The sequence below is a fragment of the Anopheles arabiensis genome, chromosome X (genome assembly GCF_016920715.1).
Source record: "Anopheles arabiensis isolate DONGOLA chromosome X, AaraD3, whole genome shotgun sequence".
In the NCBI taxonomy this organism is placed as follows: Eukaryota; Metazoa; Arthropoda; class Insecta; order Diptera; family Culicidae; genus Anopheles; species Anopheles arabiensis.
In genome coordinates this window covers 20683291-20740371 of record NC_053519.1, presented here as the reverse complement: position 1 = coordinate 20740371, position 57081 = coordinate 20683291, and the positions used below count along the sequence as shown (strand labels likewise).

Genomic DNA, 57081 nt, shown 5'->3' with positions numbered 1-57081 from the left:
CTTTGGCTCCAGCACTGAGTGATGTTATGCCTCTATAGTTGGCTGCATCTTCCTTTTCACCTTTTTTAAATATGGGGACAATCCATGAACTCTTCCAAATAGAGGGGAATTCTCCTTGTTGCAGCGAAAAATTAAAAATTTTGGTGAAGATCCCCGTCCGGCTAAATGAGTGTATTTTTTGAGTGATTTGAGTGACGCTGTCGAAATACAGTGTCCCTTCGACCAATGAGTTACCCACTCACGCGAGCCCTCCCCCACCCCACCCGTAACGCACGGTGCGCACTGTAGTTCTCAATGTGTTTGTGTTCTTTCGAGCCATGCTACGAACACATGTAAAGATAGTTGTTTCTTTCGTTTTTCGTTTTCTTTCATGCACTTATTCTAAAACTAAACACAAACACTGTCATTTTTTATTACATTAAACACTTTATTGAAACATAAAGTACACACTAAAGTACACATTTAGAATCCTTCATACTCACGAATGACGTCATACCGGGTCGAGCCAGGCTGCGGGAAACTTGTCGACAATCTGCGTTGACTCTGTTCAGCAAATTCTTACCTGTGGATCCACGCACTGCATGTGCGTCTGTGCACACTGTTTATTCACTGCACACTTCACCAAAACACACCGGCGCACGAGACTTATAACGAAATGCGCATCAACGCACAAACACTGCGCGCGGGACTTAGAACAAAACGCGCACAACCATCTCCGTCAAAGCGTCGCGCTGTACTGGTGGTTTTGTACGCGTAGGAGGGGGTACATACGGAGCGATGGTTCGATGCTGTAGTGTAAGCGAGACAACACGATGTGACGAGCAGATCCAAGTTGGTGAGCTCGCTGAAAGAAGACACACACATATTCACAGACGGCTCGTCAAAGCACGGTATTTGTATTGGTGTTAGTGAAGCGCGCGTGTAAAACAGAATTTTTTTCGAGCCATGCTACGAACACATCAAAAGCTTGTTGTTTTTCGCTTTCTTTCATGCACTTATTCTAAAACTAAACACAAACACGGTCATTTTTTATTACATTAAACACTTTATTGAAACATAAAGTACACACTAAAGTACACATTTAGAATCCTTCATACTCACGAATGACGTCATACCGGGTCGAGCCAGGCTGCGGGAAACTTGTCGACAATCTGCGTTGACTCTGTTCAGCAAATTCTTACCTGTGGATCCACGCACTGCATGTGCGTTTGTGCACACTGTTTTTTTACTTCACACTTCATCAAAACACACCAGCGCACGAGACTTTGACGAAATGCGCACCAACGCACAAACACTGCGCGCGGGACTTAGAACAAAACGCGCACAACCATCTCCGTCAAAGCGTCGCGCTGTACTGGTGGTTTTGTACGCGTAGGAGGGGGGGACATACGGAGCGATGGTTCGATGCTGTAGTGTAAGCGAGACAACACGATGTGACGAGCAGCTCCAAGTTGAGCTCGCTGAAAGAAGACACACACACATTCACAGACGGCTCGTCAAAGCACGGTATTTGTATTGGTGTTAGTGAAGCGCGCGTGTAAAACAGAATGCGAACTCTCATCGCAACGCGCTTCTCCGTGCTTCCTCAAGCTTCCTCATACCCCTCGGCCTGAATCACTCAAAATTTGGGGTCTCATTGTTTGCGTGGTCGGCGCAATGGACTCACAGCATCGGCTGAAAATGATGGCAGGAATACCATCTGGGCCACGACTAGCTTTGGGCTTGACTGCTTTGAGCACATTTAGAACAGATTCTTGCGATATATTAGTTAAATTAAGGTCGATGACATCATTAGGAGTATTAATTAAAGCGTTGGTGATAATATTATCGTCAGTAGCTGAGATTGTGTATTCCTCCTCGAATCTACACGCAAATATATCACAAATATCTGAAACAGTTGAACCAGCTCGGTCATTGTGGTAAATCGATTTAGGTGTCACATTTGTACTATTGTGTTTCTTACGAAAACTCCAGAGAGCTTTGGGCCTTTTGATGAAATTCTTCTCCAACCGAGACAAGTAGCCACCGTAGCGTATTTTATTGTAACTACGCTACAAGCGAGTTGTTTCATTTAATATGCTTTTGTTAACAGGTGATCGGTACTTCGTATATTTTTTTAATGCAGCTTCCTTAGCTCTTTTAAGTTTTTTTAGGTGGCGGTCAGACCAAGCAGGGCCGCTCTTTGGTGTGATAATTGGTACACACGAATCAAACGAGCATAAAAGAAAGCGTATAAATATCGATAAAGCTTCATCAACAGAATTAAACTGGCTAATTCTCAACTGGCTATTAAAATTAGTTATGAGCTCATCAAGCCGAGTAAAATTGGTTTAATAAAAATTCATCCTAAGTCTACTTGCTTGAGTCAGTGTAGGATTAGGCATTGTGCTTGGAATTCGAACTGTTAAATCGATGGCTGGATGGTACAGGTCAGGAGAGACTAGTGGTGTTGGGCAGGGGTGCAAATCGATGCAGTAAGTTGCGGCAATAAAATTTGCGAATACTAAGTCGAGCTGCCGGTTAAGCAAGTTTTTGATACAGCTTATTTGATAAAGATCGCTAGCGTTAATTTCATCCAAAAACCGAGATCTGACCGAAGATGATGAATTTGCCACATAGTGCGCGAACGATGATGAGTGACCAAATGTTTGTTGTGATAGTGACCACGATACTGCCGAAAAATTAAAATCTCCAAACAAAAATATTATATCATTACCCAAATAACCAAATCGTCCTTAACCCACTGTAAAACCACTTCAAACCCACGTGGGTTTGTGGTGGTCGATTCAGTCGTTAACCCACCAAATTTTAGAACAATCGGAGTTGCCAGCTCCGATCCGATGTATTTATCTTGCCCACCCTTAACCCACCTTTTCCAAAAATGCTTTGAGAAAAAGTTTGGTCAAGGGTTGGCTAAGGTCAATATGCTGGACAGGATTTTAATTCCTCGATTGATTAAATTCATTCACTTACATTATTGCACTTCAACTTCAACAATATTATTAGTCTATAAACTATGCACTGACCATGAATGGAAGAGATCATTCGCAAGTAAACAAACACACATATACACATATTACACATGAATATTTTACAACAAACCAACTTAAACACACACGTTTAATTGTTTCCTTAGCACAATTAAATAACATTCTAACACAGGTGAAACATGCTGAGCAAATAAATTGCCCGTGCATAAAAAACTGACTTCAACAACATTAAAGTGGCTGCTTCTGTGGCCGTGTGGCTTACCCACCAAACTGATTTTTAGTACAAGAAATTGGTGGCGTTTTCGGCATCTTGGTTATATGGGTAGTTTTTGCATGGTTTACTATTGCACTTACACTTTCAATCACAGATGTAAGAGTATCTGTATCGTTAGCTCGATTAGGAGGAATGTAACCGTCCCGATGAATATCGTGCAAGTGCACCTGTCGAAATTTTTGCCCATCAAGCTAAATGCAATGACGTCGGTTGTGGCCAGCCGTCGTTTCACAGATTCCACGACTTATTCACAGGAAGTGCCAGGAGCAATGTTAGCTAAATGAAGCCACATTTTGGGTACAAAGCGGTTTTGAACGGTTGGAAGGTTTGGAGAATCGTTATCCGTGCCATAAATAGCAATTGGCTGGCGAGAAGTGATGTTATTTGTGATGTTAATATTGTTGTGCTCAGCAAGTGACGGTGCGGCTATGTTGTCCTGGTCACGGCACCACAATAAATGTGATAAATTATCACTAAAAAAGCTGGTTGTGATATACGGATTACCGAAAACCGAGGAGAATTGATAAACCGTTGTGTCCTTTGCGCCAATCAATTTGCTACTGTTTATTCACTTGTCATTTTTATTTACATAGTTCATTCATAGTTCATTTCATCCTAATCCGTAACTGGTCTTATTTAATTGAAACATTTCACCATTTGACACAATTCATGAAAACTTGCAAGTTCAATTATTCCAATTTTCTAACTAGCTAAAATTCAATTTAATTCAATTTCCAACATTCCGGCCACCAAAGAAAGTATTTCTTTAAAATATTTAGCAATACAATTGAAAAAAAATAAGAAAAAGAAGAAGTATCTCGATCTAACTTCGCCTCAGAGATAGCAAATGTTGTGCAAGTGTGGTGTTGTGTTGTACAAGTTGCAAGTGTCGATCTGTCACTTCGTGTATCGTGTCGTGTGTATGTGCGGTGTGGTTGTTTACATTACAGTTGGCCTCCTAGCCTTGGTGTTCGAGGTTAATTGTCTTCACATACGTTTGGATTTGGAAGGATTGCCAATCTAGCTGCTGCGCACCAATCTCCTTTCCTGCAGCTGTACGAAGTGTTACGACTCTAACAACGCCGTCCTTTCCTGGGTGCAATCGTGTTATTCTACCCTTCCTTGTCTGGTGGTATATTGTCTTCCTTTATGATTACCAATTGCCCTTCTTCTAGCGATACTGGTGGAACTATTAAACGTTTGGCCCGGGCCTGAAGCTGCTGCAAGTATTCCGGATACCAACGCGACCATATATGCTGCATATGCTTTTGCACCAAATCAAACTCCTTCAATCTGTTTATACACAAGAGTTAGGAGCTGAGGCAGCTGCAATGCTATAATTAGCGAATATTATAACTAGCGAATTGAACCATAAGAGATGATAATGCTATAATTAGAGTGCCATAATTTGGCGGCCATCAACGCGTTGGTTGGTGTGCGTGAGAGGGCAACAGCAGAAAGGTGATCGCCCGAACAGCGGGAACCTTCTTCCACGAACGGCAACGGCAGCGATCGGACGCGCGCGCAATCCGCTTAGTTTTTAAGTTGTTTGTTAAAATAAAATTAAACATAAAAAATACCACAACGTCCAACCCTAGACTGATCATATGGTGCCGTGACCAGGATTGAAAACCTTTTTCGATAAGCGCTAAGTGAAAAGATTTATTCGCTGATTTGTTATGTGATTTAGTGCGTACCGTGCAAAGGAACGATCGTTAATACGTGTTTGAGTGTACGAACTTTGGCGGCCAGTAAATGTGAAATTTCAACCTGCAAAAGGACAATCGTGCCGTTTATTAATCTTCATTGATTGCGTGTCCGTGTCTCCGTCTTATTCAGTCCGTTGCCAAAAGGACAGGCTCACTGCCGCCTTCCTCGGCGTCTTGCCGAGTAAAAGCTATAAGAAGCGTCCTACCGCAGCCATCGCGTTTTTTTTATACAAATCGGCGATTCACCGCGGTCGCGTTAAAACAAAACTGTGAGGCGTCTTGTGTCTATTATAATTTCGTTCGTCTTTGAATCGTGTAACGTCGTGTTACAAAGAACACTAAGTTTAAGTTACTGTTCAACCCGTTGAGCATTAGTGTGAGAAAACGTCAGCTTATCGTCCGTGTCGCAACCGGTTACTTTCGCGCGTGTGATATCCGTCTTCGTAATCGTGTGTTTCGCGCCAGTCGCAGTTTGGCGCAGCCATCCGTCGTCACCTGTGTGTGTTTCCCGCCAGTCGCAGTTTGGAGCAGCCATCCGTCGTCACCTGTGTGTGTTTCCCGCCAGTCGCAGTTTGGAGCAGCCATCCGTTGTCATCTGTGTGTGTTTCCCCGCCATCGTCGTTGCAACGGTTTTCCGAGTCCCGCCATCTCAACAGGTCAAGTATAAAGATGACCGAAATTGCGAGCCTAAGGCAAAAGTTGAATTCCTTATTCACGAAGCTGAAAAGAAATGAAGTTTTCTTAGCAAACTTCCAGCCTGAACAACATAAGCATCTCGTGTCTGTCCGGCTCCAAACGATTGAAGGCATGGAAAAGGAATTTGAAACGGCTCATACGCAATTGTGTTTGTTAGCGCCCAGTGAATCTGAGAAGCTAGAGGAAGAGGAGTTAATGGATAATTTTGAGGAGAGGTTCATAGCTATGAAAAGCGCAATGCTATCACACATGCCTAATCAAACAGCTCAAACCGTTAGCTCTGAGCTTGGCTCGAGCCACGTTCAAAACCCAAGGCCACTCTCCCATCCAAAACCACGTTAAATTACCAGCCATCTCTTTGCCCGAATTTAACGGTGATATAATGCACTGGATGGCATTTCATGATACCTTTGAAGCATTAGTTCACAACAATGCAAGTGTTTTGGATATTCAAAAATTCCATTATTTGAGAGCTTCATTAACTGGTGAGGCCGCTAGATTGATAGAGTCGATCCCATTGTGCGCATCGAATTACTCCATCGCATGGCAGGAGCTCAAGGAGCGATTCTCAAATGAATACCTTCTGCAAAAGATGCACTTTAAGCAAATGTTCGGCATCCCACAATTACGAAAAGAATCGTCAGCTGACTTGCATAGATTGGTAGATGAATTTAATCGGCATGTAAAAATGATTCAAAAGCTAGGAGAGCCAACCGACCAATGGAGCTCAATGTTAGAATATGTTTTGTGCTCCAAACTACCAGCGGAAACTCTTACACATTGGGAAGACAAGGCAGCTAGCATGAAAAAGCCAACATATGAGGCGTTAATAGAATTTCTACAAAGAAGAATGAAGACATTAGACTCCGTTTATATGAGTAAATCTGCGGATGTAAGCTCTACATCTGTGCCTACCGTAAAACCCTCTTCACATCTTTCGTACTATTCGTACACCGCAAATAATACAAAACGATGTCCTTGCTGTCGACTAGATCATTTATTATGATACTGTAACCAATTTATGCGACTTCCGTAATCTGAACGCCTTCAGATAGTGCGAGCGAAGAATCTCTGCATTAATTGTTTAAGAGTCGACCACAGCATGAAAGATTGTCCTTCGACCAATCGGTGCAAACATTGCAACCAGCAGCATCATTCTTTATTGCATTCTTTTGATTTTTTACGCCGGCAGCAATCCCACGACCGAACACTACATACCAGCCCTCCGGTAGCACCCAGCGCTTCATTTAACAGCAGAGCAGCATTGGAAAACGAAAACCGGGCAGCCCCAATGGACCAACGAGAGGTATTCTTACTCACTACAATTGTTATTGTTGTGGATGCGTTTGGAAATCAGCATCCAGCAAGAGCATTATTAGATAGCGCATCACAACCTAACCTAATAAGCAAAAGATTGGCGAAATTAATAGGTCTACCTACTTCCAGATTGGACATTGACGTTAAAGGTGCTGGTTGTTCTACGACGAGGGTGCGGGAGTCCGTGTATGCTGAAATTCGATCTCGAACCAGCCAATTCTCTTGTGGAGTAAATTTCCTGCTAATGGATGAAGTAGCTGCAAAACTTCCTTCCCACCACATTAATATAAGTCGCTGGAACATTCCGCCTGGACTATCCCTTGCGGACCCTCATTTTAATCAGGCCGAATCAATAGATATGATAATCGGAGCAGAGCATTTCTACACCTTTTTTCCAACTGCAGAGCGTATTTATCTGGCAGATAAATAACCAATACTGATCAACAGCGTGTTTGGGTGGCTCGTAGTCGGTCCTGCAAGCGAGGAGGTCGTTAAACCTCACTCAAACCCAACACGAGTAGCAATGGTTTCGTTGGAAGAAAAAATAGAGCAATTTTGGAAGGCAGAAGTGCTACATGCATGCGAACCATATTCAATAGAAGAGAAGCATTGCGAAGAGCTATATAGATCGAAGACTGGAAGAAATAGTGACGGACGATACGTGGTGCAGATGCCTAAACATCCAGAGTTCTCGATACGCTTGGGCGAGTCAAAAGGCCAGGCGTTGCGCCTAATTTACGCATTAGAAAAGCGCCTATTCCGAAATTCGCAATTGAAAAAGGAGTATCATGCTTTCATGCAGGAATATATAGATCTCGGAAACATGCAACCTGTTTATGGAAATGTGTCAGGCTCCATGAAAACTTATTATCTGCCTCATCACCCAGTCATAAAGGAGAGCAGTTCCACTACCAAAGTGAGAGTAGTTTTTGACGGCTCCGCGAAAACATCTACAGGCTACTCACTCAACGAAGCACTATGTGTGGGACCTATTGTGCAAGATGAACTGTTGGACATTATTTTGCGTTTTCGCACCTATTTTGTGGCCTTAGTCGGAGATATAGAAAAAATGTACCGTCAAATCCTTTTGCATGAAGATGACCGCTCATTAGTAAGAATATTGTTTCGATTCGCCTCAACATCACCAATACAAGAGTATGAACTGAATACTGTCACATACGGTTTGGCTCCTTCCTCTTTCCTAGCTACGCGCACTTTGCTTCAATTAGTGCAGGACGAAGGAAGCAATTACCCTCTTGCCAGTCGTGCTATTCGCAATTTCTACGTAGATGACTTTATTGGCGGGGCATCATCTGTTGAGGAAGCTATACAGCTCCGGTCTGAGCTAACTGGAATGATGTTAAAGGGCGGCTTTCCATTACGAAAGTGGACCTCAAATCGTTTGGAGGTTTTGCAAGGGCTCGATGCTTCTCAAGTCGGAACTAAGTCATCACTGCAGTTTGATACCGACGAAACTATAAAAGCCCTAGGTGTCTGCTGGGAACCTAAGTGCGACAATTTATGCTTTGCATCAAACATCTAGCCAATACATTTACCCACTACTAAACGCAGCATTTGTTCGGAGATAGCTCGATTATTTGACCCGTTGGGTCTTATCGCTTCTGTCGTAGTGCGAGCAAAAATAATGATGCAGCAGCTTTGGGCGTTATCGGTTGGCTGGGATGAGACTGTACCAGAGTCATTTGGGCTGAAATGGAAAGAGTTTTATGAGAAGTTGGAGGTTTTGGCTTGCTATAGAATCGAACGATACTATTTCGCCCTACGATCGAATGTGCAGCTGCACATATTTACTGATGCTTCAGAGGCGGCATATGCGTTTATGCAAGGTGCGAGGATGCCGAGGGGAATATTAAAATATCTTTGCTTGCGTCGAAATCTAGAGTAGCTCCATTGAAGCGTATAAGCCTGCCTCGATTAGAACTCTGCGATGCCGTATTAGGGGCTCATCTATACGAACACATTGCCAAAGCCATTCAGCTTACTGTGCAGTCGGTACATTTCTGGTCCGATTCCAGTATTACACTACATTGGATCGGAGCAGCTCCAAATACCTGGAAAACATATGTGGCAAATAGAGTAGCAGACATTCAACAATGTACGAAGGGCCACACGTGGAGGCATGTACCTGGACAGCAGAACCCGGCTGATCTCGTTTCACGAGGCATGACGGCACCCGATTTTATAAAAAGCAGCATTTGGCTCTCTGGGCCAGCTTGGCTGGCGCTACCTTCCACTGAATGGCCTACGTCTGAACCTCTAGTACCGACCGACATCGAAAAGGAAACACGCTTGTTAGTTGCTGTGGCCAGCGCATCACCCGCAGTTAACCCTTGGTTCAAAAGGTGGTCATCATACTCCCAATTACTGCACATTATTGCATACTGCAAGCGATTTATAAAGAATCTAAGGCTGAAGGCGAGAACGAAGCCTTCTTGTAATCCTGTATCCATCGTACTGACACCCGAGCAGAATGAGGAGGCAAAGGTATTTCTAGTCAAGACTGCTCAAGACGATGCGTTCCGAAACGAAATTTCATCCCTTCGGAACGGACAACCTATAAAGAAAACCCGGTTTTGGACAACCAAGGTGTGCTTAGAGTCGGAGGAAGGTGAAACTTAGCTGATTTGCTGTTCCGGTCAAAGCATCCTGCTCTCCTTCGAAAGGGACATTCGTTTACACGCAACGTAGTGGTTCACTATCACTGGAAACTTCTTCACGCTGGAGGGCGAAATCTCATAAGCAACATAAGAGAGGAGTTTTGGCCGTTGGATGCTCGACGGTTAGTCAGAAGCATATCGCGGGAGTGTTTCCAGTGTTTTCGGTCGGACCCTTTAATCGCATGCCAGCGAATTGGACAACTACCCGCATCCAGAGTGACCCCTAGCCGGCCTTTCAGCAACGTGGGCATCGACTACGCCGGCCCAATTTTTACTTAAAACCGGTACACAGAAGAGCCGCCGCCTGCAAGGCTTATCTCTGCCTTTTTGTATGTTTCGCTACAAAGGCGGTACCTCTCGAGTTGGTATGTGACTTGTCTACATCAGCTTTTTTAGCAGCTCTACGAAGATTCATTGCTCGCCGTGGTAAGCCGTGTCACATACACTCGGATAATGGAAAAAACTTCGAAGGAGCTAGTAACGAGATAACAGAATTGGCATCGCTCATCGCTAGAAAGGAAGAAGAACAGCAAGTGAATCAGTTCTGCACGTCCCAAGGGATATCATGGCACTTTAATCCCCCAAGGGCTCCTCATTTCGGCGGGCTGTGGGAATCTGCAGTGAAGGTTGCTAAAAGGCATCTGTATCGTATCCTCGGTGCATCTCGTTTGTCATTTGAAGATTTTTATACGGTACTAACGCAAATCGAAGCGGTCATGAACTCGCGACCGTTGCTTCCTCTTTCAGAAAATCCCGATGAACTGGCGGCGCTAACTCCGGGCCATTTTCTGATCGGCACCTCCATGCAAGCACTTCCCGAATCTAACTTGTGTGACGTTCCCTTAAACCGGTTGGAGCACTATTGGAAGCTACAAGCCTACGTGCAGCGTTTCTGGGTCCACTGGAAAGGCGAATATTTACAAGAGCTGCAAAAGGATACGGTGGGACATGAACCGAATCCTCAGTTCACGATCGGCAGGATGGTCATTCTCATCGATGAACTGTTACCCGCAACCCGATGGCCTTTGGCACGTATTGTGAAAACGCATGCTGGAAAGGACGGAATAACGAGAGTAGTATCTGTGCGCACCAGTAAGGGTATATACAAACGTCCCATCACAAAAATATGTCTGTTACCGATACCATCTTCAATAGACGACGCAGCTTCAGAGCAGGTTGATTGAACATAGTGAAATTGATAGGAGAATAGTTATCAACACTGAATACACGTGCAGCAGTCTGTATTTTTGTTTGCACCGTTCTGACGGGAGTTTGTTGTGTTGTGCTTGTTCCGGTAGCAATCGATTTGTTGATAAGCCATATCAAGGGGGTGGGATGTTTATACACAAGAGTTAGGAGCTGAGGCAGCTGCAATGCTATAATTAGCGAATATTATAACTAGCGAATTGAACCATAAGAGATGATAATGCTATAATTAGAGTGCCATAATTTGGCGGCCATCAACGCGTTGGTTGGTGTGCGTGAGAGGGCAACAGCAGAAAGGTGATCGCCCGAACAGCGGGAACCTTCTTCCACGAACGGCAACGGCAGCGATCGGACGCGCGCGCAATCCGCTTAGTTTTTAAGTTGTTTGTTAAAATAAAATTAAACATAAAAAATACCACAACGTCCAACTCTAGACTGATCACAATCTATTGCCTGACACCTGACTCCTATCAACTTGTGGCAACGCCAGCATGTTCGACCCTACCAAAAAATGACCCGGAGTGAGCGGTTGCGTGTCCGATGGCTCACTAGAAAGCGGAATCAGGGGTCTTGAATTTAAGCATTGTTCGACCTGCGCTAGCAATGTTACCATTCCCTCCTGAGTGAGGCTCGTACTTCCAATCGTGCGAATTAGGTGCTGTTTAGCGGATCGTACAGCAGCCTCCCACAGTCCTCCGAAGTGTGGCGCTCGAGGTGGAATAAACTTCCACTGAATTTCTTCATTGGCACACCAGTTGAAGATTTCGATGCGTTCGCTATTGCTGCACTTAAACATCTCGTAGAGGCGATGAAGTTCGTGTGAAGCCGCCTTAAACGTAGTAGCATTATCCGAATGCATTTCCGCGATTTTGCCTCTGCGAGCCACGAAGCGCCTTAGTGCTGCCAAAAATGCCGCCGTGGTGAGATCATCCACCAACTCAATGTGGACCGCTCGTGTTGCAAAGCACACGAAGATGGCGATGTATGCCTTGGTGGGACTTCTATTGCGAACAGGCGACTTCAGCAATACTGGACCGCAATAGTCCACACCACTGACAGCAAACGGTCTCGTGGGTGTAACCCTTGATGTCGGAAGATCTGCAACAGATTGCTGCACCAGTGTAGGTTTGGCCTTGAAACACTTGTGACACCGATGGAAAACCAACTTCGTCAAATTACGGCCACCGATTATCCAGAAGCGTTCACGAAGTATGGATAACAAGTGTTCCGGACCGGTGTGCATATACTTCTGGTGATACGCGACTGCTAACAATGCAGCGAGTGGGTGTTTCGCAGAAAGAAGTATAGGATGCTTCGCGTATTCTGCTATTTGTGCGTTGTGAAGCCGGCCACCAACACGCAGGATTCCCGCCTCATCAATAAAGGGGGACAACCATTTCAGCTTCGAATTGCGTGGTACATCCTTGCCGTGTTTAACCGTTTTTAACTCGTCCGCAAATGAATCTTGCTGAGCTATCCGACACAACTGCAGCTCAGCTTGGATGAGTTCATCTCGAGATGGAGGTGCAATCAATATAATCATGTCCTGAATCGAAGCATGACCCTTGGCTGTCGGTGACGTAATTGCGGGTTTCGGTGTCCTCATGCATTGCACGAAACGTAAACAATACGCCATGGTTCGACGAAGTTTGAGGTAGGTTGAAAACCGTGCAAGCTTATTGTTGAAATCGTCCTCCATCGACATTGCAGCTATTCGTGATTGTGTAACACGTTCTTCTTCTACTGATGCCGTTTCTTCAATTGCAGGTTCTCTTATAGGCCATTCTTCCTGTTTGCTGCTCAACCAATGTGGCCCATGCCACCATCGTTCACAGGATTGCAATTTGTCTGGTAGTAGACCTCGCGATGCATCGTCTGCTGGGTTGTCTACACCAGGAACATGCCTCCAGCACTTGATCCGGGTTTCTCCTTGAATTTGTGCCACTGAGGCTTCCACTGAGAAGCATCCGCGAAAATGTGTAGCTGCACGTTTGTTGCTTGCCGAATTGAAGTGTAACGCGGAATGCGCACTTCCCGAAGTGAATGCAGCTTGGAATGAAATGCCGTCCATTCCTTTTGGAGATGTGATGGTAGCTCACGATCCCAATCCCACGGCTTCCCGTTTTCCTGCAATTTCCACAGCTGTTGCATAAAGAGCTTAGCGATGATAATGGTTGGACTAAGCAAGCCCAGCGAGTCAAAGATTTTGGCGATGTAGGACAAAGCTAGCCTCTTTGTCAACATCGTCGCAGCAGTTGGTAGATCGATCCGATATCGCAGCATATCAACTGCTGGCTCCCAAACCAGACCAAGCGTCGATACAAATTGGGGATCTTGCCATTCATGAGTAGGAAGGATGGCAAGGTCTTCTGAAGGAATGCCGATTAGTGCTTCGGGTACGTTCGAGACCCACTTCTTCAACACGAATCCAGCCTGCTTGAGCATCTCGGAAATCTGCCTTTGCATTTGAATTGCATCTGCCAACTCGTCTGTTCCCGTTAGCAGGTCATCCACAAAAAAATCTTGCAATACAGGATCCACTGCTCGGGGGTTTTGCATCTTGTGATCGAGAGCGATCTGCTTTAGCGTCCTTGTTGCTAGGAAGGGTGCGCAAGACGTGCCATATGTTACCGTTTGTAGTTGGAACGTCTGAATCGGCTCTGCGGTGTTTCCTCTATACCGAATGCGCAGGTAATCAGTGTCGCGAGAATCGTGGAGAATTTGGCGATACATTTTCTCAACGTCTGCTGAGAGTGCGACTGCGTGAGACCGGAAACGAACGATGATGGTGAACAGATCGTCTTGGATCACCGGCCCAACCAGGAGTTTGTCGTTCAAGGAGTAGCCAGAAGCTGTCTTGCACGACGCGTCAAAGACTACCCTGACCTTGGTGGTTGTGCTCGATTCCTTAAGCACCGCGTGATGAGGGAGATAGTAGTGTTCACACGAATCGTCCACCGGCTCGGTGAGTTGTTTCATTTCATTTCATTTCATTTCATTTCATTTATTTAATACAATATCCGCCATCAAGGCTAAATATAATAGACTTAAAACTAATTTAATACTAACAAATAAACAAAATAATTCATGAAAAACTAAGCCTAACTAACCTAGTCTTGACCTAGCAAAAAAGAAAAGAAAAAAAACAAGAGTAGTGCGTAGAGACTATCATAAACTTAACAAAAAAAAAATAAGAGAGTAATAGAAAACTAAGGAGAATAATTAAAGGGAATTTGAAGAAAAAATACGGTTACGGAAAGAGTTAAGAGAGGAGTCGAAATCAAAGAGATAGTAAAAGTGGTTAAACAACCTGCAACAGGACAGAAGATGGTCGTTGAAAGTATAAAGAGTATGACGTGTTTCAATTGACAGAGGATCACGTGGACGAAGAGAACGAGAGGGAACATACAGCGAGATGGACGAGAGTAAATCAGGAGCATCAGTAGCAGAAAGTAATAAGCCACCAATAAAACAAGCCTGAAACACTTGGCGGCGGAAGCTTAAGGAGTGAAGATTGAATAACTGCAATCGCGTTTCATAGGGAGGTAGTGAGGTAGCACCGAACAAACGACGAAAAGCAATCCTGGTAAAGAGGCGCTGAATGCTTTCAATTCTCGAACAGCCATCAATAGTGGGAGGATTCCAGATGATACTAGCATATTCAAGAAGAGGCCTTACCAGAGCACAATAAAGGTTGCTTAGGCAGCTTTGATCTCTAAAAATAGAGGTAAAACGTAAGATAAACCCAAGGGTTCGATTTGCTTTTAGTAGCACCTCATCAAGCTGCAGTTTAAAGTTAAGACGACTGTCGAGTATAATACCAAGGTCACGGATGGACAAAACACGAGAGAGAGACGAGTTAGAGAGAGTATAATTAAATGAAATAGGAGAAAGAGAGTGAGAGAAAGAAATAACAGAACATTTTTCGGGACACAGGCGAAGTAAATTGGATGAACACCAATGAGCAAATGCATTGAGGTAATGCTGAAGTCTCAGACAATCAGAAGAAGAAGACACAGGTAAAAAGATTTTGATATCATCCGCATAAAGGAGATGACCATCAGGAGGTAAAACATTACAAACATCATTGATGAACAAAGAAAACAGAAGTGGACTTAGCACACAACCCTGAGGGACACCTGACGTACAAAAAAACTCCTCAGATAAGTACGACCCGGTTTTAACCCTGCATGATCGATTACTTAAATATGAGGACAGCCAGCTAATAATGCCATCACCAAAACCAAGTTTAGACAATTTAGCTAATAATAAATAGTGAGGTAAACTATCAAAAGCAGCATGAAAGTCGGTGTATATTGCATCAAGTTGGGTACCGGCCTCAAAAGATCTAAAAATATTGGAAATAAAAGACATGAGATTAGTTGAAGTAGACCTACCAGGCATAAACCCATGCTGTTTAGGGCTAATAGCTGAACTACAACTATGAAGTATGGTTGGAAGGATACATAGCTCAAAAGTTTTGGCTGTGGCGCAAGTTTGGGTTATCCCACGATAATTAGAAACAATGCTATGGCATCCCTTTTTGTGTACCGGTAAAAGCCAACAGGATTTGCAAAGAGCAGGAAAAGCCCCAAGAGAAAGTGAATGGTTGAAAATTTTAGCAAGATGTGGAGCAAGCACGTCCTTACAGTTTATTAAAACAGTGGCAGGAATGCCATCTGGACCAGGAGTAAAAGAACGTTTCAACCCAAATAACACCTGTACAACTGTTTCAGAGCTAACCAAAATATCGGAGAGATTAATTAAGGTCTCAGGCGTGTAGAGTAGCCCACCCTCAATAAGGTTAGGGTCACTAACCGGTGGCTCAAACATTTGGGAAAAATGGGCAGAGAATAGCTCACAGATCTCAACAGGCGTAGAGGCAGTTCGAGAATCAAGTACCATTTCATTAGGTAACGTATTGCACCCTCTTCGAATCCTAACAAATTGCCAGAAGTATGCTGGATCAGAACGGAAACGCGATTGCAGTCTACTCGAATAGGCCTCAAAACGAGCCCTGTTGTATAGTCGATGCGCAGAGGCAGCGTACTTAAATAAACGAAAGTTGAATGCAGATCGGTTCAGACGATACCTCCTAAGATATTTCATTCTATCCTTTTTCAGGTTGCGAAGAGTACGATTGGACCAGGGAGGATTAGGAGGGGAACGAAAAATAGGTGTACATGAAAGGAGTGCAGAGGTTAACAAAGCATTAAACGATTGGACAGCCTCGTCGACCGATGTACATTGATAAAAAAAAGACCAGTCGGAACGAGATAGAATTGAATTAAGTTTACGATAGTCTGTGAGCCGAAAATTATAACGAACACTCAATGAATTAGGAGCAGAAGGTAATACATTCATAACCCTACTAGCCCTAAATAAAGAAGACGGTAACGCAATTTATAGAGCAGGATGATGGGCATCCTGGGGCAGGAGCAGTGACGAAGCAGGATACACAGAACAACAAGCAGCTGCAGCAGAGTTGGAGAGCACCAGGTCCAAATAATGATTTAAATGGTTATGCACCCCGTTCAGCTGATAGAGTTCATGCAGGTTTAACATATCCAAAAAGCAGGAACTGGATGTATTCGAAGAAATATGTGGCACATAATGTCTTATAGCTGAAGATGAATCTGGCCTTACTGCGGTAGAAAGCGACCACTCTAACGCAGGTTGATCGAAGTCACCCAGAAGGATAAGATGATCATTCAGTTTCATTTGCATGTATGCATCACTGATGAAAGCAGAAAGGGATTCCAAATAGTTGCGGTCGCTGCTCAAATACGGTGGCACATAAACAATCCCCACATAAAGACGAAACTTAGAAAAAGAAACACGTATACATAAAGCTTCAAGCGTGGGCTGATTAATGTTAAGTGCCACAGAAGGATATCGAACGGAACATGCAAGTAGCACACCACCCCCACGCGAACGTTCGTTGTTTAACCTGCTTCGATCACAGCGGTATATGTTGTAGGCATCACTATCAAGGACCATGTTGGATGGAATCGATTCATTTAACCAGGTTTCAGTAAGGGCAAGCATTTCAAACCCTGATTCATTCGCAGAAAGGCGCAATTCATTGTATTTGGTGCGAAGGCCTCGAACATTTTGGTAATATATCACGAATGGGTCTATTAATTGTGACCTATCCGTTTGGCAGACGGGCTGATCTGTGGTGAGCGGTTCTTGTTGCTGAGATTGGATTGTGATTGAAGCCCCACCCCCGGTGATAACTGAGGCGGTGTGGGAGGAAACTCCAGTTGAATAGCCTCTAGGATCTCGGTCATCTGGGATGGTGATAGAATCACGCGCTGTGGGGGTGGCGATCGATGTTCCAAAAAATGATCCGGATGAGCGGTAGTTTTTGGCACAGCTGAAGAGCAATTGTCACTATTTGTACGATGCGAAATAAGCTCAGAAGGGTCAAATCGAGCTCTTTCATGTACACGTTGCTTTGGTAGGCCACGAGCAACAAACTCCCGAACAGTAAGTGAAACTGGCCAAATAGTAGACTGCAGCGCAAGCTCCTTAAGAGATTTAGGAACACTCACTTTGAACGATATGAAGGACATCGAGTCCAAGTTCACACCCTTTTTCGTGAGACGGTAAACATTAATATCGTCCGTTGGTAGCACAGCTTTAAGCCACACACGCATATCATCAGCGGAGACATGCGATTTGATGTTCGTGAAGTATAACCATACTTTCTCGACTATGCCCGTGTTGGTGGTGTTTTGGTTCAAAACAGGATCAGAAGATGCTTGTGTATTTGTTCGATAGTTTCCAGCACTAACATCACTAGTCGGCTTAGTACGATGATTGTAGTGGTTACAGTTGTCAGAATCTTCCACAGTGTTGGTATCGTTCGCAGCTTGGATATCATCAGTGAGCTCCGTTGAGTTAGTAAATGTACGGCGAGCGGAAGCTGTTTTAGTCGTTCTGGATGTATTTGTGGCATTGAGCGACGATACATTAGTGGATGTGTGCGTTCGCGATGCGTTGCTAACAGACGGCTTAGCTAATATGGGTGCTAGCGCTCGCTTATCAACGAGAGCGGAAGCAAATCGCAAAAAAAGGAAGCAAATCGCTCTTGATAGCCGATCTAAGAGAAGAGAGAGATGAGTCAATTGTGGTGAGAATATCTGCTTTCACCAATTCGAGTAGGGCTGCTATCTCACTTGTGAGAAGTGAATTTGTGCCAATGCGAAACTCGTGACATGTTTTGCACAACCACAATAACTGATTATTACGCCCAAGCTCACGAGTAGAATCACGGGACAGCCCCGTGCAATGGGTGTGATGCTTGGAACCACAAACACCGGCACAGGACACCGAATTATCACTATCGGTGGGTGCATTGCAGGTTGAGCACTGCATAACGATGACTCAGCACAATCTGATGAGTGACAGGAGCAGAAACGAAGCCAAACACTTTCTCGGCAAAAATGTTGAATAAACAGAAGAACTCCAGTGCAGCTTTATATTAATCGAAGGCACGCACTAGCCAGTACGAACAACTCAGCAGCACCACTGTTGCAAATGTTGAAATTCCAGAAATAACACGGCAAAACAGCTTATAGTGCCCTAAGCGCTCATACTCCGACATGAATTTACTATACTCCTCCTTCATTGCAGGGTTAGACTTAAGCCGCCGTTCCACCGCTAGGAGACGACGATCAGCGATTGCTTTCGATTCTCCTAAAACGATATTCGTATTAGGAATTTGTGGTAAACGTACGACATACCTGCCAGATGGGTCTCTGGTTGTAGTAGAGATGAAATGACGTTCACACATGTCTTCCTCCAGAGATAGAGCGGGCTCGTCGAAGATGGTCTCGCTCTCCCAGAACCGCGTCAATATGGCTTCCAACGGACTGTCGCTCGTTGCCATATTACATACCCGATGTTGTTGAGACGAATGCGTAGTGTTTCCTGCTACCGCCCATCCAAACTGCGTTTCTACCAGCCATGGCAGACCCGAACCGAGAGATTGCTTACGTCCGGTATGCAACTCCCAGAACGTATCGCCACCGATGACCACATCGACCATGCCTGGGATGTGATACGTGGGGTCTGCTAGCGTTACATCCGGGATGTTCCACGTAGACACGTTGATTGGTGAGGTGGGAATGTCCGCCGAGGGTGTATCCAGGATCAGAAACTCCAATGGGGTGGTGAATTGAAGGTTCCTTGAACGAACGATCGCCGTGGTCGAACCCTTTATCTGCTGCCTTGAAGTTCCGATGCCAGACACTGATACATTAACTCTCGTTCGAGGTGTCATGAGCTTCCGAGCTAACGTATCCGAAATGAAGTTGGACATAGAGCCCGAATCCAGAAGCGCCCGTGCCTCATGCTTCTCTCCATAATCGTCTACGATGAACACAATAGCCGTCTCGAGAAACACCATATCATCATCTGATTGGGCTGACAAAGCGACTGTAGGTTGTTGTGGTGGTTGATGAAGCAGCGTATGATGCCGTTCCTTGCACGAACGGCAAGAATACTCGGATTTGCACGATCTCACTTGATGGGAACAACTGAGACAATTCCAGCACAAACCTTTTGACCGTGCGATTTCCCGCCGCTCCTGAGTATTTTTGGCTTAAAATACCGGGCAATTTCGAACCAGGTGATGATCTGCACACTGCAATGGACAGGTCACTTGTTGACTGGTCGATGAAACGGGAGTATTCCTTTGCACAGAAGCAGCGTTGGTTACCGACCGCCGTGGTGCGGTGGGCCGATGTGCCCCGGCCCCCTTGATCGGAGCCACAATCCGATCGCACGAGATACTCTGGCTCGATTTTAGGATTCGAATTCGGTCTTGCAGGAATTCGATCAACTCGCTGTACTTGTCCTTCTTCTTATGCACAGAATGCCTTTCCCACGCCAGAATGGTCTCATTGTCCAGCTTCATCAGCAACATGTTGGACAAAGGCGTGTCCCATGAGTCGACAGGTTCATGCAGCTTCTGCAACCCATTCACATATCGCACGAATTCATCTACCAACGACGTCAAGCCATCGACACTTTCTGTTGCAATCGCAGGTAGGAAATGTAGCCGTCGCCAGTACTCGCGAATGAGCATCCGTGAGTTGTCGTATCGCTTAAGCAGCGCAGCCCAGGTAACAGAATAGTTTTCCGTGGTCAGAGTAACATGTTCGAAGGGAACCGCAGCGTCACCTTTCAGGGACGAAAGTAAGTACTGCAGTTTTGCAATTGGCGGCAGCTCGACACTTGCGTCAATCATCGCGACAAAGCGATCGCGGAATGACAACCACTTTGTCGAATCACCGTCGAACGTTGGTAATTCGATTTTGGGAAAACGAATGTTTGATGTATTTGGCCGTCCAAACGCTAGGGTTGAGTTTGCCAATAGGGAGTCGTTGAGCGAATTGGCTTCCTTCCGCTGGTTTTCTCTAAGGAACGATTTTAGCCGCCGACAGCGCTCTTCCATATCAATCCTGTCAGTAATACAGGCTTGAATCGCCTCACTGGTGTCGTCATACTCTTCCAGCTTTGCCACCGCGGCAAAAAAGTCCTGTCTGTGTTGCTCCAAACTTTCCATAACCTCCGGGATTTCACCTACATTTTCGGGTTTGAAGTTCTGCTTAAAGCGCTCCAGCGCCTTAATGTTTTCCACTGCGACGAGTTTTTTGTGCTGAGCAGATTTTATCTTCTTGTCCATTTCCACTCACACTCACTTTACGAGAAACCGAACCGAAACAAATTTACGTGGCGCGAAATTTAAAAATGCGATGGCGATCGATCGTTGGCCGTTGCCCCTGATGCAGGGCGATTTGCGATGGCGGTAAACGACGACGATGAAGCAGCACACTTGCTGCTCTTGATGCAGAGGGAATTCCCGAGCTCTTGATGCAGAGCGATGAATAGAACTCCGTAATCACAATCCGGTTCGAAGGACCAATAAATGTGATAAATTATCACTAAAAAAGCTGGTTGTGATATACGGATTACCGAAAACCGAGGAGAATTGATAAACCGTTGTGTCCTTTGCGCCAATCAATTTGCTACTGTTTATTCACTTGTCATTTTTATTTACATAGTTCATTCATAGTTCATTTCATCCTAATCCGTAACTGATCTAATTTAATTGAAACATTTCACCATTTGACACAATTCATGAAAACTTGCAAGTTCAATTATTCCAATTTTCTAACTAGCTAAAATTCAATTTAATTCAATTTCCAACAGTTGATATTGTTATTATTGATGTTTGTTGTTCTTTTGGCGACAAGCGAGATAGCAGGTGAAGTGTTTGTAGCACTGACCAACTCGGAGAATAATCTCTTCGCTGGTAAAACTCTGCGCAATTTGGCAGGAGGGTGACTGCCCTGTGGTGTTCTCTTCTGCGATTCATTAAGCTGCGATAGACCAGTACGAATTTCTTTTGCTAGAGGTTCAAGTGCAGATTTGAGACTATTGGCGACGGCATCCATTGTTGTTTGTATGCTCAACTGGGCCAAAGCTTGTTTGATGTATTTAGTGCGAGGATTAATAATCACATTGTTGCACGCTAGGCAACACCAGTGGAGTTGTTGGTATTCGTTGGTTAGCTTCAGTGCATTCTCAGGAATGCGCGAATAGCGGATGTGGAACGGTGAGTTGCAAATATAACAGCTAATCAGGTCTTCGGTGATCTCGGTTGCGCAAGAGTTGCAAGTATGCTCCATTTTGAAAAGGAATTCACAGGTCGATGCCTTGACCGGTTAATAGACGCACTACGCGGGTGATGCGACCGACGAGCAATTGAAGAAGAACTAGCACAATTGCTAAAAGTATGTATAATACGTTGTGGGCAAGCTCACTACACAACTTTTTTACTTAGAGAAAACTGATTGTTTGTTAAAATAACCGAAAGACGGAAAATAAATCACGGAGCTATACGTAAACACGTCTGACTATGCCGATTTGACAGCTTGTTTTTGCAACTAACTGCAAATAATTGCACTACCGTGCATCAGAAATAGAATAAAAATGCTCTCTTTCATTTTGACCGCTAAGCGAACCAGACGTGAGTAAAAATCATTCCGCACATCCGTACATCCGAAGTAGCTAGTATTTGACACGCATAACCATATAACTGGTTACCCCGAACGCGAAAACCGAAAAAGTTTAGTTTCGATCGCAAAAATTACAATCGTGTAATGTATCGCCGCGAGTGTTCGACCGCGTACTCTTCTTCCGCGAAGCGCTATTGATTTTATACGGATCGAAAATATCCCGCACGTCGCGTTAACAAGTTTAGTGTTTCGCTATATAAGAATCGCGAGTGAAGGACAATGACCGACCCCGCACCAGCACCGGTGATGGTTGCCCCAGCGATGGCAGCCCAGCATTCGCCTGCAAAGCTACAGCCAACGCCTATTATCAGACAGCCAAAACTAGAAGAGGCAGAGATCGCGAGCTCATACGCCAAAATACGCATTCCCGAATTCGACTCCGAAGATGTGGAAACATGGTTCGTTTGCTTAGAAGCGGCATTTTACGTTAACAACGTTGCTTCCGATAAGCACACTGTTACGAACAGAGTTGAGCGGCACTGACAGTGTAGGATGGCTAGAGCTATGCCATAGGTTTGAGAGATCGGAAGCGTGAAATATTAGCGAAGGATAATCGGCCAAAACGATAGAAAAAGGTTTGATGGAAACGGAATGGCGGTAAACTGAAAGATTATAAATAGGAGCGAATGCTATACGAACGTTCTTTTCGGATCGAATCGTTTTGGTAAATAGATTTTAATTTTGGCGCTCGCCTCAAGCTGCCTAAAATAAGTCTACGACTTGCAGAAGTTTGAACGACATCCGAAAGCAGTTATAACATTCCAAAATTAAATCTGTAGTTGTGAAGAAACCCGTTGAGTATTTGTTTGTGAGTGCAGTTCAACGGAAAATGTTCGGTGTTACGTCCATCCAGCAGAAGGAAACCCGAGAGGTTGCTAGTTCGGTGGTGAGGCAGGAGAGTGGCCAAGTTGAAGCGGTCGTGCCGCGGAGCGACAAAGTCGTTGGTGGAATTGCGAGCGGAGGTTTTCCGACTGCGGAAGGGTTATCGAACACGGAAGCGAGCACGGCACAGCCGAACAGCCCACGGAACGAGGCGGATTTGCGATCACCGTTGCGCAACTCAATGGCGGAGTGCATTGCGACGCCAGAGGAGTCAGTTTGGTTGATTGAAGAGGAGTCAGGAGCAGAAGGTCATGTGACGGAAAAACGCACCGCCGTTCCTACGGCACACCATTCTCGGCGTGCCGAGATTTTAAGAAAGAGAGTTGAAGTGGAGAAGCAGCAGTTGAAGTTGAGACAGATGGAACTGGAGTTGATAGAGCTTGAAGATGCAGGCTACACAGAAGCCAGTGAGCGCGATGGCGCAGCGCAACGGGTTAAAGCAGAAGAATGGCTGTCCGCTACCGATCACTGCGGCGCAAACTCGGCTCCGAGTATGGTACCCCCTACTCCATGTTTCGCTAGCACCGCCAACACACCACGAATGTTATATCAGGATCATCCCCAGGTTCCTGACTATATTACCTGGAGAAAGTACCATGATGAGGCTCATAGAAGAACTTCCTTCCAAATGCCGCCGAGTTATCGCTCTAAAACTTACGCTGGCACCACCATATATTCAAGCGTTAACCTCACACAATCGCAAATTTCGGCCCGACAAGGTGCGGTTGGAAAAGAACTACCGGTATTCAGTGGTGCGGTGGAAGAGTGGCCGATGTTCATTCGGATGTTTGAGCGATCGACGGAGTTATGTGGTTTTTCGGAGGCAGAAAACTTACTACGGCTTCAGCGAGCATTGATCGGAGAGGCTAAAGAAAGTGTTGGACATTTGCTGCTATTGCCCGATGGGCTGAATGAAGTGATGGAAACGCTAGAGGTGCAGTTCGGTCGTCCCGACCAGATCATCGAAGCGACGGTTGAGAAAGTGAGAAGAATGCCGGCTCCAAATCCTGGTTGTTCAAGGTCCCTTGCGAAATTTGGGTTTTCTGTGCGAAATATGTGCGCGACAATAGAGGCTCTCAAATTACCCGAATATGCATGCGATGTTGCACTACTACGTGAGCTCGTTTCGAAACTACCATCGGAAGCCGCACTTGATTGGGCACGGTATAAACGGCAGCTGCGGTTTGTAAGTTTGTCAGAATTTGGGCACTGGATTAGTCAATTGGCACGCGACGCTAGCGACGCTATCGTAGACCCTCCTAGTCGTAACGCAAACGAGCAGCGGATTAGTACGGGAAGGCGGCAGCCATCTCAAGACTTTCGTGTACAAAATCATCAACCGTCTCGTCAGCCTCCTCGAATTCACAGACCAGCGATTTGCGCGCCTCAAACCACCTACTGGAACACACACATGGCACATACCCAATTCAACGATTCGATACGCCCAACACCAGGTTCACCGGGTGTAATAGTTCAGTGCTTGTTGTGCAAAGGAACGTGTGATAACTTATCCAACTGCAGCGCGTTTTTACAGTTTTCGGTGGGAGCACGGAGAGCGTTCGTTCACGCAAAGCAGCTATGCATTAAGTGCCTAAGTGCCCACCAGACGCCTTGTTTTGTAACTGCCGTTTGTGGAGTGGATGGGTGCGAAGCCAGTCATCATGCTCTTCTACACGACGGTGTACCGGCGCACGCACCCGCGCCATCAGTGGAACTTTGTAGCACGCATTCAGGCACCGAAGATCGAGTTTTACTGAAATATGTACCAATCAAAGTATACGGCCCTCGTGGTTCTGTCGACACTCATGCGCTTATAGACGACGGGTCGTCGTCAACGTTTATGGACAGTTCGCTTTTAAATGAGGTTGGATTGAGTGGTACTCCTGCCCCCATTTGTCTGCAATGGACTGGCGGAGTGACTCTACAGGAGAATGATTCGGTAAGGCTGAAGATCGTCATATCTGCAAGGAATGGAAACCGTAAATACGAGCTACAGAACACCAGAACGGTAAACAATCTAGCCTTACCTGAGCAGTCGTTGTTAGTACCTCAGTTGTCATCCAATTACGAGCATTTAAAGGGCCTGCCGATTGACTCGTACACTGCCGTTCAGCCACGAATTCTGATAGGAATCGACAATTGTCACGTAACCAGAACACTCAAAAGCGCTGAAAGAAGATGTAACGAACCCATCGCTTCAAAAACTCGGTTAGGTTGGGTTATTTATGGTCCTTGTCCAATCGCCAAAAATGTTCCAGGAACTACATATTTGAACTTCCATGTGTGCTTATGCGATGGAGTAAGTGAAGAGTTACTAAATACGGCGTTGAAGGAGTACTTCGCACTGGAAACTATCGGGGCTGAGAAGCCGGTCAAAGAGTGGCGTTGTAAGGAAGATGAAAGGGCGATTATGATATTAGAAAAGGAAACATCGCTTTGCAACAATCGATATGAAAGTGGATTGCTGTGGCGGTACGATAATATCAGTCTTCCATGCAACCGGGCTATGGCTTTGAGGCGCTACAACTGCTTAAAGAGGCGAATGCAACGAGATCCACTCTTGGCGAAGGCGGTTAGAGACACGATGAGAAGCTACGAAGAAAAGGGTTACATTCGGCGTATGACGAAAGACGAGGTATCTGTTCGAAAACCCAGAGACTGGTTCCTGCCCGTTTTCCCAGTAACTAACGCCAACAAACCGGGCAAGATTCGTCTAGTATTCAACGCCGCCGCCGCCGTCAGTGGAACAAGCCTAAATAGTGTACTTCTCACCGGGCCAGATCTTGCGACCAGTCTGTTAACCGTACTGTTCAAATTTCGAGAAAACAGCGTAGCCGTGGTTGGAGACATAAAAGAAATGTTCCATCAGGTGATGATAAAGGAAGATGATCAGCGGTCTCAGATGATTTTATGGGAAGGAGACACGCCCGATGAAGAGCCGATTCAATACGTGGTCAAGGTTATGACCTTTGGGGCTGCCTGCTCTCCTAGCACGGCGCAATACGTCAAGAATCGCAATGCCGACCGCTTTCAGTCGAAGTGGCCACGGGCGGTGGAGTGTATAAAGAGCGAGCACTATGTGGATGATATGCTCTTTAGTGTAGAAACGGAGGAAGAAGCGGTTTCGCTCGCTGAAGAAGTGCGGAAAATACATTCGATGGGAGGATTCGAGATTCGCAATTGGATCTCCAACTCAACGCGAGTAGCCAAGCACATGCAGGTAAAAGCTGAAACGGAGAAAAGTTTTATTATGGGAAGCGAAGCCGTAGCGGAAAAGGTGTTAGGAATGTGGTGGGACACTTCGAGTGATACCTTCAGCTTTCTCACGTACTCACGTGAGATTCGTAGTCTAAAACATCTAGCTGAGAAAGCTCATCCCTGGCGCAGCGGCGTGGAGAAGGATAGTCCGCTCTATAAACTGACACCCGTCATCGACGATCGTGGGCTGCTGTTAATGAACGGGCGTTTGGCCAACGCCAGTGACGTGAGCCCGCAAACGAGACGCCCAATCATATTGCCTCCAAACCATCGTGGTACGTTTCTATTAATCCATGAGCTTCATGATCGTTTCAGGCACTGCAATCACACGTCGGTTATTAACGAAGTCCGTTCTCGCTTCTGGATACCACGATTACTGAAAACGTACAAGAGTGTACGACAAGCCTGTCAGGTCTGCCGCATACGGGAGGCCAAGCCCGACCCCCCGATGATGGGAAATTTACCGGATCCCCGACTGGCCATGGGACAACGCGCATTTACGTACACTGGGATCGATTACTTCGGACCCATAAGCGTTTCAGTAGGACGACGTGTGGAGAAGCGGTGGGGCGTACTATTTACGTGTCTTACGGTCAGGGCGGTACACCTGGAAGTAGCGCACTCACTCACCACTGGATCGTGTATCGCCGCAATCCGACGGTTTATCGCCAGGCGCGGCATGCCGCGTGAAATAGTCAGCGACCGCGGGACAAACTTCGTGGGAGCAGCTCGCGAGTTGATGGAAGCGGTTGCCGAGGTTGACCACGAAGCGGTGATGGTGGAGTTCTGCAGCCCGGAGGTGAAGTGGACGTTTAACCCACCGGGATCGCCCCACTTCGGAGGATGCTGGGAGCGCTTGGTGCGTTCGGTGAAGAAGGTGCTTGGACAACTTAACCTTCCAATTCGGCCGACGGATGAGATACTCGAAACCGCGCTGGCCGAGATCGAACTAATCATCAATTCAAGGCCGCTGACGTACGTTCCAGTAGACGATGCGTCAGCCGCCCCCCTGACTCCAAACGACATTCTTCTGGGAAGCTCTGATGGAAGTAAACCGCCGATCTGGTACAGCGACACGTCGGATGCTGTGAGGTCGATGTGGAGATCGTCGCAACTCATAGCGGATGTTTTCTGGAAAAAATGGGTCTCTGAATACCTTCCGACTTTAGCGCGACGCACGAAATGGTTTAAGCCGGCGCGACCGATCCAGGAAGGCGATGTTGTAATCGTTGTTGATGAATGCTTACCGCGTAACTGTTGGCCTAAGGGACGAGTAGTATCCGTAGTTCGTGCAAAAGACGGGCAAGTTAGACAAGCCGTGGTGAGAACACAAAAGGGTTTTTATAAACGGCCAGCAACAAAATTAGCCGTATTAGACGTGAGAGGTGGGAAAACAGAAGTAGATTTTAGCCCCGGCGAGACAGAATAGTGGCGTGGTCGAGCACATGGTAGCAGCTGTCAGTGCGCATGAGAGGGAGTGAGACGCAAGAATTTGTTTACCTTGACGTCACACTGCGGAAGGGAATGTTACGAACAGAGTTGAGCGGCACTGACAGTGTAGGATGGCTAGAGCTATGCCATAGGTTTGAGAGATCGGAAGCGTGAAATATTAGCGAAGGATAATCGGCCAAAACGATAGAAAAAGGTTTGATGGAAACGGAATGGCGGTAAACTGAAAGATTATAAATAGGAGCGAATGCTATACGAACGTTCTTTTCGGATCGAATCTTTTGGTAAATAGATTTTAATTTTGGCGCTCGCCTCAAGCTGCCTAAAATAAGTCTACGGCTTGCAGAAGTTTGAACGACATCCGAAAGCAGTTATAACACACACGTTTAACGCAGTGATCGTTGCACTCGGTACCCCGTGCAAAATTTCAAATTTCCACGCCGCCATTGCAAAATGTAACAAGTCGACCTTGGCTGATAGATACTCTACCATAAAAAAATCGGTCATCGATTTTTTTCTGCCGTCGGAAAACCAACGGCTTACAAGCTTACTCTCGGGCGTTTCGCTAGGCGACCGGAAACCGAGTATGCTGCTTTCCGAGATGCGCAGAATGGGAGGAGAAGGATGTTCCGATAGCATCCTATCTAACATTTGGTTACGCACCTTGCCAACCGCCGTTCGTTCCATTATCGCTGCAATGCCATCCGCATCGCTTGACGATGAAGCCAGCGTAGCAGATAAAATCCTCGAAGCTCCTAGCAATGCCATTTGCTCCGTGAATGAGATCGATACTCCTGCCACAGCCTGCAGTTTAGAAGCCCGCATCGATGCAATCTCTCGCCGCCTAGATGAAGTCTTAACAGCTGATCGATATTCGTATGCAGATAGCAACACACATAGAAATTTTCAATCCAGACAGCGTCATCCGTCTAGCCAGCCATGGGGGCAACGAACTTCTTGCGCCATGCGATCACGCACACCATCATGCGCACCGCGCCGCTGGATCTTTTGGTTCCGCTATCGCCATGGAAACAAGACAGAGAAGTGTGAGAAGGAGCACTCTAACGACACAAACACTAAGTGTATTTTTTTCGACGAGCATCTGCCAGTTTACTCCCGAAAAAAGTAGTGCGTTTCTCTCTACACTCTCACACTCATCCTGGCCGAGACACTCTCATCAACCCAGCCGAGCAAGCCCCACGCTAAACACCACCAGCACCAGCATCAAGCTGAATCCCAGTAAGGCCGAAGTAATCGAGCGCATCTATGTGAACGACAGCAGAACCAACAATAGATTCCTGATCGACACCGGCGCCGAGATTTCCGTCATACCACCATCCGCCAAGGACATGAACCCGATGCCAGCCAGAAAACTCTTCGCTGCAAACGGCAGCTCAATCGGTACGTACGGCACAAAAAACCTAACCCTAGACATCGGTCTTAACCAATCATTTACATGGCCATTTTCAAAAGCTGATGTAGATTCGCATATTATCGGAGCCTTTCTAAAACACTTCGATCTACTCGTAGATATCAAACGCAACAAGCTAATTTAAAACAAAACACACATCACTAATACACTACCAGCACACGTATTCGCATGTAGTTCAAACGATAGCTTCTCGCACCTCTTAAACGAAAACAAAGATACAGGGTTTCGAATCATATAAGGGAATAGTTCAACCACTTAGGGGAATGTTGCAAATCGGTAGGGGAATGTTGCAAGCAAGCTGTGGATGTTTGCAATCACTTAGGGGAGTTTTGCAATCGATTAGGGCAGGGGTCTCCAAACTACGGCCCGCGGGCCGCATGCGGCCCTCAAGAGCTTATAATGCGGCCCACGATGACTTTTCCAGAGTTAATATAAATATTACGATATTATGACTTTTTCAAAAAGAATTGTATTTTTTACTTTTCTTAGACAAAAATCAAGCTTTGGTTACTCGAAGCTGTACAAGTAACGTTAGTATTTTGTTATCAAAACGAGATTTAAACGTTCAATCATTATTTAAAGGTAGCGTCAAATGGCCCTCAACATAGTTATTTTTGAACCAATGCGGCCCGCGAGCTGAAAAGTTTGGAGGCCCCTGACTTAGGGCAATGTTGCAAATCGGTAGGGGAATATTGCATGCACGCTGTGGATGTTTGCAATCACTTAGGGGAGTTTTGCGATCGATTAGGGGAATGTTGCAAGCGTACTGTGGAGCTGTCATCAGACTGTGGGTGCTGCTTTAAATACCTTAAAATATTTTCGTCAATCTTACTAACTTATCATGTTTAATTATGGCTCCGCAGCAGCATTTCTTTAGTTTATCATGTATACAGCAGAATCTCACACGAAAACAACTCAAAACGATGTTTTTAAAAAAACATCATCGGTATCAATTCGAAGCTTTTTACACCGGCACCCACCGTCTGATGACAGCTCCCCAGTACCCTTGCAACATTCCCCTAATCCAGGGGCCTCCAAACTTTTCAGTTTGCGGGCCGCATTGGTTCAAAAATAACTATGTTGAGGGCCATTTGACGCTACCTTTAAATGATGATTGAACGTTTAAATCTCGTATTTATAACAAAATACTAACGTTACTTGTACAGCTTCGAGTTACCAAAGCTTGATTTTTGTCTAAGAAAAGTAAAAAATACAATTCTATATGAAAAAGTCATAATAACGTAATATTTATATTAACTCTGGCAAAGTCACCGTGGGCCGCATTATAAGCTCTTGAGGGCCACATGCGGCCCGCGGGCCGTAGTTTGGAGACCCCTGCTATATAAGAATCAATAAAGCATTTTAAAGACCTTTTGGAAGCACGTGAATTTATCGTGTACACGGATCACAACCCGTAAACCACTGCATTTGATCAAAAACTCGAAAGAGCCAATCCCACGCAACAAAGAAGACTGATTTTCATCAGCGAGTACACCACCGATATAGGACACGTGGCCGGCAAACACAACCTAGTAGCAGATATGTTAAGTCGTATAGATAGCATAAACACGCTCATCGATTATAACCAATTAGCAGATGCACAACAAACCGATAGCGAACTACAGCATTTTTTTAATAACCCACCTGTTAAATATTAAAATAAATATTCACGGTCAATCCGATGGCACATTAGTGTTTTACAACAATCCCGATAGAGGACGCTATCGAAGTGGAGTAGTGTGGACAACTGCTGATAACGATCGGGCCAAGTCGTCCCGATTGCACGAAAATTTCCGCTTGCAGCAAAGGTTACGATCGTGAGCCATTCTTTCACGTACCCCCGAGCCAAGCGACTGAATTTTTAGCCTCAAACAATAAATTAACGTTGCTTAAAAAACCGCTTGTTTTACATATTTCGGGTGAAAGAAAGAATCCTGTTGATAACGTCTCAACACCACCGAAAACATCATCACTGATATTAAAATCACTTGCTATACAGAACTCTACCACATCTATTTTCTACGATATTTCCACTCAATACATCCGACCTTTCGTTTCCAAAGCGCACAGAAAACTGATCATCTCCAAACTGCACAGCTTATCGCATCCTGGTATTAGAGGAACAACACACCTGGTCTCGCAACGCTTTATATGGCCATCAGTTAGAAAGGAATGCAAAGCGTTCGTAGAGACGTATATTGAGTGCAAAAAAAAAAAACAAAATAATACGTCATAACAAGACACATACAGCCGCTATAGCCACACCGAACGCACGCTTCACACACGTACACATAGATTTAATCTGGCCACTACCACCATCAGAAGGAAACGCGTACTGCTTAACAATGATCGACAAATTTACGCGTTGGCTTGAAGTAATACCGATCCCCAACATCACCGCCGAAACTGTTGCACGTTCCGTTATTACAGGATGGATTTCGAGATTTGGTGTTCCCTCTAAAATAACCACCGATCTCGGGAGGCAGTTTGAATCGGAAATGTTTCGTTCATTGTCCGCAACGCTCGGATCGATCACCTTCGAACAACACCTTACCACCCCCAATCAAACGGCCAGATTGAAAGGATGCATCGACAGCTAAAAACCGCTATCCTTTGCCACAAAAACGCTCGTTGGACGGTAGCACTCCCAATAGTGCTGCTTGGTATGCGCTCCAGCATAAAAGAAGACATCGGTGCAACCAGTGCAGAACTCATCTATGGTACAACACTTCGATTACCTGGTAAATTTTTTGACGAACCATCGAAGTCACCTAATATCACGCTTGACTACATAGCAAATCTAAAAAATATAATGCCATCGTTGAAGCCGTCCCCCACATCGAACCACAACATGAAAGAAAAAGTATATGTACAAAAACATCTAAATTCCTGTTCCCATGTTTTTGTCCGCATCGACGCCGTGAAACCCGCTTTAACCCCTCCTTATGATGGTCCATTTAAAATACTAAAACGTAACAAGAAATCTTTCGTTTTAGATATCAGAGGCAGGAAAAGTCAAATTTCCATCGATCGTTTGAAGGCCGCATTCATGATGAATGATGAGTCTCCGATCCAAATCACCATCCCCGTTGATGAGGAAAACAATCTGCTCGCAAAACCGACCGACCCACTACCCAAGCGATTCAAAACGCTCGAAAGTAGTAAGGAAAGTAGAATAAGAAGTAGCCGTTCTACTTTTGTTGCTTAAAATCAGAAGAATGTAGAACCAGTGGCGTATTTAACGGTAAGCAAAGTAAGCAATTGCGGGGGCCCCCGTCAATGAGGGGCCCCGGAATGTTTAGTCCATTATCCATAACAGTTGATAGAATATGGCACTGTATTAGCAAGGAGGGCCCCGTGGGTGATGGACGTTGGGGCCCCGCGCTAGACAACCAAGCACCCCCCCCCCCCCGCCCGGCAGCAACAAAATTAAAGTTGAATGTTACATTTTTCAAGACGGATGCCAAGTACCCCCCGGTAATTATGTACAGAGGGCCTAAACAATTCTTACTGCTTGGGGCCTCCGACACTGTAAACCCGCTACTGTGTAGAACATGTGGGTTCCAGGAAAGAGCAAAAAAAATGAGTTCTCGAGAGTGTACAACACATACACGCGACGACTCACTCACACTTACGTTCTTGTTCTACGCCCCTCCCCCTTCTCACTCGCCCCACAGATATATTTTTAGATCATCACACTTCCATCGATGGCGGTCGATGTGACGATGTGTGTCGTCGTGTGTGTGTTGTCGATTCGGTCAGAAAAACTTTTTCTTCACATCAAATCTCTGACTTGGAGTGTTGGCGTTCCGATTGAACCATCGCGACTTTGATCAATGCGCGGTTAAAACGACCTTTTGTATTGTGTTGTACGTAGCGTGCGCGCCAAAATTTTAAGAGTGCGCGGAGAGTGAATGTGGTTTTTTGGGGGTGGGGGAATGAGCTACAGAGACAAATTTCGCTGCACATTAACACATACATTCTCACTGCACTGGTTGAATTGCGAATACTCAGTTCTTAGAGAATATATTTGAGCGCTCGCGCATGAGTGCAAGCAAGCGCGGTATAGAGGATAGAGGGAAACAAACGATTATTTTGCTCCAAGCTTTCTACTTTTGTCCCGTTGGGTAGCGACTCCGACAGCCGTCCATCAGACGAGACACGGTAGGAAAATTTATCTTCCTGTAATATCTTAGACATATGACCACGATGCGGCCACTGTGCTTCGTGTGTCAAATTTGATCATGACCGCTGTTATGATCAACGTGCGCGCGGCAATGAACAATAAACGTCATTCGTTTACGGATCGTCGTACCGGCAACATCTTCAGTCTTCTTCTGTGTCGGTTTATTTCTTTTGCCTTTATTCTTCTGCCTTCGGATTGTGTTCAGTTTGAGTTCATCGGTTGATTGAATTAATTCAAATTAATTCTAACCATTACATCCAGATAAATTTTAAATAAAGGGGGAAGTGATGTGGCGTACCTCGCACGCAAGCTGCACCACACCACAGGTATGTAGTTGCGCTAATACACCACACCTGCGTTACACCACACTTGCGTTACACCGCATGCAAAGAATCGGCTGAATTCGGTAATCGTACCGAACCGGATAATTGCACTACCGTGCATCAGAAATAGAATAAAAATGCTCTCTTTCATTTTGACCGCTAGGCGAACCAGACGTGAGTAAAAATCATTCCGCACATCCGTACATCCGAAGTAGCTAGTATCTGACACGCACAACCCTATATGCTTGTTACACACGCCAGGACAGTTGCAGCACAGTACAGTTGCATGTATTCGTAATACTTATTACTAATACTAATACTATCAATAAATACACGGTATAATCTATGTCAGGATATCTTCCTTCGTTATACACTTATACAATCACAATCTAAGGCTACTGAAATGACACAAATTAAAACATTAAAATAATTAAATTCTGTATCGTCACAAACAAATATCACACTGCCATAACAGACCCTTGAGGTTCTGACGTCGTTTAAAACAAACACTACAACGATTCATTAACTTTTTGTTACGTTTTTCGGGTGGTTCGTAATATCATACGTTAAACAACACGCGTTTACTTATACAGCTAATAGGAAACTTTTTATTCCGCTTACTTCCTAATCGCGTTCCTACTCGCTTGACCGCTTTTCCGAGAGTGTCCTCACGATCCCTGGCTAAACCCGAACACACTGACGTTCCGAGGCGCGCAGCTCCTGAGTGCCTAAGGGCGTTTTCTACTCGTCACAACATCTCCCCCTTTTACTTCATACGATAGGGTGCAAACCTTCGTGGTACCGTTTTATTTCTAGAAGAGCGACGAGGTGCAAGTGGCTGTTGGGCTTCGCGATGACAAGGGGTATGCTGCGTCGACCTTGATGATGCTATTGTTGGCTGTGACGCGCTTTCTGGCTGTAACATGCACGTCGAAGGAGTCTGAGGTATAGACGTACATGCAACGGGTGTCTCTGTCTCGCTAGAATTGATCGTGGTTTGCGGCGGTAACGGTAAATTCCACGATTCCAACAACATTACGAACAATTAGAGGAATGCTAGTTAATGACCTGTTTTCAGTGCTTTCATAAAATCGTTGTCTTATCTGGTTCATATGACACCTCCTAGTACGCCGATCATTTGTTTGCACCAGATACATTACGTGGCCAATCTTTCAAACTATAACCGCAGGTTTTTCCAATTGTTTCGGCTATACTCTTTGATAAATACTAGATCGTTTTGTTTGAATAATCTCGTGCTGTTGTATGTGGCTTGGTTCTCTAGTCTGGGTGGCGCCCGCAGTAACTCAAAACAGGTTCTAATATGTCTTCCAAACATGAGCTCTGCGGGTGATTTGTTCTGCTCTACCTGAGGATTTGGAGTTGTTCTATACGTTTGCAGGAATATGTCGATTGCCTCTTGTAACGCCATGCCACCAATTCTTATCTTCCGCAATGCCCTTTTAAACGAATCCACAAAACGCTCGGCTTGGCCGTTTGACTGAGGGTGGAACGGCGCTGTTCTCATATGATGCACACCATTTTTCAAACAAAAATCACTGAATGCTTAGCTGGTAAATTGCGTACCATTATCTGTTACTTAAGTCACCGGCATGCCAAACCGGGCGAATAATCCTCTCAACATAGTTATCGTAGCTGTTGATGTACTACTTGGTGTCCTGAATATTTCCGGCCACTTAGAGTGTGCATCAACTACAATCAGAAAATATTCCCCATCAATGGGTCCTGCATAATCTACGTGTATGCGCTCCGTATGGAGTGTTAGTTTTACCTTAAGCTGAAGCTTATAGGAAAATTACTCAAAGCCTCTATCGCCATAGCCTTTACATCTCTTTCCATCTCTATACTGGCGATAACATAATCATCCTCTGGTTGCGAACGGTTTTTTATCAATCTGGATAATATATCCGCGTTGCCAAACTGCTCAGTTCGATCTCAAAATCGTATAATTGCAGAGTTAATGCAAATCTTTGCAATCTATTTGCTGTATAAATCGGTATGCCTTTCTTAGAGCCAAAAATTTGCAATAGCGGTCGATGATCCGTCTGCAGTAAAAATTGCCGTCCATATAACATTCTGTGGAATTTTGTTACTGTTTAAACTATTGCCAACCCTTCACAGTCAATTTGGCTGTATCGTTTCTCTGCCTCTGTTAACGCTCTCGAAGCGTGCTGAACCACTTTCATACTACCATCCGCATACCTATGGCTCAATGTAGCTCCTAACCCAACTGAGGATGCATCAGCTGAAACCACTATCTTTTCATTAGGGTTATAGTGCGCGAGGAGCAAATTTGATGAAAGTATCTTCTTAAACTGATCAAACGCTTCTTTACATTTATGATCCCACTGGCAACGCTCTCCGTGCTTTAATAATTCATCCAAGCGAAATCGGAGCTGTCGCATATTTGGCACGAATTTTCCATAATATATTTATGGCTCCCAGAAACGATCTAATCTCAGTGAGGTTTGTAGGCTCCGGTAAATTTCTTATCGCTGCAATTTTATTTGGATCTGGTCTTAAACCTTGACAATCGATTACGTGCCCTAGGTATCTTATTTCATTCGTTTTAAATTCGCATTTTTCGTTTCTGATAGTAAATCCATATTCCTCGATTCGCTTTAACACATCCTTTAAATGCCTATCATGTTTTGCTTCGGTTGCGCCTCCGATGATTAAATCATCCATATACCCACACACTCTCTTAGTTCCAGCTAGCATTGTGTCGATCAGTTGCTGAAAAGCTGCTGGAGCAACCTTTATGCCTGGTGGGAGGCGATTATAGTAGTATAGGCCACGATGTGTATTGATTGTAAGAATATGTCGGTAATCTTCGTCTATCTGAACTTGAAGGAACGCATCAGATAAATCTATCTTGCTAAATATGTGGCATCCTGATAGCTTTGCGAATATGTCATCGGGCAATGGAAGCGGGTATTCATGAGCACATAAAGATGAATTCAACCCTGTTGAATAATCGCCACATATTCTAATTTGCCCATTTGCTTTCCTTACTTCTTCTATGGGAGACGCCCATTCAGAAAAATTTGTAGGTGTTATAACTCCGAGTTTTTCTAATCTATTCAACTCATCATCTACGGCACTCTCCATGGCATGAGCTACAGGCCGCTTGGGACGGAAAATAGGTGCAACACCTTCTCTTAACTTCAGCTTTATATTTGCCTTACTACATAATACCAATGTGTTGCGAAAAACTGTCGGAAATTGCTCTTTAATTTGCTCTATCTTCATTACACTTTCCGCTGGTCTCTCTTGATTTTCCGAAATATAACAGCAAAATCTTTCCATCGGTACAGACCACAGATTAAAATGATCGATTAAATCTGTACCAAGCAATCGTAAATTCGCATCAGCCACTCGTATTGTTCCTACTAGACTTTTTTGTTTAATCCCAACTTGTGCTCTAAACTCTCCGTTTAGCTGCAACCTGGCACCAGATGCTGTTTTGGCTCTTATTGTCACTGGCCTTAAACATGGACTCCCAATTCTTTTCCATAACTGACGATCTATAACCGTAATATCCGAAGCTTGATCTAATTGTAACCTCACATCCATACCAAACAGTTTTACAGGCACTAACTTCCGCCGACCAAAAACGCTCATAGCATTTACTCGAACCACACGTAGATCTGCACTATCATTCCTTCGACGGAATCCAAACGGTTTTCTTCGGTGAAAGCAATGTTTCCCTATGTGCCCTTGTTTACCACACATCACCCATTAGCAGCACTCAGCGATGGCGGCACCCCCGCGTTTTGTGCCGGCGCTGTTACAAGCGATGGCGGATTCTGCACTGACGCCACTTGACCGCGCGCTTGCTGGTCCAATGACCCCAACACGAACGCACTGGACGATCCGCTTGCAGGCTGGTGTACGGCTGCTGCGCTCTGCTGCCAAAACATCTGCGAAAGCCGTCGTTGCTCCTCTTCCGATGATTCGCTGCCACTTGGATTCATTCTCCTGCGCTTGCTTTTAGACGGAATTTTGTCCACTTTTCTTCACAACACTTCTTTCACTGATAGTTCTTTTTTTTCTCGTACAATTCACTCGCTGCTATATTTGTCTTTAACACCAATTTTATCACGGAATAATGTTAATGTTCACATACACATACAATTTTCTTTTAACGTCGCTTTTTTATCACTCGTCGCCACTGTTACGTTTTTCGGGTGGTTCGTAATATCATACGTTAAACAACACGCGTTTACTTATACAGCTAACAGGAAACTTTTTATTCCGCTTACTTCCTAATCGCCTTCCTACTCGCTTGACCGCTTATCCGAGAGTATCCTCACGATCCCTGGCTAAACCCAAACACACTCACGTTCCGAGGCGCGCAGCTCCTGAGTGCCTAAGGGCGTTTTCTACTCGTCACAACACTTTTTCACCATTATAAACATTTGAAAAACAGTAGCATGACAAAATACCTCACTTGTCATCAACCAACACCAGCACCATATCTCCTAAGACTGTATAAGACAACGATTTTATCCGTCTTGGAATATGGTTGCGTATGCCTCCATTGGGCATTCGAGACGCATTCAATAAAACTAGAACGCATACAATAGCTTTGTCTTAGAATTGCGCTGGGATGTATAAAATGCACCCATAATATGTCCCTAGAAGTGATGTCTGGAGTAATGCCGCTAAAACTACGTTTTGAAAAATTATCGCTTCGCCTTCTACTTCGTTCCACAATATCTAATCCGCTAGTGATTGATAATTTCAAATCACTACAAGAGGCAGGTTCTAAGGCAGGATATACGCTATCGTACGGGACCGAGCACAATAGCGTATCTCGAGTTTTCGCGTATAGCGGATTCCTATGGAAAATAGTTTACACTACTGGTTCGAGGGTTGAAAAATATCGCCACATAGTTTTGCATTAAAGTTTTTTGTTGTAAAACAGGTATCTTTTGCACAAATTTAATGCAAAATGCTTTACGAACATTAAGGAAGTTCAAAAAGAGCATAAAATATTTCAAAGAATTAAAAGATTTGCAAAAAAGACATGGAGCTGTTAAATTTAGAGGAATTGCGTACTGCGAATTCGCGTATATCGAGTATCGCGTACTACGGATAATTGCTGTATCAGGATTTTGCATCTTTACAGGCTAACCCTAGTGCTTCACAAGCAATCTACCTGTGCCAATATACCTGAGTTCTACAAATCCCTCTAGGTAACTGATTCCTCTTTACAAGAGAAAACAAAGAAAATACCAAATGATCTTCGCTGGAGGACAATTCCCAGCATTTTTGTGAACAAGTATGGCCATCCTAACGAGAACAATATTTTACGGACGGATCCTTTTCAGACGTGGGCACGGGCTTTGGTGTATATAATACATCCAAACAAGCCTTCTTCAAATTGAGACAGCCATGCTCAATATTTGTCGCAGAGTTGGCTGCCATATTTTACGCGCTGCTTCTAATAAGCGCGAGGCCCCCGGGTCAACAGGGTTTTCCAAGCCACTTCAATGTTGAAACTGAAAATTTCAACCACTTTATACTTTAACGAATGCTGATGGCTGCACGGCTGATTTCAAGTCCGAAAAGGTAGTTGAATACAAAAAGTTTTGTTTACACTAGTTTTCAATATCGGTATAAACCATTTCAATCTGTCAGTTTGGCGGGCTCTCGCCACTATGGGATAGAAAGAAATGAAATACATCACAATGTTCCACAATTAATGTATTGATTTTCAATGTGCAGCATTTTTATTTAAGAATTCAAATACAATTTTTAAATTTACTTTAAACAGTTAATATTATTGTTGATAAGATGATTGCTAAACTATATTTCTTGTGACTAGTGTATTAACAAAAATTCATAATGATGTAAAATTTGCCCATGTCATAATATTTGCTCATTGTTATGATTTTTCCCGGCATGTCAAAACATCGTATCTATAAAGTGCCCAAGCTCCCGGCCACGCTGGTTTTTGCTGGTCTTTTTGGGGATAATTCGCTAACGAATTGTCATCAACGAAATACAGACCATTTTCGGCGACAGTGAACACACGTGAAGGATGAACCCATGCAAAAAAGAGCTAAAAATAGAAATTAACATTTTGATTCACTCCCTCCGCTCATGTTCCAATTCACGCTCATGCTTCATCATTGATGCTACCAACCACATCGCTAGTTCTAATTCGAATCACATTGCCAGTTGCGCCACCATATTATTATTCATTATCGTGCTATTTGCTAGTTTTGTATGAAGGGGTACTGATACTAAATGAATTAAGAGAAATAAATAAAACAATAAAAATAACAGATTGATTATTCAACACGCATTTCTAACAATGAGGAAAGGGGTCTGAAGTTATTGGAGCTGGATGTTTTCAAAATAGAAGAAAACTTGAAATCATCCATGAAAACAATATAAATGGAATTGAACTCAAGTCGACCATGGTACAAATATTACACCATTACCATTTGACCATAACTACTTCATGAACATAAATCGTTATCAATCAGTTTTAAACCCTTCAAATATAGTACAATTGTTGCATAGTAACACGCATAACGCAGTAATATTGCAAGACTCGATCAGAGTACACATTGAGTGAATAAAGATGATTCCATTCTGAACTAACGAAATAAGCAGTTGTGTTTTTCTCCAGATATATTCCCTGCGACATATCATTTTGGCAACCAGGATTATTACTGAACCCGGAACCCGAAGCTCACGAGATTCTGAAGCTAACGAGAATTAGCGTCAAGGATGAACAATGAAAACCTAGAAACCGTTATCAACCAAATGGCTCAACTTCTTCAACAGATGGCTGCTTTTAAAACTAGAAGTCCTGACGAAATCCTTGAATCTTTATCGAAAACCATCGAGGAGTTTCGTTACGATGAAGAAACCAACATCACTTTTGAAAAATGGTATGTACGTTTCAAAGACCTTTTTCAAAACGATGCCAGCAATTTGAATGACGAGGCGAAAGTGCGACTTTTGCTGAGGAAGCTGGAAACGTCCGCTCACAGCCGGTATGTGAATTACATTCTTCCGAAGCAACCGCATGAAAAATGCGTTTGAAGAAACCGTCAATATTCTCAAAAAAATCTTCGGAAAGCAATATTCGGTGTTCCACAAAAGGTACCAGTGCTAGCAGATAGTGAAATCTGCATTAGAAGATATCATCACTTACGGCGGAAGAGTGAATAAGGCATGTGAGGATTCTGAGTTCGAGAATTTGAAATTAGACGATTTCAAATGTCTAATTTTCATTTGCGGACTGCAAGCTCCGGAATTCTCGGATATCAGAGCAAGACTGCTATCTCGAACAGAAAATGCGACGCCGGAGGCTAAAGTGAACATTCAAACAATAATGGCAGAATTTCAACGGCTTATCAATCTGAAATCGGATACAACGATGATCGAAAATCTATCAAGATCGAAGCATTCCGTGCATGCAGTTTCAGAGAAGAAACCGTATCGTTTGCCACAGCCTTCCCGATTCGACAATTCAAAAGATCAGCGTCAACCGAAATCAGATTCGAATACTGTCCCTCGTACTCCTTGTTAGCAAAGTGGAAAAATGCATTTTGTACGGGATTGCAATTTTACAGATCATCTCTGCAAAGTGTGCAAAAATGTAGGCCACAAGGGAGGTTACTTTAAAGCCATGAGATCAAAATCTTCAAACAACAACACATATCAAAAGAGTGAGAAGAATCAAAATCAAAATCAAAAGAAATCTCAGGGAATTTTCGTTACTCATGTCACGAAAAACACTGCTAAAAGGAAATTTATCTCTATCATATAAAAGGAAATTTATCTATATCAATGGCATAACTACATCACTCCAACTGGACACCGCAAGTGACATAACAGTTATTTCTAAAACAACATGGCAACATTTGGGTCAACCGAAACTTTCTCAAGCATCCATTGAAGCATCGAATGCATCGGGAGAACAACTCAAGCTTATCGGTGAATTCGACCCGCACGACAAAATCGAGCAGTTTTGTAGCTCGGACTTTCGATCGCTTTTCGCCAAAAGCGATCGAAAAAGCGAGCAGAAATGTCAGGAAAAACGCTTGGATTCCGATCGAAGAGATATTTCAATACTAAAATTTCAACGCTGAAAATTTCGAAATATTTCATTTATAAATTTGCAATAATTTAGAATGCGAAATATTTCACAGCGATGGGCTGTGAAATATGTTTGCAGTTTGAGTATGAGAAGTTTTCGATCGCTTTGCGCAGCGGGCCAGCACGCGTCCGTATTTTCGCAAAAATGATAATGGCCGAAAAATAGTTCACACTCACGTTCTCTTTCTCCCCTCCTTCCGCTTTTTCCCATCTTTTCACCTCGTTTTATCATTATTGGTTCTTGCTCTCTAGCTACATTGAGCGAGAGGTTGAGAAGTTTTCGATCGCTTTGCGCAGCGGGGAATGCGAGGTTATCCTTAATGCAATTACAGAGAAATGTGTTTGTTTTGTTACATCATCACCAGTCCTAAATGTTGTAGGTATAGATTGGATAGATAGGTTTAAACTATGGGCAATTCCGATGTACTGTATAAGAAAGTTTCATCAGCATGTCCAAAGGATCGAATAGTACAGCTTCAATCGAAATATCCAACAGTTTTCGATGATTCGCTTGGACATTGCACAAAAACGAAGGTGAAACTGTTTCTGAAGCCCAATGTAAAACCAGTTTTCTGTCCAAAACGACCAGTACCATTCAATACTATCGCTCTTGTGGATGCGGAACTATCAAGACTACAATCACTAGGCATCATCACACCAATAGACTTTTCGGAGTGGGCTGCTCCGATAGTAGCCATTCGCAAGCCTAATGGTAAAGTTCGTTTTTGTGCGGATTATTCGACGGGGCTTAACGAAGCTTTAGAGTCAAATCATTATCCTCTACCTACTCCTGAAGAAATTTTTGCACAGTTGAACGGAAGTGTTGTATTCAGCATAGTCGATTTGTCCGATGCATACCTACAAGTAGAAGTAGAAGACGAATCTAAACACCTTCTTACGATCAACACACATAGAGGTCTTTTTCAGTTCAACCGTCTCGCACCGGGAGTCAAATCAGCACCTGGAGCTTTTCAAAGACTAGTTGACGGTATGATTGCTGACATTCCTGGCGTTAGAACATTTCTAGATGATGCTATAATTTTCGGTAAAACTTAAGAGGCACACAAGCAATCATTAGACACATTTCTTCAGCGTTTAAAAGAATATGGCTTCCACGTCAAGCTGGAAAAATGTCATTTCTATCAAATTGAAATTGTCTATTTGGGGCATGTGGTAGATCGCAACGGAATACGTCCTGACCCAGAGAAGCTGAAAACCATCGCATCTATTCCAGCACCAACGAACATTTCCGAATTAAGATCGTTCTTAGGAGCTGAGAATTTCTACGGCCGATTTGTGAGAAACATGTATGAACTCAGACACCCGTTAGATCAACTGCTAAAGAAGGATACGAAGTGGAAGTGGAATTCGGATTGTCAAACATAGTTCGAAAAATTCAAGAAAGTATTGGAATCTGACTTACTGTTGACACATTATGATCCGAATCTTCCTATCATCGTTGCAGCAGATGCGTCTAGCACCGGCGTTGGCGCAGTTATTTTTCATAAATTCCCGAACGGATATTTGAAAGCCATTCAACATGCTTCAAGAACATTAACGTCTGCAGAACAAGGCTACGGACAACCGGAAAAAAAGCTCTTGCTCTTACTTATGGGGTAACCAAATTTCATAAGTACTTACTTGGTCGGAAATTTACTCTTTTAACCAATCATAAGCCTTTACTATCCATATTTGGTTCAAAAAAGGAAATTCCTTTGCACATAGCAAACCGACTCCAACGGTGGGCATTGATGTTATTAAACTACGATTTTACCATCGAATATGTTTCAACCACCGAGTTTGGGTTCACTGACATGCTATCAAGGTTAATCGACCGTTGCAAGCAACCAGAGGAAGATTACGTTGTAGCTTCGATTTCACTTGAAGAGGATATTCAAAACGTCATGCACGAATCATTGAAACAAGTGCCAGTATCTTTTGCTGACATTCAAAAAGCAACAAGATTGGACGAAACACTGCAAACTGTTTTGAAATTCATCCGGGAAGGCTGGCCGAACGAAGCGTCGTCAATTAAAAATCAAGACATTCGTTCGTATTACACACGAAAAGAATCGTTAACGCATGTAGATGGATGTATCTTGTTTCACAACAGAGTTGTTGTTCCAAACATTTATAGGAAAAAGGTACTGCAACAATTCCATCGCGGTCATCCGGGAATGGTGCGAATGAAATCCATTTCTCGAAGTTTCGTTTTCTGGCCGGGAATGGATGTCGATATCGAAAACTTTGTCCGGCGTTGTACTTCATGTTGCACTGCTGGCAAAGCACCAATCAAAGAAACGCCTGAATCTTGGCCTGTGCCGGAAAAGCCATGGTCACGGGTACACGTGGACTATGCCGGTCCTGTAGATGGCGTGTATTTTTTGGTTGTAGTTGATCCATACACAAAATGGCCAGAAGTATATGCAACCAAAACTACAACAGCAAAGACAACTATCAAGTTTTTAACGCAATCATTCGCAACGTTTGGTGTTCCAGAAACTATAGTCTCTGATAATGGTACGCAGTTCACCAGCTTTGAATTCCAAGCATTTTGCAAACAATTGGGTATATGTCACATCCGTACTGCACCATACCATCCGCAGTCAAACGGTTTAGCAGAACGTTTCGTGGACACACTAAAGCGTACATTGCGAAAAATTCGAGCAGGAGGAGAGACTTTAGATGAAGCTTTGCAGACTTTTTTGCAAGTTTTTCGAACCACACCTACACCAGATAAGTCTCCAGCTGAATTGATGTTTCAGCGGCCTATTCGAACAGTTCAGTCATTACTACTTCCTCCAGTTTCACGGTCACGAAATGAAAGGCCAGAAGCTGGTAGAAAATTCTTCGCTCCTGGAGAAGCGGTTTATGCCCAAGTCCACCGCAATAATTCCTGGGAGTGGAAACCGGCATCAATAGTCGAACGAGTCGGTAGAGTGAATTACAACGTGTTTTTGGAAGACAACCAGCGAATTATTCGCTCACATGCAAATCAACTGAAGAAGCGTCTACAGGAGGAAACATCGTGTGGAAATAGAAATTGTCACGACACTGGAAATTTGTTAACTATTTTCTTTGACGAATTTGGATTGGAAACTCCACAGGCAGTTGAAAACTCAATTGAAATGACAGAACAAGAACATTACTATTCAGCTGATGAGGAGTCCGCTGAAGAAATTGAAGGAGAAAATTGGCAAACATCACCGTCCGCAGTTACTACTGAAGCCACTCCACCGATGCCTGCATCTTCTGCTCAACCTGTGATAGCGGAGAGACCTCGAAGAATTCGTAGGCTACCAGCCAGGTTTGAGCCGTATTGGCTGAATTAAGGGGGGGAGATGTTGCATAGTAACACGCATAACGCAGTAACATTGCAAGACTCGATCAGAGTACACATTGAGTGAATAAAAATGATTCCATTCTGAACTAAGGAAATAAGCAGTTGTGTTTTGCTCAAGATATATTCCCTGCGACATATCATTTTATAGATATATTCCCTGCGACATATCAACAATGAACAAAGAGATGTGTAAAAGTTCATCGATGCGCGTGAGAGAGTAAAAGGCCTGTTATTTTACTCGAATGCCATTCGATTCCGTCGGAAGCACTCGAGTCGAACGGGAGAAAATTTTTTATCGTTTTCGCCATTCGAATCGATGAAGGTTTCGTCGACATTTTTGTTCTAGCATCTGTGTGTTTGACAGCTGGTCGAAGCAACCGACGGTCGGAGTGAGGGTAAACAAACGGATTCAGCACTTCTTTACTATCTTTTTTTTCATAATTTTGTTGGAAATAGGGTAAATATGAGTCATGAGAGTATTGTTAAACTTATGTTAAACTTAATCACACACGTAGTGTTGCTACGCCTGGTTATGGATTCGATTGTTCATTCGTACCTGTCTCCAATTGTCTCCAGCTATATATCTCCTCTGCAGCATGGCTTCATGCCCAAAAGATCCACAGTTACAAACCTTATGTGTCTATTATCTGTTATATCTCCGGCTCTTTCATCCGCAAGCCAAATTGACGCCATATATACCGATATGAAAGCAGCTTTTGATAGCATATCAATCAATCTCCTGTTAGCTAAGCTTAAGAAACTTGGCTTCGGAGGTTACCTTTTAGATTGGCTCAGATCTTACCTTTCTGGCCTTTCCTACAAAGTACGTGTCTGCGATAGTTTCTCCGAAACATTCGCTGGTCTCTCTGGCGTACCTCAAGGAAGCGTGCTCAGTCCTTTGCTTTTTATACTGTTTGTCAACGATTGTGTATCTGTGCTCCCTCAAAATAGCTATCTTCTCTACGCCGATGATGTAAAAATCTTTTTACCTGTTGCCTCATCTCATGACTGTAATGTCCTCCAGCATGTGGTGGACAAATTTTCTGATTGGTGTTGCCTCAATGGTCTCCGTTTATGTCCTCAAAAATGCTCTGTTATATCGTTTGGTCGTTCATCCCACAAAGTTCTCTGGAACTACTTCATTTGTGGCTCTCAACTTGTTAGCGTCTCATCATTGAAAGATCTCGGTGTATGGTTGGACGAAAAACTACTGTTTTATGTACATGTCGAAATCGTCCCAAAAAAAAAGCCAACAATGCTCTTGGATTAATTCTTGTTAAATATTTGTCGATTCAAAGAGGATTCTTACGCACGTATTGTCTGGTTGAAGGTTTTAGTAAAAGAGAGCGAAGTTTATTCAATATCTGACGTTCTTGCTTATTCGACGTCCCGCTTAGCCTTTGTCGTCGTTTACATATGTGCGGATCGACTTCTTGCACGTTGCACTTATTCAACAATTCTTCGTTTAGCATCCGAGATAAGAGATCCGATGTGCCTTAAGTGCTTGTACTGCTGTTGGGTCCGTCCCACTCTTGAATACGCTGCAGTCGTTTGATCTCCACCCGGTATCACTGCCATGGCAAGGCTAGAGAAAGTCCAACGCAATTTTACCCGTATCGCCTTTCATCGCTTCCTTCCCGATCAGTCGTCTATTTCTCCATATCATGTGCGTTGTCGCCTGCTTAGTTTGGAACCCATCCAAGTCAGACATTCTATCATCCAGTCCCTTTTTGTTGCCAATATTTCTCTTCTCTGACCTTCATTCCCCATCTCTCTTATCGCGTATACCCCTTTATGTTCCGTCTCGACCCTTACGCCCCAGAGCTCCCCTCTACATAGAATTTTGCCGAACCCGTTACGGCCAAAATGACCCACTCCTACGAGCGTTAGCCACCTTCAATGAGCACTCCGATCTCTTCGACTACCATATCCCACCCTCCCGTTTCCGCTCCCTCCTTCGCAACACTATCACCCTTCCCACTCCATAATTCGTTAACCCGTACATTCCTTCTTCTCCTTAGTTTTTAAGCAACATATTGTTAAACCTTTGGCGGACAATTTAATTAAATAAATATATAAATAAACAATCTAGCGTTTTAGACCTTCTTAGAACTGGCGCTCGCGTATTATAAATTTTCGCCGCACAGTTTAAAAATTAGTCTGTTTTCTCTCGTAGATAATTCGCAACTAACTTCCTCGATGGCGCCTATTCTTCGTCAGCTGATCAGTTTTGACCCCGCTTGACCCTGTTTTGTGACCGCTGCCGAACTTGTTTCTAATTGGCCCTATTTTTGGATCAGCTTGTTGTCTCGCCTTAAGGGTTATCTTTTCATCCTTTTAGCGTTTAGTTCAATTTTCTTTATTTTTACTTTTCCCAAATCGGTCTGCTCTCTAAATGGGCGCCAAACAGAATGGTCGTTTACGTCAAGGAATTCTGACAGCTCTCTTGATGACAGCTCGTACTCTGCGTACGAGCCACGTGAACTGCACAGTGGGCTGCTACAGTACTCCCCTTCGAGACTAGGATACGTACTGTTGAAGATGGATAGGAAACACCACTCTTCGGCCTGAACGAGTGGTCCTAGTCGGTGGTAACTCAGAAGAACTGGTAGGTGGAGCAGGAACACTTGCAGAAGATTCTTGTAGGATGTGAGCTGGTTTGAGGCGGTCTATTGATATAGATACTGTACGACCTTTCACGTTGACCTTGAAGATTTTTTCTGTTCGATCCATAACCTCATAAGGCCCTTCGTACGGTGGTGAAAGTGTTGGTCGTATGGAATCATTGCGAATAAAGACGAATTTACATTATTTTAGTTCGGTGGGTGTTGACACGTCTGTATGTTGACATAAGAGCAAAAACAAGTGCGAGATAATTATAAAGGCAGGTGCGCTTATCGATTAAAACGATAAGCTGATCGACGGTGCCATAAAACACCGAACAGAGCTAGAGAGAGAGAGAGAGATAAAAGAAATGTTCGGAGCGGTCAGGGTTCGCGCGCCAGGTCAACGATCGAAGATCGGGAATCGGGACAGCGCGCGCTGATTCCTTACCAAATAAGGGCATGCAACCAAAAGCAGAAAATCCACCAAAGGGACAAGTCGAAGATTTGTAAAAAAGTGTGAATATTTTAAATTAGTCGAAAAATATACTTTTTTAAATCCACGCTCAACAACCGACTTGGTAACGCTTCCACAGTGGGAATAAAAATATTCCGAGAACCATGCCATGAGGTTTGTCTGGGGCGTAATGATCGCATGGCATTTCGTAAATTAGCTACAAACTCAGCTTCATTTGTTGTTTCGCCAATATCGTTGAAAAATTCAGAGGGGATACGAAGTGTGGTACCATAAACCATCTCAGCTGGTGATGCTTTAATATCTTCTTTGTATGTTGTTCTTAAGCCAAGTAGTATCACTGCGAGATTTTCACACCAGTGTTCATTATCGCGGCAGAGAAGAGCTGCTTTAAATGTTCTATGGAATCTTTCGATGATTCCATTGCTTTGGGGATAGTATGCAGTTGTACGCAGGTGAGTTGAACCTAACAGGCGGTTTAATTCCAAGAAGAGTGAAGACTCAAATTGTCTACCTTGATCAGAAGTAATATATTTGGGCACGCCAAAACGCGCAATCCATCCCGAAACTAGAGCATCAGCTATTGTAGAAGCAGTCATGTCCGGAATAGGTAAAGCCTCTGGCCATCGAGTAAATCTATCGATTATAGTCAAGCAGTACCTATTTCCTCTGCTGATTGGAAAAGGACCGACTATGTCGATGTTAATATGGGAAAATCGATCGTCTGGAGAAGGGTATTGGGATAATGGTGATTGAGTATGCCTTGATATTTTTGAACGTTGGCATTGTATACAACTTCTCGCAAAGGCAATGCTATCTTTTCGAATATTTTGCCAAACGAATCTTTCGGTCATCAATTTGGCTGTGCTTCGTGTCCCAGGATGCGATAAATTATGTACCGCTCGCAGCGCAATATTTCGAAATGATGGTGTGACATACGGCCGAATACGATTAGTAGAGCAATCACAATATAATTGTGTGTTGCTGCCTGGAATCTCAATTAATTTTAATTGCAGCGACGATTCAGTTGTACCTTGCAATATCTTGCGGAGTTCCTCGTCATTTTTTTTGATCATTTGCCAGCGCAACAAATCCATCGAAGGCAATGTGTGTATAGCTGATATGCGAGACAGCAGATCGGCGACGATATTTTCAGTACCATTTATGTGGCGTATGTCAGTAGTTATTTGGCCTATGAAATCTAGTTGACGGGCTTGCCGATCAGAAGCTTTGTCGAGTTTTTGGCGAAATGCATATATAATGGGTTTATGATCAGTGTAAATATGACAGCTGCGCCCTTCCAGCATATACTTAAAGTGACGCACTGCCAAATATATTGCCGATAATTCTCGATCGTAAGTACTATACCGCAGCTGCGCTTTATCAAATTTTTTGGAAAAGAATCCCAGGGGTTGAACGTTTCCCTCCACAATTTGATGTAATACAGCACCAGCGGCATTGTCTGAGGCATCAACCCAAAGAGAAAGCTCAGCAGATTTAGCAGGATGAGATAATAAGGTGGCTTGTGCGAGTTGTTGTTTACATTGATCGAAAGCTGCAAGTGTGTTGTCAGTCCAGGACAAAGGAGAGCAGTCGTTTCGTTTATTTCCCGGGATCATGTTCAATAATGGAATTTGAGCTTCAATGGCATGAGGAATGAACCTTCGATAAAAATTGATTATTGCCAGGAATCGTTTAAGTTCCTTTACTTTCGACGGAAGGTTAAAGTTTTGGATGGCTAGTACACGATCAGGTAATGGGCGAATTCCTTTAGCAGATACAGCGTGACCCAAAAAATTCAGCTTATCGCGACCAAATTCACATTTACCTACATTAATGGTCTGGTTGTGTTCATTTAGTCTCTCAAACAACTGTCTCAGATGTTGTTTATGTTCAACGGGAGAATTGGACGCTACAAAAAGGTCGTCGACATAAGGGAACACAAACTCTAAGCCACGCACAACTTCATGTATCAATCGCTGAAAGGTTTGAGCCGCGTTACGCAAACCGAACGTCATGAATAAAAATTCGTACATTCCGAACGGCGTCGTAATAGCTGTTTTCGGAATATCATCCGGATATATAGGAACTTGATGAAATGCTTTTTGTAGATCAATTTTAGAAAATATGCATTTACCTTGTAACATTGATGTAAAATCCTGGAGATACGGCAACGGATATCGGTCCGGAACAGTTTGAGCATTAAGAGCACGATAGTCTCCACATGGTCGCCATGTTCCATCTGCTTTCTTGACCATGTGGAGAGGGCTAGCCCAATTGCTGCTTGATGGACGACATATTCCCAATTTCATCAAAAGTTCGAATTCGTTACGGGCTGCTTCGAATTTTTCTGGTGAAAGTCTTCGAGGTCTAGCATATACAGGTTGGCCAGTCGTTTCAATTCTATGCATAACAGAAGACTTAGTTGTTGTACCCATAGGGGCGAGGTGTGTTATTTGTGGAAATTCAGTTAGTAGATCTACAAATGGCGACGCCACGGAAAAAGTTTTCACCGAAATGTCAATATCTCTGATAAGAAAACCGCGTGACTCTAAATTGGTAGTGTTGTCTATGAGGTGGCCACGTTTTCAGTCAATAAGAAGATCAAACTTCCGTAAAAAATCTGCTCCGATGATACCCGTTGAGACATCAGCAATGAGAAACGACCACACAAATTCACGACGAAGGCCGAGGTTTACTTTCAGTAACACTTCACCGTATACTTTAATAGCAGTTCCATTAGCGGCGAACAATTGGATGGACGAAGGCTTTACTCTGGCTGATTTTAATCCTTTTGGAACAACGGAAACATCCGCTCCAGTATCGATAAGAAATTGCATATGAGTAGAACAATCTGCAATTTTTAGTCGACAGATTGTGGCTGCCGAGGAAAGTTCGCCATTTTTCTCCACAGCATCAGCAGAGTGGCGTCATTGCTGGCTGGAAGAAGGCCAATTACCTACAGAGTAAGGTGCGCGACATACTCTAGCATTACTTCCGTAAGTACGATGATACCAGCATGGCCCATTTGATGTGTCTCTAGCGCGATCAGCATCCGTACTACGTGCGCGAGAACGGGAACGACCTTGGGGGTTATTAGGATGGATCTTGTCGAATCGAGAGCTAATATTTCGCAGGCTCATAGATTCGACAATAGCATCAGCTATAGTCGTCTTGTCAGCGGCATCACCACGCGAAGCGATTACTGCTGCTTGGGCGTGAGCAGGAAGTCGAGCTGCCCATAAGTCTAGCAGCAAGGTATCCCCTAGAGAATCGCCGGCAACTCGCTTCATTTCGTTAAAAAGATGGCTAGGCTTTAAATCTCCAAGGGGCATTTCAGACAACACACGATGCAAACGCCGCTGCTGGCTGTCAGCGAAATGTTCCGTCAGCTTTGATTTGATATATGCGTATTTTCCACTAGTTGGAGTATTCTCGACAATTGTGCGAAGTTCACCAAGTTTCTGTGGGGGAACCTGAGCCATGACGATATTGTACCGTTGAGAGTCATGTTGGGCGGTGATTCCAGATGCAGCAAACCAAAACTCGAGGGACATAAAATATGCGTCAATGTTGGTGTCGGCCATAACTGGTGGGTTAAGACGCGGGGTAGCAATTGCTGCAACAGCCGCGGATGATGATGATGATGATGCTACACCTTCACCAGCATAAACATGCTGAGCACACGGTACAGCTGCGTTCTCGTTCTCCATTGTTTATATTCGTTCGAAATTGTGAAAAATATTGACGGATCACGTCGGGGTCACCACTTTAGCGTTTAGTTCAATTTTCTTTATTTTTACTTTTCCCAAATCGGTCTGCTCTCTAAATGGGCGCCAAACAGAATGGTCGTTTACGTCAAGGAATTCTGACAGCTCTCTTGATGACAGCTCGTACTCTGCGTACGAGCCACGCGAACTGCACAGTGGGCTGCTACATCCTTTTCTCCTTTCTTAGCGCTATCTGGTGTTATTTGCTATAGCTATTCGAACTGTCTTTGACAGCTCGTTGTTTTGATATTGTTTGGTGCATCTAATATACACGAGGATGATATCGTGCCAACACGTAGACAGTGGCTTAAATTCTTTATGAGGTTAAATTTGCATGTTTCCGACAGCTTGAGCTGTCGGCAGAAAATCTCTCGAATGTACCTTTCTGTTCGAGCAATACGGTACCGATTTTTACTTCGTCCACTCGAATCTGCCGATGAGTTACTCGTAGCGGAACGTCGCTAGCAAAACTATACGAAAATGAACATAATGAACGTGCGAGTGAATCTTCTCGAATGCCGAACGCAATATAATAGGCCTGTAAGGGTGATGAATAAAAAGAGATGGCATGAGTTTGTGTTCATTATCCCCGAAAAATTTCGCTTCGGATGGTTGATATTCCGAAATGTTGCGGTAGCTTGTGTGGAGCAATTTAATTACTATTTGGTTTCATTAAAACAAGTTAAAAATTGAAGAGCTGCCGATTGAAATCAACAACAATAATGAGAGAAGTGACACTCTAGATACTACTACAACTCAAGAACAATCTTCTTTAATAATGCAAGCGCAGAAAAAAAACTAAATTTAAGACAACAAGTAACGCTGATCGCGAAAGGGTTATAAATGCATATAAAAAAGGTGTAGCCCAGCAATAATAGCGCAGACTTTAAATATCAACGTGTCGACGGTATACAGCATCAAAAAATCAAAAAATTCAAAACTACTTATCAAGTTGAGGCATCAAAACTAGGAGCTCTGCATGAGAAAAAAATAGTATAGAAAAAGGTAACAAAATTGGGAAATGGATTGATGAAGATTGTACAATATCCTTAAAAACTCTCACAAACAGTGCTGGAGAATTTCAACTTTCGAGAGAGTAAACCAACGATTGGTTGGGAAATCAATCATTTCCATTACTCATTTAAACGGATTCAAAAAATACCTGAGCGTCGAAACAATCTGAACACAAGACAGGTACGCTAAGAGTACGCGACAAGTTTATAATAAAAATATTTATTATAAACTAATTTCTAATTTCTCCAAGCCAACTAAACTTTATTTCACGCACTAGAAACCACCGACAAACTACTTGATAGCCGTTACCAAAGTGTCGCGTCGTTTGTTCGCCATCGCGCCGCAAAACCGCTCGATCATCGAACTCCGCTTCGTCCGATCGCTCGCTCTCTCGGTTTTCAGTTCGCTCGTTCTCTCGCAACTATCCGCAATATTTGTTCTCACGGCCGCCCCTTTAGCAGCAGCTACACGTAACAGGTTGGCTGATAAGTCCCCGGTCTGACACATAGATGGCGCCGCTAGTATTAAGGCCCGTGTCTGTGCTCTATCGCATGCGATTTTATCGCACGTGCTGTAAAACGCTTTTTCGTATCATATTGCGATTATTTGGATGATTTACAGTGTCGGACAAATCAATAGGACCACTTATCAATTTATTATTCACTTATCATATTTCATGTTTTAAAGTGAATCAATCTTTACCAAACTTTCATGAAAGCTTTATTAGAATGTTTACTTTAAGAATGTTTTTAAAGTTTGGTGAAAAGTTATGATAAGAAATGTAAAAACACCCCAAAAATCATGCGCCAAAATAATAGGACCAGTTCAGAAAATTTTAAAATAATTATCATTTATTATTGTTAAAACACAGTTTTTGATGTTATTGAGTTGTCGGATAACTTAACTTAAATTAGTGAACTAATGCGTATTCATTTTTTTGTAGAAACGCTTAGCGCAGTGGCAATTCGCTGTGTCTTTAATTAACATGCTCTAATTTACTAATGCAAGAATATTACGGCACTCGCTTAAGGGTTTTGAGCTCCCTTTGCACTGAGAGACGAAATAGTGGTGAGTACCTTCGTCTACGGGTATAAAAGCGCGTCACAGCGCTGGATCGCTTACACTGTGTTCTAAACCGGTGCCTAGAACACTTCACACGATCCATTAGCTCGTGTATTTTTGGGTGCACTACTTCAAGCGCTTGATTGAAGGAATTCCAACGATGGGCCGTAGTGCACACTCCACACAACAACAGCGTTTGGATATCAAACGTTTGTCCGCTGCTGGGTACTCCCAGCGTAAAATCGCGAAAATACTTGGCCGATCCAAAACATTCGTGTATAACGCGCTGCATAGCACGGGCACGAAAATACCAACGGGTCGGCCACGCAAGACATCCGCTAGGGATGATGCTCGGATGACGCGATTGTGCAAGGCTGATCCTTTCAAGTCGGCCAGGGCAATTAGGGACGAGCTGCAACTTTCCGTAAGTGATCGGACAGTGCAGCGTCGCCTATTTGAAAACAACCTGGTCGGCCGGAATCCCCGCCCCCGGACGGTGCCACGTTCAAGCCCGGTTGCAGTTTGCTCGAGAGCACTACGACTGGGCAGGTGAAAACCTGAACAAGTGGCGAAATGTACTGTGGTCGGAGGAGTCCAAAGTGAACTTGGTAGGTTCGGATGGGAAACGCTTTGTGCGTCGTCCAAAGAATACCGCCTACCGGCCACAGTACACTTTAAAAACCGTGAAGCACGGCGGAGGCAACATAATGGTTTGGGCATGTTTCTCTTGGTACGGTGTCGGTCCTATCTTTTGGATAAAAGATATCATGGACCAACACCGATACTTAAACATCATCCAAACTGTCATGCTGCCTCATGCAGAGTGGGAGATGCCATTGAAATGGCAATTCATGCATGACAAAGATCCAAAACATACCGCAATAGCGGTTAAAAAATAGTTTGTTGATCAAAAAATTGACGTCATGAATTGGCCTGCACAATCGCCTGACCTGAATCCGATCGAGAACCTGAGGAAGATTGTTAAAGCTAAGCTTCCACCGGCAGGTTCTCGAACTAAAGAGAAACTGTGGAAGCAAATAGAGAATGCTTGGTACAGCATTCCGCCATCGACTTGCAAAAGTTTGGTGGAATCCATGCCTAAAAGGATGCGAGCTGTCATCCGGAACAATGGGCATGCTACCAAATATTAAATGCTACCAAGTTAGCCCAGGATAAGGCTGTTTTGCTATTTTCTTTAGTTTTTCTAATGTACGGGCTGGCCACATTGCGAATTAAAAGCCGGAGCTGTTATTTAATAATGATAAATGGTTAAAATAATAAATTTTTCTATACTGGTCCTATTATTTTGTCGCATGATTTTTGGGGTTTTTTTCACATTTCTTATAATAACTTTTTTGTTTGTTAACTTATCAACAAACTTTCAAAGCAGACTTTAAGCCAACATCCGAAAAGTACTTTCATGAAAATTTGGTAAATATTGATTGACTTTAGGTAATGAAATGTGATAAGTGAATAAAACATTATTAAGTGGTCCTATTGATTTGTCCGACACTGTAAATAATATAACGATTATGAAAAATTAAGTTGAGATTGTTCCTACAAAACACCATACATTTAGTTTAACAGATAAAATCGGATGCGGCGTCCGACGAAATCAAAATTTATTGATTCCGTCGTACGACGAAATCGCACGTCCGACGTTATCGGTCAAATCTCATATAAAATTTTGACAGGCCTTCCGATAAAATCGCTTCAGATGGAGCACAGACACGGGCCTAATAGCATATTATTTTTACATAGTACCAACCTTCAAATGATTCGTGTCAAAATTTGACGTCTGTATGTCAATTAGTTTTGTGAGACAGAGCGTCTTTTGTCAAGCAACTTTTGTGTTGTGTTGTTCCACCAAGACAACGCACCGTGCCACAAGTCATTGAGAACGATGGCAAAAATTCATGAATTGGGCATCCTTTTGAGGTCTGAGAACAAGAAAAAGTCGCTGGGGGCCAGATCTGGAGAATACGATGGGTGGGGAAGCAATTCGAAGCCCAATTCATGAATTTTTGCCATCGTTCTCAATGACTTGTGGCACGGTGCGTTGTTTTCAATTTTTTTGACAATAACAAAAGTTGCTTGACAAAAAACGCTCTGTCTCACAAAACTAATTGACATACAGACGTCAAATTTTGACACGAATCATTTGAAGGTTGGTACTATGTAAAAATAATATGCATTCAATACTAGCGGCGCCATCTATGTGTCAGACCGGGGACTTATCAGCCAACCTGTTAGTGCGTGATTGATGAGTATGCTGGCGAGGACGAAGGATCAGCTGTGGACCAGCTAGGCTGATTGAAATCGCCAATAACAAACAGCAGATCCAAAGGCTTCAGTGTGAGAGTGAAGCCGCTGATACAATCATGTAGAGAGCGAAGAGTAGATATCTCGGATATGCGGTGGAATGTATACTACCATAACGTACAGATGTGCGTTATTGCAGGCGACGCGCACACAAATATACTCGAGAGAACGATCACGGGAAGGTAATTCTATCGACTCGTATGCGTTAGAAACGGCTAGCAAAACACCACCACCGCGAGAGCTAGAGCCGCTGAGAGAGCGATCACAGCGGTAAACAGAGAAGTTGTTGTTGAAGAGAAGAGCTGATGGAATGTTGTCAACAAGCCAAGTTTCCGTAAGGGCGATGAGTTCAAAGTCAGCCACCGAAACAGCTAGGTGAAATTCTTTTGTTTTAGTACGCAAACCTCTAACGTTTTGATAGTAGCAGCTTAAGTACTCAGCGGTAGCGTTGTCATTGTGGCGGTTGGATAAAGCGGGTATACGGTAAGTCAATTGAGCTGCGTTGTCAGAGCATGAGGCTTGGCGTGTTTGTTGCGTGCATTGAGTGGAACTTCGTCTATTTGAGAAAAAAGCGATCGATTGTAGACTGGTGCAGGTGCGGAGATGAAGCGCGGTGGTTTTGGGGCGGTCCAGAAACAAGTGTTGAGTTCGGTGCTTCCAAGGTATCATTCACCAGGGGGTGATACTGTTGTGATGATGTTGTGATGATGTTGTTTCAGGACCAGGTGGAGTAGACGTGCGTGCGGCTAAACGGTGAGTCGTTGTTGGTGTGCGTGTGGTGTAGCGGTGATCAGTACTAGTTGCTGGTGTGCGTGTTGTAAAGCGGTTTCGGGTGGCTATAGGAGATGAGGTTTGGT

General features: G+C 43.9%; 3 protein-coding genes across 3 annotated transcripts; all 3 read right to left on the bottom strand.

The window, feature by feature from the left end:
- Positions 1-4086: 4086 nt before the first annotated feature.
- LOC120905833 lies at positions 4087-11502 on the bottom strand. Its single transcript, XM_040317054.1, has 2 exons — positions 11317-11502; positions 4087-4557 (listed from the first exon to the last, which is right to left on the bottom strand). The coding sequence occupies exons 1-2, from the start codon at positions 11481-11483 to the stop codon at positions 4377-4379; spliced, it is 348 nt and encodes a 115-aa protein (XP_040172988.1). The 5' UTR covers positions 11484-11502; the 3' UTR covers positions 4087-4376.
- Positions 11503-12965: 1463 nt separating this feature from the next.
- LOC120905676 lies at positions 12966-19625 on the bottom strand. Its single transcript, XM_040316678.1, has 3 exons — positions 18456-19625; positions 13180-13849; positions 12966-12997 (listed from the first exon to the last, which is right to left on the bottom strand). The coding sequence occupies exons 1-3, from the start codon at positions 19284-19286 to the stop codon at positions 12966-12968; spliced, it is 1533 nt and encodes a 510-aa protein (XP_040172612.1). The 5' UTR covers positions 19287-19625.
- On the bottom strand, positions 19482-20567 carry LOC120905675. Its single transcript, XM_040316677.1, has one exon. It carries the CDS (start codon positions 20565-20567, stop codon positions 19482-19484), a length of 1086 nt encoding a protein of 361 aa, XP_040172611.1.
- Between the last annotated feature and the right edge of the window lie 36514 nt (positions 20568-57081).

Coding starts and splice junctions, on each gene's coding strand:
- LOC120905833 (XM_040317054.1), bottom strand. CDS start 11,483: ATGGTAACATTGCTAGCGCAGGTCGAACAATGCTTAAATTCAAGACCC. Junction 4,558..11,316: donor AGTCAGGTGTCAGGCAATAG/ATTGTGATCAGT, acceptor GTGTATAAACAG/ATTGAAGGAGTTTGATTTGG.
- LOC120905675 (XM_040316677.1), bottom strand. CDS start 20,567: ATGGACAAGAAGATAAAATCTGCTCAGCACAAAAAACTCGTCGCAGTG.
- LOC120905676 (XM_040316678.1), bottom strand. CDS start 19,286: ATGGTGTTTCTCGAGACGGCTATTGTGTTCATCGTAGACGATTATGGA. Junction 13,850..18,455: donor AGTATGAGCGCTTAGGGCAC/TATAAGCTGTTT, acceptor AAATGAAATGAA/ATGAAACAACTCACCGAGCC. Junction 12,998..13,179: donor CCAATTTGTATCGACGCTTG/GTCTGGTTTGGG, acceptor TGGAAATTGCAG/GAAAACGGGAAGCCGTGGGA.